The sequence below is a fragment of the Nycticebus coucang genome, chromosome 4 (genome assembly GCF_027406575.1).
Source record: "Nycticebus coucang isolate mNycCou1 chromosome 4, mNycCou1.pri, whole genome shotgun sequence".
Taxonomy (NCBI): domain Eukaryota; kingdom Metazoa; phylum Chordata; class Mammalia; order Primates; family Lorisidae; genus Nycticebus; species Nycticebus coucang.
Window position 1 is genome coordinate 131679215 of NC_069783.1, and position 61532 is coordinate 131740746.

Genomic DNA, 61532 nt, shown 5'->3' on the forward strand with positions numbered 1-61532 from the left:
TATCAGTTTCTTTTGTGGCATTTTAAAGTATCTCTCTCTATAAGATCACATCATCTGCAAACAAGGACAATTCAACTTCTTCCTTTCCAATTTGGAAGTCCTTTCTTTCTCTGGTCTGACCCTTCTAACTAAAACTTCCAGTACTATGTTTAATCACAGTAGTGAAAGTGGACATCCTTGTCTTGTTTCAGATCTTAAAAGAAAGGCTTTAAGTGTTTCCCCATTTAGGGCGGGTCTGCCATGTGTGGCGTTTATCATGTTGAGGTAAGTTTCTTCTCTGCTCCGTTTTTTGAGAGTTTTTTTCATGAAGGGGTGTTGAATTTTATTGAATGCTTTTTCAGCATCAGTTGTAACGACCATATGGTTTTGTCCTTATTCTGTTGATACATTGTACCATAATCCATTAATTTGTGTATGCTGGACCATCCCTGCCTCCCTGGGATGAATCCCACTTGACCATGATGAATAATCCTTTTCATGTGTGGTTGAATTCAGTTCTATTTTGTCAAGGATTTTTGCACCTATGTTTTGCACCCCATTGTTGGGGGCGGGTGTGTGTTTGTGCCTGTGTCTTGTCTTGGTTTTGATATCAAGGTGATACATGCCTTGTAGAATGAGTTAGGGTGTATTTCCTGTTCCTTGATTTTTTGGAATAGTTTAAGTAGAATTAGTGTTAGTCTAATCTACCAACCTTTGAATGATTGGTAGAATTCAGCAGGGCAGCCCTTGAGTCCTAGACTTTTCTTTGATGGGAGAGTATTTTTTACTGCTCCTATTTTGTTACTTGTTATTGGTTTATTCAGGTTTTAGATTTCTTCCTGGTTCAATCTTGGTAGATTGTATTTGTCTAGAAATATCCTCTTATTAAATTGAATACAGAAATGTATTCATCTAAGCTCATCAACTTACTGGCAATAGTTTCTCACAGTATTTTCTAATGATCTTTGGATTTCTGCAGTATCAGTTGTCACGTCTCTTTTTTCATCTTTGATTTCATTTATTTGGGTCTTCTCACTTTTTCCTTAGTCCAGCTAAACTGTGTCACCTTTGTTTATCTTTAAAAAAAAATACATTTTTTCTGTCTTTTACATTTTTATTTAAATTTCACTTATTTATTCTCTGATGATTATTATTTCTTCTAATAATTTTAATTTTGGTTTTCTTTTTGTTTTAGTCATTATTTGAGATGACTTCTTAGGTTGTTTATTTGAAACTTTTCTACTTTTTTGTTGTAGACACTTAGCGCTATAAACAATCCTCTTATTACTGTTTTTGCTGAATGTCACAGAGTTGTGTTTTCATCTGTGTTTGAGACATTTTTGAATTTGCTTCTTTCTTTTAAATTTCAGATTAATATGAGGGTACAAACAATTAAGTTACAATGTTTGTGTCTGTCAGGTAAGTTCCCTGTCCCCAGGAGGTGCGCCGTACACATTCACATTGTGCTTGTTTGTTGACAGCGTGTGATTCTTTGGCTTTAATTTAATTTTGGTTATTTCCTTTCTTCTGCTAGTTTTGGGATTAGATTTCTCTTCTTTTTCCTTTTCCTTGAGATGAGTCATTAGGTTGTTGATGCGTGCTCTTTCTGTTTTTCAGATGCAGGCATCTAACACAATAAATTTCCCTCTGAGGACTGCCTTTGCAGTATCCCACAAGTTTTGGTAGCTTGTGGCTTCATTGTCATTATGTTAAAGGAATCTAATAATTTTCTTGTTTATCTCATTCTTAACTCAACTGTCATCCTGCATAAGGTTATTTACTTTCCATGCCTATGTGTGGGGATGAAGGTTTTTGTTGGGAGCTTTTCAAATATATCTTGTGTCTTCAGACCATAAGAAGTTGAGTTCTACCCTATCTTGGGTAAAGAATGGTCTGAAAAGGGGTGGCACCTGTGGCTCAGTGAGTGGGGTGCAGGCCCCATATACCAAGGGTGGTGGGTTTGAACCCAGTTCCGGCCAAACTGCAACAAAAAAATAACCGGGTGTTTTGTGGTGGGCACCTGTAGTCCCAGCTGCTCGGGAGGCTGAGGCAAGAGAATCACCTAAGCCCAAGACCAGGAGGTTGCTGTGAGATATGATGCCACGGCACTCTACCAAGGGCGACAGGGTGAGACTGTGTCTCTGAAAAAAAAAAAAAAAAAAGAATGGTCTGAAAAGATGCAAGATATAATTTTAATTATTTTAATTTGTTGAGGCTTGATTTGTGTCCTAGGATATGATCAGTTTTGGAGTATGATTCATGGGCTGATGAGAAGAATGTATACTCATTAGCTTAAGTTGGGCATAGATATATTTAGAAGTGAAATATCCTCTTATTAAATTGTTCTCTGAACAAGTATGTAGTGACCATCTTCATCTTTCTTAACTTTCGTTGCTTAAATCTACTTGTATATGAAAATAAGATTGTGACCCCTCCTTTCTTATGATTTCCACTTGCCCGAAATACTGTTTTCCAATCCCTCACTCTGAGTCTTATTTTGTTCTTCGAGGTTAAGTGTGTTTCTTAGAGACAGCAGCATATAGATGGCTTGTGTTTTTTTATCCAGTCAGTGAGGAATTTAAGCCATTTACGTGTATTGAGAGAATCGGTAAGTGTGGTAGAGTTCTATTTATCTTAGTTTGTTAAAGTCCATCAATTAGTTTTATCCCTTGTGACGTGGTGAAAGCAAGATTTTGTCCCTTGGTTTCTGGGTGGTACTTTGCTGGTGGTCCATTGTGGTGGTCAGTGTGGAGAACAGGTTTGAGAATTTCCTGTAGAGCTTGTCTTGCTGTGGCAAATTTCCTCAATGTTTGCATGTCAGTAAAAGATTTGATTTCTCCATCAAATTTGAAGATTAGTCTAGCAGGATACAAAAACTCGGGCTGAAAATTTAAGGAGGTTAAAAGGAGATGACCACCATCTTCTGCTTTATAAAGTTTCATCTGAGAAGTCCACTGTCACCCTGATGGATCTGCCTCATAGGTCAGGTGGAGCTTACTCCTGGCTGCTGGCAGAATGTTCTCTTTCAATTTGACCTTGGCCAGGGTCATTACAAAGTGCCCAGGAGATGCTCTTTTTGTGTTGAGACGAACCAGTATTCAACATCCATCTGAAAAGAGTGTGTCAGAATCTTTGGTGATGTTTGGGAAATTTTCATTTATGATATCTTCCTGTAGGTTTCCATTCCTTTGGGTCATTCTTCTTCCCCTTCACGAATAACTATAATTCATATGTTTGAATGTTTTGTGAAGTCCTATAATTCTCTAATGATTGCTCTGATTTTACTTTTTTTTCCTTCCTCTTTAAATGTCTGTGTGACTTCAAAAGCCTTATTGTCTCACTCACATATTCTTTCTTCTCTACGGTATAATCTGTTATTGATAGTTTTTACTGTATCTTTAAGATCCCTGAATGACTCCTTAAGCTCCAAACTATCCTTTCTAATTTCATCATGCCTTTCATGGACTTCTTTCATCAATTTTTGGATTTTCTCTGGATGGTTTTCCACTTTCCCTTCAATTCCCTTCATTAATTTTGCCAACCATACACTAAATTCTCTTTCTGTCATTTCCATAATTTCTTTATAAGTGGACTCTTGTGTGGCATCTACCTCATGACTCCTTGGGGGGAGATTAACCTGTTCTGGTTTTTCATGTTGCCAAAATTGTTTTGTTGGCTCCTCCTCATGTGTGTTTTCTTCTTGTTCACTCCCTTCCCCTACTTTTTTCTCTCACTATCTCCTTCTCTTTAAATTTCCTTGTCTCTGTGCTTAGCTGTTGGAATGTCCTTTTGGTAGAGGTACAAAATGAAGAGAAGAGTAAAGAGCAAGAAGGGGGAAAAGAATGAAAAAGAAAAATAAAGGTGAAAGGAAAAAGATGAAGAAAAAGAGAGAAGAAGGATGGAAAGAGAAAGACAGGACTGATAGTGATGTTCAGCAGAGCACATTGACCCACACTCACAATTCCAAGGCTCTGGGAGGGCCAGGGCAGGTGGGTTCCTTGAGGTCAGGAGCTCTTTACTAGCCTTTGCAAAAGCAAAACCTCACCTCCATGAAATGTAGAAGAAAATTAGCAGGGTGTCTTGGTGGTAACCTACCAATATAGTCCTTCAAAAGGTCAAAGCTAGAAGAACACCCTAGACCAGGGGTTCCAGGCCTCCTTGGGTCAGGCCAATGCCGTGACATTCCAGTCCTGGTCTCAGAGCCAGGCTCTGTTCCATCAATAAAATACAGAATGAAATATAAACAAACAAACAAAAAAGAAAAAAATCATAATAAAAATAAATAAAGTAAAACAATAACATTATATAAAATGAAAAAAGCAGGGATATCATAGTTGTTTGAGAAATTTATGAGGGAAAGATGAGAAAAGTAGAAATATCTCTACCAAAAGAAGAAAAAAGGAGAGAAATGGAAAGAAAGAAAGATTGTAACAAAAGTGGACTTCAGGATAATAAAGTAAAAAGGAAAACATAAAAATATAACAAAAGTAAAAAAACAAAAAAAGAAAGAAATATGGATTATTCTATATATAAGAATAAATAATATTTATTAATATTTATTCTTATATATCGATTCTATATATAGATATATATTATTCTATATATAATATTTATTATATATAGATATTATATGTGTGTGTGTATAGATAGATAGATAGATATCAATATATTACCTGGACACCAGGTGGTGCTCTAAGAAGATAGAAAAAAATGAAAAATATAATGCAATATATTGTCTGGACACCAGATGACGCTCCAGGGTTAGGAGATGCAAAATAAGCTTACTGATTCTGCTGTATAAAATGCAGGTGGGAAGCCACTATATAGTTTCTGTGGAGACCTGGTCCTGTCTTCCTGATTTATTTGTCCTCAATCAGGGAGTGGTTGCTTCCTTACCATTCAATTCCCGCAGGGTTGAGAGCCTGAAACTCTCATCAGACTTCTTAGGAGCTACTCCTTGACCTTCCAAACAGTGCCTCTTGGCCAAAAAGGGGCTTTCCTGGGGGTGCCAAAGCCACCAGACTCACCCTAATGTTGGCTGCCCAAACTCAGTGGGCACCAGAGCTGGCCACATGCTGCACCTCTATGGGCTATTCCCACAGTCTTCCCATAGGGTGGCAGGTGGCTCCCTGCTGGCAGCTGAGCTGTCCGGGAGGTCCATCCTGCCCAGTGGTTAAATCCCTCCAGCCACTTGTCACCTATCAAGTTCACTCACTTACTTAAGCACTCTTAAGGCAGCTCTGGTGAGCACCCAAGTCCAAAAAAACTGCAGGACTTCCCTGCCTCTAGCCCTTCACCAGAGGGCCGGCTGGCCTCTACACTCACCCTAGCACTTGCCTTCTGTGCCAGTCATCCACTGCTCCTGACCTCCTCCTTGGCTCCTGGAGTCACCCTCTGTCTCACTGTGGCCCTCAGAGTGTTGTTTCTGGGCAGGACACTCCAGCCAGAGGTGGTTGGAGTCCCCTTTACCTAAGTTCGCTGAGAGTGATTGGTACAGAGATGTCTCTAGTCTTCCATCTTGCTCCCAGAAGCACATTTCCTTCTAAATCTCTTCACTGACCCTCTAGTACAGCGGTTCTCAACCTGTGGGTCACAACCCCTTTGGGGGTCAAACAACCCTTTCACAGGGGTTGCCTAAGACCATCCTACATATCAGATATTTACATTGTGATTCATAACAGTAGCAAAATTACAGTTATGAACTAGCAATGAAAATAATTTTATGGTTAGGGGTCACCACAACATGAGGAACTGGGTCGCGGCATTAGAAAGGTTGAGAACCACTGCTCTAGTAATTCAGGAACATATGGATTAGTTTTTATATGTTTGTATAGTTTCCAATGTCTCGCTAGTTATTAATTTCTAGTTTTCTTTCACTGTGGTCAGAGAAAATATATATGATATGATTTCAATTTTTCTTTCTTTTTTTTTTTTTTTTGAGACAGAGTCTCACTATGTTGCCCTCAGTAGAGTGCTGTGGCAACACAGCTCACAGCAACCTCAAACTCTTGGGCTTAAGCAATTCTCCTGCCTCAGCCTCCCAAGGAACTGAGACTACAGGCACCTGCCACAATGCCCAGCTATTTTTTGTTGCAGTTGTCCTTGTTGTTTAGCTGGCCCAGGCCAGTTTTGAACCCGCCATAACCACTGTGCTACAGGTGCTGAGCCAATTTTTCTTTAATTTTATAAAACTTGTTTTGTGGCCTAACATGTGGTCTATCCTTGAAAATGATCCATGAGCTGAGGAGATATTCTGTGGCTATCAGTTGAAACATTCTATAAATATCTATTAGGTTCCTTTGGCTTATAGAAAAGATTAAATCCAATGTTTCCTTGTTTATTTTCTATATGAACGATCTGTCTATTGATCAAAGTTTCCAACAATTATTGTATTAAAGTATCTATCCCTTTAGCACTAATAATGCTTTATATATCTGATTGCTCTGGTGTCAGGTGTATATACAGGGTGTCTGTAAAGTTCATGTGCAATTTAATATAGTTTTACATTGTAAATTGCACGTGAACTTCCTCGCACATGAAAATAGCTTTACATTTAAATTGCACATGAACAACCTTTATATTTAGAATTGTTATCCTCTCACTGAACTGTCTACTTTATTATTACGTAACAACCTTCCTGGTCTCCCTTTATAATTTTTTGTCCTGAAATCTATTTTATCTGTTGAACGTATAGCTTCTCTTGCTCTTTAATGGTCTCCATGTGCATAGAATGCCTTATTTCATCCCTTTATTTTTATTCTCTGTGTGTCTTTATGGGTAAAGTGGGTTTCTTGTAGACTCTTTTTGGTTTGCTGTACCTGTGCTATTATTTGAGGTGCTTTGTTAGGTTGTTTATTTAAAGGTTTTCTGCTTTTTTGACGTAGGCAGTTATCACGATAAACTTTCCTATGATTGTTTTTACTGTATCTCACAGATTCTGGTATGTTGGCTTTTCACATTTAGCCACTGTCTTTCGATTGGAGATTTTAGTCCCTTTCCCACAGAATGTCATCATCAGTAGGTAAGGACTTAATACTGCCATGGTGCTATTCAATTTCTGGTTGTTTTTTTTCCTTCCTGACTTCTTTGTTAAAGGTGATTTTCTCTGGTAGTGTGTTTTAATTTCTTTTTAATGTTTTGTTTATCTGTTGTGGTTTTAAAATTTAACATTAATATGAGGATACCTATGAGTAGGTTCCATCGCTCACATCTGGGAGGTTAAAGTCTGAGTTGTCTCATGTCCTTCACCCCGGAAGTGCACATATACCTATGCACCTGTTTGGTGGGAATTTACCAACCAATTTAACATTCAACTGCTCCCCAAGGCTCACTTAATTGAATTGAGTTGAGTTTTTCTCTCATGTGAGCCTGTGGCTGTTAATCTACTGCTTACAATTGAGTACCGAGTACGTGTGATGCCTGCTTTTCTATTCTTGCAATACTTCCCTTAGGAGAATGTTCTCCAAATCTGCCCAGATTGCTATAAAAGATCAAAATCTCCATCTCTTTATGTCTGAACACTATTCCATGGTATACATATAACACAGTTTATTAATCCCACATGTTTGTGATTGTGACTTGTTTTAATAAATCCTTTGTTTCTATAGAGGGAGAGAGATTGGTGGGATTACACCTGCGGTGCATCTTACAAGGGTATATGTGAAACTTAGTAAACTTAGTAAATGTGGAATGTAAATGTCTTAGCACAATAACTAAGAAAATGCCAGGGAGGCTATGTTAACCAGTGTGATGAAAATGTGTCAAACGGTCTATGAAACCAGGGTATGGTGCCCCATGGTCACATTAAGGTACACAGCTTTGATTTAATAAAAAAAAAAAAATTATTCCTCAACCTATGTAGAAAATTTGGAAAACACAAAACACAAAATTCCCTTACCTATTATTAATATTTGGCTATATATCCCTTTTCATTATTTTTTACAGCAGATTGAGATGATTCACACAGGTGGCATCATACTGTGGTATATGGTTTTTTAGTCTGCTTTTCACCTAACATTCAACTGTAAGCATTATCCATGGTGTACAAAGCCTTTGTTTCTAATTTTACTTACTTCTTCATCCTCACTTAGTTCCTCCCCAACCAACTTCATTCCAGCCATGCTGGCCTCCTGGGATTTCCCCTAACACAGCAAGATCATTTCTGCCTCAGGGCCTTTGCACTGCCTCCACCTACATCTAGAGCATTTTCACATTTTTTTTTTTTCATTTCCCAACGGAGGAGAACTGGAAAGAAATTCCTGAGCTGTGGCTAATGATTTCTCTAGATGGTTAGGGACCTGAAAGGGACCTAGTTGGAAATTGGTGACAAGGAGGTCTAAGGAAGAGGTTTATGGGTGAACCTCTCTTAATGGACAAAAACAAGGAGATGTTTGTATGTGATGTGGATGTTCACCAAAGTGTGACCTCAGAGAAAAGAATTACCCTTGGGGAGACAGGATGAGACTTTCAGTGGGTACCAGTCAGCATTTTTGCTCACACACTCTGGTCACTGCCTGAAGGTTCATGACAAAGTGGCCATGGTGATTGAGCTGGGGGGACACTGAGGCACAATGAGCCCCCCCTGCCTTGGAGACAAGGAGTCAGGATAAATCACTGCCCACGCCCCCAGGAAGGGTCAGCACACAGCGCTGAGATTCAGGGCCCCACTGTGAAGGGGGAAGCTGGACACACCCTTGGGCCAGAGCTGCACTCCACAGGGGGCTCCATGATCAAAGGCAGACAGAGTAAGACCCAGAGTCTCATAATACAGTAGCCAAAATGCCCAAGGCACGATATAAATAATCACACATCATGCGAATGTTCAGGAAAATCACCACTTGAATGAGAAGAGACAATCAGTAGACACCAACGCTGAGATGATGTGGATACTGGAATTATGTGACACACATTGTAAATAGGAAATCATAAAATCATTTTGATGAGCAATAATAAAGTTTTCAAACAAATGAAAAATGAGAAAAATCTCAGAATTGAAATACAAGTTATACATACAAACACCATGAAACTTATAGGGCTGAAAACCGTGAAAGATGAAGCAAAGGCTCATCGGATGGGTTCAGGAACAATGACCACGTAGATGTCATTTCAGATATAGAGGAGGATATTTAGCACAACTGGAGAATAAAAGATACTAATGAGAATTAGAACAGGAGAGAAAAACCGATGAAGCTGGTTTGACCTTGCAAATAAGGTAGAAAGGTTAACTAGATTAAACAACATTTATTTATGGGAAGGTAAAGGTGAGCCCTCAGTCTGCACAGCACTCCCTATGCTAGCCTTCTCCTGAGGGTGTCACCAGGGTGCCATAATCTGCTCAGGGTGAGCAAGGCCAGAAGCAAGTTCAATTTCAGAGGGCCCTAGGTCCCTGCTCACTGGCCTGAGGTGGAAGTCACAGCAGCTGCTTCCTGCAGGGAGGGGAAACACTCAGAGCTCAACCCACCAGAGCTTCCTGACACTGGAGCTGCTCCTGGGGCTGGGGACACAGAACAGGACAGCTGTGGGTGGGAAAGGGCTCAGAATGGACTAAAACACCACTGAGAAACAAACTCTGCACCCAGGGAGCTGAGGGGAGATTAAGGGCTGTCACAGAGACGAGCACCAGCTGTGGGCCAGAGTATCCTTGTCACTCCCACATCATGGCCTGGACTGCCCCCCCAGTCCTCCTCCTCCCTGTGCTGCAGTTCATGGGGATTTCAAACCAGTCTTTGGGGTGATCCCTCTGCCCCCCCTTCCTCACTCTTGACATGTGTCTGTTTCAGGGTCCAGTGACTCGGGAGCCCTCACCGACCATGTCCTCAGGAGGGACAGGACAGTCACTTTCACCTATGACTCATCTTCAACATGCGGCATAACTAAAGTCATTGATTACTTTTTGCCATTAAAATTTAGTAGTTTAGTGGTTTTTATCCAATTATGTTTTCCTGTGATTTTTTTTTTTTTTTTTTTTTTGCCTTAGTAGTTATACTTTACGGTCTTTAGGTCACTTTTTTAAATTAAAAATAAAGGATGGAGACTTTACCTCTTTCATGTTTACATGGATGGAGCTGGAACATACTCTTCTTAGTAAAGTATCCCAAGAATGGAAGAAAAAGTACCCAATGTACACAGCCCTACTATGAAACTAATTTGGGACTCTCACATGAAAGCTATAACCCAGCTACAACTTAACAATAGGGGGAAGTGGGAAGGGGGGGTGGGTGGAGGGAGGGGGATCGGTGGGATCACACCTGTGGTGCATCTTACAGGGGTATTTGCGAAACTTGGTAAATGTAGAATGTAAATGTTTTGGCACAGTAACGGAGATAACGCCAGAAAGGCTATGTTAACCACTGTGATAAAAATGTGTCAAATGGTTTTTGAAGCGAGTGTATGATGCCCCATGATCATATCAATGTATACAGTTATGATTTAATAAAAAAATAATAATAAAAATAAAAATAAAGCATTATTTTTGGCAAATATTAAAGAAAACAATATGTCATAAGTTACAGAATGGATATTAAAATCTTTTTGTTTCTTAAATACTGAAGACATCTCACGGAAGAATTAGTAAAGGTAAAACTAATTTAAAAAGAAAATTATTGGGGTGGCACCTGTGGTTCAGTGATTAGGGCGCTGGCCCCATATACCGAGGGTGGCGGGTTCAAACCTGGCCCTGGACAAACTGCAACAAAAAATAGCTGGTCGTTGTGGCGGGTGCCTGTAATACCAGCTACTTGGGAGGCTGAGGCAGGAGAATCGCCTAAGCCCAGGAGTTGGAGGTTGCTATGAGCTGTGACACCACAGCACTCTACCAAGGGTGACAAAGTGAGACTGTCTCTAAAAAAATAAATAAATAAATAAATAAGTTACTTAACATCTGCTATAGCACCACATACCATCAACCTATGAGTTCTCTCGGAGATGCGCCACATCTATGAAATTACTTTTATGTAGCCATAAAAAATAATAATAATAAAACAATAAGAAAGATGTCTGGAATTATCTCTGAATATAGGGTTCAAGGAAATTCACCAGTAAAGAATTATGTAGTTGGTATAAATCTGTAAATTATGAAAGGAACAAGACTATGTTAGTGTGCTGGATTATCATTTAAAAATATATTCACGAACCTCAAGGAAAATTAAACTACTTTTAAGAGTTTAGGATGGGATTTAAAAAAAAAAAAAAGCGAACAAAAAAAAAAAAAAAACAGAGATAGGAGTAGTGCCAGTTATATTTACTGCATCCTCACATTATTGGGGATTTTTGGATCTTTCAACGGCAAGTCTGAATTTATCATGAATTTGTTCATTTTTGAATTCCTGACACTGACTTAGTGTCTGTCCTGAGAATACAGAAATCAATGACAAAGAAGAGAGGGGCCTCCTGCATGAGATCATGTCATGAATTAATTTGTGTTGTTTGCCAACAACCAAGAGAACCCAACTCAGATAAAGTGAGTGGGAATTCATGGCAGGATACTGGTTTTTGCCCACAGACAATCAGTGGAAGAGTTGAAGGGTGCTGAGTGGGTATCAAGGAAGGAGACTTTCAGGGCAGGGAATAGCACAGGCAAAGTGTCTGAGGCAGGAAGAAAGCAGATGTGGTTTAGGTGAAGGGAGGCCAGAGGAGAGAGGGGAGGAGATGAGATGGAAGAGAAAGCTGAGGGCGGCCAGCAGAGAGAGGGAGGAGATGAAATGAAAGAGAGAGGTGAGGGAGTCTGGCGCAGAGAGGGAGGAGATGAGATGGCAGTGTGAGCTGAGGGAGGCCGGTGGAGAGAGGGAGGAGATGAGATGGAAGAGTGAGCTGAGGGAGGGCACTGGAGAGAGGGAGGAGATGAGATGGAAGAGCAAGCTGAGGGAGGCCAGTGGAGAGAGGGAGGAGATGAGATGGAAGAGAGAGCTGAGGGAGTCCAGTGGAGAGAGGGGAGAAGATGAGATGGAAGGGCGAGCTGAGGGAGGCTGGTGGAGAGAGGGAGAAGATGAGATGGAAGAGAGAGTTGAGGGAGTCCAGTGGAGAGAGGGGAGAAGATGAGATGGAAGAGAGAGCTGAGGGAGGCCAGTGGAGAGAGGGGAGAAGATGAGATGGAAGAGAGAGCTGAGGGAGGCCAGTGGAGAGAGGGGAGAAGATGAGATGGAAGAGAGAGCTGAGGGAGGCCAGTGGAGAGAGGGGAGAAGATGAGATGGAAGAGAGAGCTGAGGGAGGCCAGTGGAGAGAGGGGAGAAGATGAGATGGAAGAGAGAGCTGAGGGAGGCCAGTGGAGAGAGGGGAGAAGATGAGATGGAAGGGCGAGCTGAGGGAGGCCAGTGGAGAGAGGGGAGAAGATGAGATGGAAGAGAGAGCTGAGGGAGTCCAGTGGAGAGAGGGGAGAAGATGAGATGGAAGAGAGAGCTGAGGGAGTCCAGTGGAGAGAGGGGAGAAGATGAGATGGAAGAGAGAGCTGAGGGAGTCCAGTGGAGAGAGGGGAGAAGATGAGATGGAAGAGAGAGCTGAGGGAGGCCAGTGGAGAGAGGGGAGGAGATGAGATGGAAGAGAGAGCTGAGCAGTTACACAATTTACCAAATAGTGAAGCTTTGATAGCTTTTGATTTCCAATATGCCAAGTGCCAAGTCTGTTTCTCACCCCTGTTCTTGGAAAAGAAGGCACCGCCCTCATCCTGGTACTGGTCTCTGAGAAGGCAGAGATACGGCTTGTGTGAGCCAAGGTTTCCTGGTCAGGAGGGTCACAGAGTGTGGAGAGCAGGGACTGTACTCCCAGGGATGGTGGCAGTGCCATCATGCTCTGTGATGAGTGTTGTTATTATTGCCATTTTCTAGTTTTGATTTGTAGAAAGCGAGAATTCTCAATGCTTCTGTTTAATTCTCTTTCCCATCATTACTTATGTCAATTACAAATTAAACACTCCATTAATAAAAATTTCCAAACCATAGAGAAGTAAAAGAATAGAATAAGGCATCACCTTGTACCATTATCTAATTTTAAGAATGATCAACTTGTGAGAAGCTTTGAGTTTCCATCCCCACTTTCCTGCACAGTGAATTATAAGTTTTAAAAATTTTGTCACTTTGGAGGTTCGGGCCAGTTGTGCCTTTGGGAGGCTGTGGCTGCAATCGCTGCAGCAGGCCCAGAAGTGTATCCTGATGTATAAATTGGAGAAACTAGTGGCATTGCCAGTATGTTTTGGAGATAGTATCTGGGATCCAGTGCATGTTGAATCATTTTTCACACAGGTGTAATTGAAAAGTGACCCTCTCTTCAGAGACATTAAGACAAGCAAATCCAAGTTTAGATCTCACTCTTCTCGCTCAACATCCACATCAAGATCTCGTTTTCATTCATTTACCAAGTCTCAGTCCCGAAGCCGATCTGTCTCTCGTTCAAGGAAGCCAGGCTGAGTTCTAGCTCTCGACCTACATCGTACACTCCAACTCATCACAGAGAAAGAAATCACCCAAGACTATATATCAGACTCGGAGGCCGCAATAGAGGCTATGGAAGGCCCTGTTATTTCTGTGGACACAACAGAGGCTTTTATCTGTGGGGCCAGTATAACCAAGGAGGACATGGAAATTACCGCTCAAATTGGCAGAATTACCAGCAAGCTAAAAGTCCTCACTGGGGTCATTCAAATTCCTAGTCCCCAAAGAGAAGGTCCCTTTCACCAAGGTCCAGGAGGCATTCTAGAAATTCTGGTAAGTTGTTTCTGGCAGGTCAAGGTGCTCCTCATCTTCTCATTCTTCCTCCAACCACAGCCGAGTTGAATCTTCGAAGCTCAAGTCTAGAAAGGAGAAGAAGTCCTGTTTCAAGGTTAGCTGGCCACCTGAGGCTGCTGGGATGAGCCCAAGGAGATGAGGCCAAGGAGCAGACAGTCTCTGGAGGCATCTCTCAAGACACAAAAGCATCTGAGAACTCAAAGCCATGGCCATATGCCCCACCTGCAGTGCTGGTCAAAGCCATGGCCAGATGCCCCATCTGCAGTGCTAGTCAAAGCCATGGCCAGATGCCCCACCTACAGAGCTGGTCAAAGCCACGGCCAGATGCCACCACCTGCAATGCTGGTCAAAGCGATGGTCAGATGCCACCACCTGCAGAGCTGGTCAAAGCCACAGCCAGATGCCACCACCTGCAGTGCTGGTCAAAGCCATGGCCAGATGCCCCACCTGCAGTCGTGGTCAAAGCCATGGTCAGATGCCACCACCTGCAGTGCTAGTCAAAGCCATGGTCAGATGCCACCACCTGCAGAGCTGGTCAAAGCCACGGCCAGATGCCACCACCTGCAGAGCTGGTCAAAGCCACGGCCAGATGCCACCACCTGCAGTGCTGGTCAAAGCCATAGCCAGATGCCACCACCTGCAGTGCTGGTCAAAGCCATGGCCAGATGCCACCACCTGAAGTGCTGGTCAAAGCCACGGCCAGATGCCACCACCTGAAGTGCTGGTCAAAGCCATGGCCAGATGCCACCACCTGAAGTGCTGGTCAAAGCCACGGCCAGATGCCACCACCTGCAGAACTGGTCAAAGCCACGGCCAGATGCCACCACCTGCAGTGCTGGTCAAAGCCACGGCCAGATGCCAAGACCTGAAGTGCTGGTCAAAGCCATGGCCAGATGCCACCACCTGCAGAGCTGGTCAAAGCCATGGCCAGATGCCACCACCTGCAGTGCTGGTCAAAGCCATGGCCAGATGCCACCACCTGCAGAGCTGGTCAAAGCCACGGCCAGATGCCACCACCTGCAGTGCTGGTCAAAGCCATGGTCAGATGCCACCACCTGCAGTGCTAGTCAAAGCCATGGCCAGATGCCCCACCTGCAGTCGTGGTCAAAGCCATGGCCAGATGCCACCACCTGCAGTGCTGGTCAAAGCCATGGCCAGATGCCCCACCTGCAGTCGTGGTCAAAGCCATGGCCAGATGCCCCACCTGCAGTCGTGGTCAAAGCCATGGCCAGATGCCACCACCTGCAGAGCTGGTCAAAGCCATGGCCAGATGCCACCACCTGCAGAGCTGGTCAAAGCCATGGCCAGATGCCACCACCTGCAGTGCTGGTCAAAGCACGGCCAGATGCCACCACCTGAAGTGCTGGTCAAAGCCACGGCCAGATGCCACCACCTGCAGAGCTGGTCAAAGCCACGGCCAGATGCCACCACCTACAGAGCTGGTTCTGCAACACAGCCTTGGCAGTTCCTGAGCTGAGTCCTCAGAAGCCAAGCTCAGCTCTCAAAAGCCCCCTCCAGTCTGTGGTGCTGAGGCAGAGGTCACCCCGTCTTAGCCCTGTGCCAAATCCTAGTCCTCTGCTTTCCAACATATCCCAGATGGGCTCAATTGTGGCAAGTGGTGCTGGGTATCAGTGTGGGACACACCAAGGGCAGTTCCACCATGGTTCTGGGTTCTTGAGTCCATCCCAAAAGAGCCCTGTGGGTAAGAGTTCACCAGCCCCTGGCTCCACACATGGCTCGTCTCAGCAGGAGAGTGCTGCTGCAGGAGAAGCAGCCTATACAAAGAGGCAAGTATCTCCTTTCCCCTGCCTGGTTGTGTTTTCATCTCACTAGTTGGCAGTGTAATCGTAATGTGATCTAAGTTAGAGCCCTGATTCATAAGGTAATCCCTATTTCCTAAACTTTCATTAGTAAACATTAAAAGCATCACCCAAGGAAATCTTTAGCTTAACTCTAGCTTTCCTACCTTCCTAAATTTGTATTGCAGCATACAGTTTCTCTAGACTACATTGCAATGTTGTGTTCACATTTAAAACTTGCCTTGGATTGAGCTCGGCACCTGTAGTACAGTGGTTACAGCGCCAGCCACATGCACCAAGGCTAGTGGGTTCGAGCCCGGCCTGGGCCAGCTAAACAACAATGACAAGTGCAACAAAAAATAGCCAGGCATTGTGGCAGGCACCTGTACTCTCAGCTACTAGGGAGGCTGAGGCAAGAGAATTGCTTAAGCCCAAGAGTTTGAGGTTGCTGTGAGCTGTGATGCCATGGTACTCTACCGAGGGCAACATAGTGAGACTATCCAAAAAAAAAAAAAAAACTTGGCTCGGTGCCTGTGGCTCAAGCGGCTAAGGCACCAGCCACATACACTTGAGCTGGCAGGTTCAAATCCAGCCCAGGCCCGCCAAACAACAATGACGGCTGCAACCAAAAAGTAGCTGGGCATTGTGGTGGGTGCCTGTAGTCCCAGCACTTGGGAGGCGGAGGCACGAGAATCGCTTGAGCCCAGGCGTTGGAGGTTGCTGTGAGCTGTGATGCTACGGCACTCTACCCAGACACAGCTTGAGGCTCTGTCTCAAAAAAAAACAAAAACTTGCCTTGGATTCCACCATGTAAGCCAGAGAACAGTAGAGATTTGTGGGTCAGCTATCAAAAAGGCTTTATTAACCAGTTTGATGGAAGTATTTCAAATTGTATATAAAACCAGCACATTGTACCCCATAATTTCATTAATGTACACAGCCATGATTTAATAAAAAAAAAAAAAAGTATGGTCTTTGCCAAAATGAATGGCCTCCTAGACCATTCTGCATCCGCCCATCATGATCAAGAGCTACACCCTCATATTCCATAGCTGAGGAGACTGGGCAGAACGGGACAGTCCAAGGCTTAGTCCAGAAGGGCCTTATTTTAAAACGACAAGGCCGGTGTATGTCCCAGTAGAAGCCAAGCAGGCTGCGTGTTAGGAGAGGACTGATAGTGCTTCCGTCTTTCTATCCTGGGGGACACAGCATACGTAATAATATTAGATTTAATTTGGGCAACTTTGTTTCCCAAGAGAAAGCATGTGAATAAACCTTGAAGTGTTCACCTCAGTTTGGGACCAAACTGTTTGGATCTTTGTAAAAACCGGCTTTGTGTGGCCAGGCGCGGTGGCTCATGCCTGTGATCCCAGCACTCTGGGAGGCCGAGGTGGGTGGATTGCCCTGAGCTCAAGAGCTTGAGACCAGCCTGAGCCAGAGCAAGACCTTGTCTCCAAAAAAAAAACAAAAACAAGCTGGGTGTTGTGGCAGGCGCATGTAATCCCAGGTAGTTGGGAGGCTGAGCAAGAGAATCACTTGAGCCCAAGAGTTGGAGGTTGCTGTGAGCTGTGACACTACAGCACTCTACAGAGGGAAACATAGTGAGACTCTCTCTCTCTCAGAAAAAAAATAATAAATAAATAAAATTTTAAAAAAGAAAAATTTGAAAAAAAAAAACTGGTTTTGTGTGTCAAGGAGGTTAAGGCCTTCCCTAGTACCTTTCGATCCCTTTTTCTGTGCAGCCATGTGTCCCGTGGAGTTGCTCCTAACTACATCCCACAGGCCCCTCCCTCTGCTCATATTTTTTTATTTCTTCTGGGCTGGGCTTCCCCTTCTCCACCAGCAGCTCCAGTATCCTTTAACTTTGTAGTCCTGCCGATCTGCTCAGCAACAAGGGTGGAAACTGGAGGGCAGTTTCTGGTCTGTTTTCTAAGAAACTTATGAATTCTATTATCTTTATAAATATAAGATGAGAAAATAATTTTTCAATATTTTTTATTAATCTTTTTATGAAATGAAAAGAAACTCCTATGATTGATTAAGGAAAGTGGTGATGGCTGGGCGGTTCCTGGGGTTTGGGTCTTTTTGTTTAGTTTTCTTTTTTTCCTTTTTAACCGTAAGCTTTTTTTTTTTTTTTTGTGATTTTTGGCCAGGGCTGGGTTTGAACCTGCCACCTCCAGCATATGGGACCGGCACCCTACTCCTTGAGCCACAGGCACCACCCTAACCATAAGCTTTAATTTGAAACATTCTCAGATGTTTTGGAGGAAAACATCCTCTGCAAAGGGTCCTTGTGCTTATCTTCTGGGGAGGTGGTCCAGAGCAGGTGGGCCCCATGGCGTTTATGTATATGTTATATGCAGAGTGCACCCATCTCTTTCTCCCCAACCTTTGCTTCTTGGGCTGCTCTGCTACTTTCCCCTGACTTTGCTACATTTCTATAGTTAAGTTGGTTTTACTTGAATGATTCATGTTTGGGGGAAAAAAGAAAACCTCCCTTAAAATTTGTTTCAATTCCTCCTACAAATAAAAAAAAAATGAAGTGGCCGATGTAAAAAAATGAAATATGGTCACTTTATAAATAGACTGAAAAACAAACATAGTCAAAGTCATTCTGGGACAGATTATTTTGGCTATGACTGTAAGCATTAGCGATAAAGAAACCAGAAAAATATATTTAACTCTAGTTACTTGGTTTGGTTATATTAGTCGTATAAATTAGCAATTATGAATCTATGTAACGAGCTTTGTAGACTGAGCGGGTAAGAAAATATAACACGGTTATTGGGAGCTGGTTTTCTCCCTAAAAGACAAAGGAGCTGTTATTGAAATGAAAATGCTGCAATGAACAGTGGAGTGTTAGAATTGAATCACAGGTGTTAGTGTAAGCGCCATTAGTAGATGTCAAAATGAATTGTGGAGACATATAAACATTTTTTTTAATTTTTTTACTTTTTTTTTATTTTTTTGTAGAGACAGAGTCTCACTTTATGGCCCTGGGTAGAGTGCCATGGCATCACACAGCGCACAGCAACCTCCAATTCCTGGGCTTAGGCGATTCTCTTGCCTCAGCCTCCCGAGTAGCTGGGACTACAGGTGCCCACCACAACACCCGGCTATTTTTTTGTTGCAGTTCGGCCGGGGCCGGGTTTGAACCCGCCACCCTCAGTATATGGGGTCGGAGCCTTACCAACTGAGCCACAGGTGCCGCCCGACATTTTCCATTTATGCTCAATATGATTTTTACTTCACAAAGCTAAATACTACACATAAATATTTGCATATTAATATCAAGTCATTACCACCAGGAAGTGAGTGCAGACACCGTAAGTTCACGTAACAATGGCTCTGTTGGGCATTGGCACATCCAATGAAAGAAAGATCTAGGTGCTGCTAAGCCTGGAGACCAGGATATCAGGTGAGTGTGAGCTAGACTCCAGGGAGACTGTGACCCACTTGTCTTCCTGCACCTCCCACCTGAAGAAGCTATCACAGTGGGTACCTGCATTTTATCCACTTACCCGGCAATATATTGTTATATATTCCCACGGACAGAATAATGGATGGATAAATAGATTGGGTTACTGACTTCAAGTGTTACCCCTACTTGCCTCCGTGACTTTGTTATGTAACTTTGAATTTCGTCCAAAGGAACAAAAATATTGCTATCCCCCTGCTCCGGCAATGGAATATTGGTGATATTAGAGGTCTTATGAAAAGTAGAGTTTACCAAGTGTTGCCACGTAGGAGTAAGGGTTCCAGATGACTGGACTTCTGATTTTTCATTATAAAACAGAAATCTGGGCATTTCTCTGAAATCTCCCAATATGGAGGCAAGTGATTCTTTAAAAATGTAAACGCTTTGCCAGTAAGTACTGGAAAGTCAAACAAAACTTGTCTGCAGGCTAGATTTATTCTACAGATGGCTGTTTTGTAGTCCCTGACACCACACCATGTAACGCATTATGAAATAATGAAATAACGCATTAATAATTGGTTGACACTCTTAGCAGCTGGGTCACTCTGCTGGGTGGCACAGCTGAGGACGCACACATTTCAAAGCTCCACGTCTGTCATATGCAAACAATTGTCAAGCCAGGCATTCCACACATGGAACTTTGAACTGAACATAGACTTGCCATTATTTCTATTAAATTTCTATTAAACCAGAAAAAAAAAAAAAAGAAAAAAGAAAAGTAGAGTTTAAAAGATTCTTAGTTTGCCCTCTTTTGCTTCTACTGTTACCAAGAAGACCTTTCCCTGGATTGCTTCTGGCTTTCAATGGGAGCTCCTTTCAAGCGCATATGCGATTAATAAATGTGAACACTTGAAATTGTTTGCTGGGCAGCAACACGTATCTGATACACGTGGCATGAAGCAGCGATTGGATAGCAGGCCAGCGAGGGAGCACGTGCAGGCCTGTGTACTTAAATAGCCAGTCCCACTGCAGAGGTCAGCCGTCACTTATAGAAACTCTACTAAGAGGAAGAGCTACCTTTATTGCCTGAGGTTTCTGTGTTTTCAAAAGCGATAGCAGAGGACAGGGTAGGGGCACGTGCATGTGAACACAGCACATCTTTCTGTTCAGGATGGGCCTGCAGCATCCTCACAAACCAACAGATTGAGGAGTGCCTCGTTCAAGGTCACTCAGACAGGGGTCCTCAAACTACAGCCCGCGGGTCCCATGAGGCAGTGTGATTGTATTTGTTCCCGTTTTGGGTTTTTACTTCAAAATAACATACGTAAAGTATGCATAGAAATTTGTTCATATTTTTTTTTTAAACCATAGTCCGGCCCTCCAACGGTCTGAGGGACAGGGAACTGGCCCCCTGTTGAAAAAGTTTGAGGACCCCTGGTTTGGGCTCTGCATAGTCTGAGTGTCCGCATCATTACTTTCACTTCTGAGAAAAATTGCAAAGTTAGGAGTCCCCAAGACTACCTTCAGTTCTGAGTTTTCTAGAAGGACTCACAGAACATCACATTGAGATTTCAGAAGCATGACTATGACTTTTATAATGAAAGGATCCAGATGAAAATAAGCCAAGGGAAAAATCTCAGGGGGCAAAGTGTATAAGAAATCCAGAGGCTCACGCCTATAATCCCAGCAGTCTCAGAGGCTGAAGCAGGTGGATCGCCTGAGCTCATGAGTTCGAGACCAGCCTGAGCCAGAGCAAGACCTCTTCTCTAAAAATAGCCAGGCGTTGTGGCCCGTGCCTGTAGTCCCAGCTACTTGGGAGGCTGAGGCAAGAGAATTGTTTAAACCCAAGAGTTTGAGATTACTGTGAGCTGGGATGCTACAGCACTCTACCGAACACAACAAAGACTCTGTCTCATAAAAAAGAAAAAAAAAATCCAAGTGCTAGCTTCCACTTGTTCTCTGCCAGTGGCATCATAAGCAATGCTAACTTCTCCTGGCAGCACTATGTGACACTCTTCCTGAAATCTGACAGCCAGGGAAGTTCCCCCAAGCTGCTGGGGTCCAGAGTTGTGACTGGGGCTTGGTCATGCAGATTTGATTGCCACTCTCATGGCTGACTTTATTCTCCATGGAACTCATAGCAAGTACTCCCTTTAGCATTTCATCTTTGGTAATATTATTTCTAACTTCTTTCAAATAAGTTATTAATTCTTGTTTTAAGCCAATTGTTTATACAATGCAAGGTTCAAAAATAAAACACAGAAAGAAACACCTCAGCAGAGTCGGTGGGTCATGCATAAAATTCTATTAGTCCTTCAAAACATTGAGATGAGAAACTAAGAACATTCAATCCTGTAGGCTGAAATGTAAATACACTGGAGTGGAATGGAAAGACTAGCTACAAGAAAAGTACACACAAAAATGGACAAAGAAAAGAAAAGCAGTGAATGTGATTGCCCTGAGATACAAGGTGGAAAAGTTTTTAAATACATAAATAATAGTTACATAGTAACAGATGGGCAGGGACCTCAAGGAGCCCGCCAAAGGGCACTGTGGGTCCTCTCAAAGGGCTGAAGGAAGATCAAATCTGTCAGTGTCGTGGCCCCGAGCCCCCATGCTCAGTGGCCTGTAGGAAAGGCCAAGGTACCCAGTTCCTCTCCTGGGGCAAACCTCACAGCAGCCCCAGCCTTCCCCTGAGTGGGCACTGCTCTCAGGGCTGAAGACACACAATCTAATGTTTGTGACGGTGGTAAAGGCCCACAAGTACACACTGTGCACCAATCACGACCCTTCAGCTAAGGAAGAGACACAAAAGCCACCAGGTCCAACACCAGCCATGGGGAGAAGGGGCCCTGCTAATGTCTGCACCAAGGTTGCTCCCCCACTTCCTCCTCACACTGTGCCCAGGTTCATGGAGGTTTCAAACCAGCCTTTACAGGAGAGCCCTCTGTCCTGCTCCCTTATTCCTAACATGAGTCAGTCCAATTCCCAGGCTATGGTGACTCGGGAGGTCTCCCTGATCTTGTTATCCAAAGGGACACCCACTCGCACCTGTGGCTTCAGGACTGCAGCAGTTACAAATGATCATTGTTCACACTGTCTCCAGCACAAGCCTGGACAGCCCCTCAGGACATGGATTTGTGGCCCAATAATAAATGATTCTGGACACCTGCCCAGTTCTCAGGTGCCTCCTGGGGAAAAAGCCTGAGTGGGAGCTGAGTCCTGCTGGCAGGTGCACAGCGGTGCACAGCACAGCGAGGGCCCAGCCGTGGAGCCCACGCTCCACCTGCACTTCACCCAGACTGATCACAAATAGGATCCAGATATCAGGAGTTTTGTATATCAGAAACAAAGAAATATACAACAAAATGTGTAAAATGATGTCTTTTAAAATAGCACCAAAGGCAAATACCTACAAATTAAACTAACCACAGATGGTCAGAATCTTCACAGCAATGCAACCCAAACCACATGCACTGCTTTTCTCTTCTTTGTCCAATCTTGTTTGTGCTTTTCCTGTACCTAGTCTTTTAATTCCACTCCAGTGTCTGTATTTACATTTCAGCCTACGGGATTGATTAAGTGTTCTTAGTTTCTTATCTCAATGTTTTGAAGGACTAACAGAATTTTATGCATGACCCACCGACTCTGTTGAAGTGTTTCTTTTTTCATTTTAAACCTCGGATTGTATAAACAACTGGCTTGAAACGAGAGTTAATAATTTATTTGAAAGAATTTATAAATAATAATACCAAAGATGAAATGTTAAAGGGAAGTATTATGGTTAATGATGAGATAAAAATTTTAGTGCAGGCATATAGAAATGTTATCACAATGTAGACATTGCTACAAATGTTTTATTTAATTTTTAAGACATACTGATTTAGAAATTAAAAGATAAAACAAAGCAAAAATCTTGTCCTTCATAGTCAGCTTGAGAAGCACTGTTGCATATAACAACTATAAGCTTTTAGAAAAATTAAATGGTTAGGTTGCTGTGAGCCGGGTGACGCCACAGCACTCTACCAAGGGCGGTACAGTGAGACTGTGTCTCTACAAAAAAAAAAAAAAAAAAAAAGAATTAAATGGTTATATAGATAGGCCATGATTGTTAATTGTAAGACTCAATAATCTAAATGCGACCGTTCTTCCTAAATCAAGGAATAGATTTAATGCAATCCCAATCAGGATTTCCCAAGAATATTTGTATGCTTATAGAAATTGAGCAAGTTGAGTCTGAAATCTATATGGAAATGCAAAATGCTAAGAATACCCGAGGCAATTTGAAGAAACAAACCAAACCTCCATGACGTGCAACATGGCGTATAATGAATCCTTATAAAACTGTAGTAACTGAGACTTTACTATGATATTAGTGTAAGTGTACACAAATAGACAATGAAAGCTGATGGAGAACCAAAAAAGAAACCCACACATTTTTAATCACCTGACTTATAATAGAATTGATACTGCCATGTAGTAGGGAAAGGACAGTCTTGCCCCTAAACGGTGCTTGGTCTACTGGGTATCCATAGGGAGGGAGAAACATACTGTTATCTCATACCACATGCAAAGTCAAAGATGGAATTTTGCACTAAATATGGAGGGTCAAATAAGAAAGTTTTGCAAAAAAGAAAAAATAGGAGGACATGTTTATGGTCTTGAATTAGGTAAAGTCTTAAACTTGATACTTCAATTGCTAAGCATAATGGGAAAAGAATGGATATGTGTGATCAGGCTGTCAGAAGACATATTAACACAGGTGAAAGGCAAGAAAAAGAATGAAAAAAAATTATCCTCTAAACCCACTGAGAACAGCCCATATCACAAAGTCCCAAAGCTTCAGATATTGGCAAGAATGTGGTGAGAACTGTCACACTGCCATCAGGACTGCAAATTAAGAAAGCCTCTATGGAAAGAGGTATGGAGACTCCTCAAAGAGCTAAAACTACTCCGTTTCCCCAAAAATAAGACCTACTCACAGGAAAGATAAGACGTCCCCTGAAAATAAGACCTAGCGCATCTTTGGGAGCAAACCTTAATATAAGACACTGTCTTATTTTCAGGGAAACAGGGTAGATCTTCCACTTGACCCTGCAAACTCATGGCTAGATATCTACCCAGAAGAAAACAAAAAATCATTTTATCATACAAACATTTGCATTAGAATGTTTATAGCAGCTCAATTCACAATAACCAAAATGTGGAAACAATCCAAGTGCCCATCAACTGGTATATGTATACCATGGAATACTGTTCAGTCATAAAAAAAGATGAGACTTTACATCGTTTGTATTTACCTGGATGGAGCTGAAGCATAATCTTCTTAGCAAAGTATCATAAGAATGGAAATGCAGGGCGGAGCCTGTGGCTCAAGGAGTAGGGCGCAGGTCCCATATGCCGGAGGTGGCGGGTTCAAACCCTGCCCTGGCCCAAAAAAAAAAAAAAAAGAATGGAAATGCAAGTATCCAATATACCCAATACTAATGTGAAACAACTGCACGCCCACACAAGAGAAAAGGGGAGAAGGAAGGAAAGGGGAGGAGGGAGGGGGCCTGCACAGTGTAAGGGTAAACAGTACACCCCCTGTATACCCCTGGGTGAAGGGCTCACTTCAACTTGAACCTTACCTTAGAAACGCAAACAACGTTTGCGTCCTAATCATTTGTTCTTTCCTATCAATCTGCAAAACAAAAGAGAGTGGGAGAAAATGATTGAAAACATACAACACACATCAGACACAGGACAAATGGGCTTGTAGTTAAAGATATTAAAAATACATATAAATGATAGTATAAATGCAGACAACTCCAACCAAATGGGTCCAAAAGCTTGAGAAGACAATTCCTAAAAATAAACATTCAAATACGAGAATCTGTTGCAAGTCAGCGCCATCAGGTTGATGCAAATGAAAGCCACAGTTCAGTGCCAGCGGAATGGCCCAAACATGAGAGACAGGCAGTAGCAGGTCTTGACACAGATGTGGAGCAAGTGCTGGTGGGAGTGCAATTGGTCCAAACACTTTGGGGAACCATTTGCTCGAATTTTCTACAGCCCAACAAATTCATACCTTATGTGCAGCAATTTCATCCCTAGTTCATAACCTCACAGAAAATGTACACATATGTTCTTCGGAAGATATATAAAAACCATTTATGAAAGCACCATTTATTTTGTATGGTCCAACTACTAATTTCTCAGGTGCCCAGCAATGGACAGATGCATAAACCAGTATGTTTATACCATGAAATACTTTTTTTTTTTTTTTGAGACAGAGCCTCAAGCTGCCACCCTGGGTAGAGTGCCGTGGCATCACTGCTCACAGCAACCTCCTACTCTTGGGCTCAAGTGCGTCTCCTGCTTCTGCCTGCCAAGTAGCTGAGACTGCAGGCCCCCGCCACAAGGCCCGGCTATTTTTTGGTTGCAGCCGTCATTGTTGTTTGGCAGGCCCAGGCTGGATTCAAACCCACCAGCTCTGGTGTATGTGGCTGGCGCCTTAGCCTGTTGAGCCACTGGTGCTGAGCCCATGAAATACTTTTATTGGATGAAAATACAGACTGATGTGTGCAGCGTGACTCCATTTGTAAAAAGGACAAAGCAGGCAAGTCTAGCCCATGGGGTGAGAAGGCAGGGTAGTGCTTCCCCTTAAGGATGGGCCATTTGTAGGATGCAGCAACATTCTGTTTCTGGGTCTTGGTGCTGGTTACAGGAATGTGCTTATCTTGACAAAGTTTAGCAAGTAGTACATTGGTTATGCTCCCATTTTTGCAGGTGTGTTAAACTTTGATAAGACATTGACTTACACATATTGACCTTCATTTATCATAAAATCAATTTCTAAATTAAGAAAATAGCTACACATTCTTAAATAGAAAATAATATTTATTGAAACAAATAAAAAAAACCTAGAAACACCTAGGGAAAAAAATGTTTGTTTTAAAGACAGGCACCTTTGTTGTTGTTGTTGTTGTTGTTGTTGGGGATTCATTGATGGTACAAAGAACCAGGTTACACTGCTTTCATTTTTTAGGTAAAGTGGCTCTTATAATTGTGTCCCACCCTCAAGAGGTGTGTCACAAACCATGACCCACCTGCCCACCCAAAGACAGGCACCTTTGACATAGTCCCTTTACAATCAAAAATGAGACAAAGATGCCAGCTCCTGAAGGTCAGGGTTAGAGGACCTGGGGTGACAGCAGGTGCAACAGAGCCAGGGAGAGCACTTCTTTAGCCTTCAGGGGGCACCAGCCTCCGGGCCAACAGCAGCTATTTTAAAATGTGAAGGACTTGAGGTTTTTTGGTGCCTCTTTGTCCTCAGCCTTGGGCTCTGAGAGCCAAATGTAACATCAGAGACAAGGTTGTCATCCGTGCTCCGTGCACATCTGGTGCTCTCAACACCTCCTTTCATCGAGGATCTGCCTCCCTCCAGCCCTGTGTCAGGACCCCTGTGTGCCCCCTCTTCCTATGACCCTCCAGCTGCAGGGGAGATCTCCTCGTCCCTTCAGGGATAAGGCCCTTTCTCTTCCCAGCTCCTCTATTTAATCAGCTCCTTTTTCCTTAATCACCACTCTGATTCATTTGACATTGCAATCAGGGAATGCTACTTTAACGACTGGGAAGTTGTCAATACTTTCTACTGTTGTACTCATGACACCTGGAAGAAAGACTTGGACCCCACTTTAGGTATAAATCAGATGGTGATTTATTACACCTGCGCAGGCGGGTCACTGCCCAAAGGCAAACAGCCCTGAAAAGAAAAGCAGGTTGCCTTTTATACTTTTTTGTTGCCATGCGAGCAAAACAAAAGCAGAATGTGGCAGTTAGTTAGCCCAGGGGAGGGGTTACAGAATTGGCTCAGGGGGGCTACAGCGTGGTGGTTGGCATGAGGGCAGAGTTACAGCAAGTCAGGGGGTTACATTGTGGCAGCTGGCATGGGGACAAACTTGGCTTGGGAAATTCCGCCATTGTTTAGCCACTGCTAGGGGGTTAGGGTAAGTTCAGGGGGTTTACAAAACCTGGGAAACTTTGCTTGAGTGAGTTTTCACTATTGTTTGGCAAGGGAGCCAGGGAATTCAGAGAGAACGTCTTTGTAACCAGTTCTCAGAATTAAACTAATAAGGGGGGTTTGAGACGGATGGGGACTCAGGCTGAAACGGTTAGGGGCCTTTAGGGGTCTTCTTGCCAGGTCGGTTACTACACTACTTTGAAAAGGCAGTCTGTTCTGGCAACTGAAAATGTGAAAGGCTTCAGTAACACTTTTGAGACTAGAAATTTTTGTGAGGCAATTCATTGAAAACATTGTCCTATTAATTTAATAGTTACTGGACTATTGGATTTTTCATTTTCTTTTGAGTCAATTTTGTTCTCTTGTACATTCTAAATAGACTTTTTTAATGGCTCTTTGAAAATATCGTGTTGGACTCAGGGCACAAAATTCAACCAGACTGTCATTTTAGCCTCTCCTGCCTATATCCAGGTGTTACAGGGTTGGGTTTTATTTTTGTACTTTGGCAAGTTGTAAAGGGCCAGCTTTGCGTCCAGTCAATCTGCTTCAATGAACTAAAATATTTTGTCTTCATTCAATACAGGGGAAAAATAAAGGACATTTGTGAAAAGAACCATAGTTTCACACACTAAGTTCTCAGAAAAATTGTTTTTGTAGCAATTTGTTTTCTCCAAAAAATAAAAAAGCCACCACATTTGCGTATTTAAATTGGAATAAATTTAAATGATTATAAACCAGATGCATTGGCAAACCTTTCAAGAGCAATAGCTCCATGAAGAAAGTGCTTACGTAAAAAGAAACTATTGTGATTTTTAGATTAAGTAATAAAGTGTGTATAATTGCAGTGGCTAATATATGCATTTATTGAAGTATATTTATCTTCCTGCAGGAGCTCTGCCAATTAATTTGCGATAAAGAAAATGCAACGAATAAATAAACATTGTTCTATATGGTTGAAAATTCCCAAGCATCTCAGTATCCTACATCAATCACCGTACAGTTAGTGTTACCTGTCTGCCCAAACTTTTGTTATATGCTACCGTCCATTTACACCCCTAGAGAACTCATAGTTAAGTTGGGGAGAAAGGCTGATACCCACCCAGCTGGTATCACATGACCTGAGGCCCTGTGGTTGGGACCCAGAGCTTTGGAATCAGATGGTCTTGGGTTTCAATCTCAGCTTCTTTTAACTGCTGGCAGGTTTGGGGAATTTTCCTGAACCTTCTGCACTTTGAACGTCCTGTCCCATCTGTTGAATGAGAATAATAATTACACTAAGCATGTTTATAGTCCAGAGTCTTTGGTAGGCCTTTAAAGGTATTTAAAACGCTAATCACTTTGGTGTGTGTCACACTTAATGGGGGCAAGACATGATTGCAAGAGGGACATTGCCTAACAATTGCAATCAATGTAACCTAGCTTAATGTACCCTCAATGAATCCCCAACAATAAAAAGAATAATAATAATAATAAATAAAAAAAGAAAATATAAAGGACCTTAGGGGAGGTGTAGGCCCTGGAAAGGGATCTGGGCGCAGGACCGGGGACGCGGGGATGAGGGTTGAGGGACGCGGGGCTAGGGGAGCTGGGCGGGGGATCGGGGGTCGCCGGCTGGGGGTCTCCCGGCGCGAGGCGGGGCGTCGGGAGACGCGGGGGCGGAGGACACCAGGCTGGGGACGCCGGGTCCGGGGCTTGGGGAACCCGGGGCTGGGGTCTCCGGGCGGAGCGCGGGGGACCCAGGGCCGCGGGTCGCCAGGCGGGGTGCTGGGGACTGGGGGCGTCGCCGGACGCGGGGGTCGCTGGGCTGGGGACGCGGAGAGGCGGCCCACGAGGGCCGGAGGGGAGGGTGATAAGCCCTGTAGCGGCTGTTGCAAGCGGAGGGAAGTGAGCGCACCCGAAGCCACCGAAGGAGCGGGGACGCCCGGGGTCACACGCGCTGCTCCGCCTGCGCCCGACACCTCGTCTCCGGGCTCTGCGCTCTGCGCTCACCTGGACGTGGTGGCACCGCCGCCTCTGCCGCGGTCTGAGCCACTCGCCTTCAGGCCCAGCAACCTGGTGATGGGCAGGAACCGCCGCCACCACCAGGGTCGCCGTGCGGGGTTGGGGGAGAGGAGGGGACTCCCTGCAGAAGCTGCGCAGAGAGCCCGGTGGTCCCCGAGAGCAGAAGCCCAGCTTCTCCGACAGATGAGCCTAGCGTGGCTGAGGCCACCTCCTACATGAGCGTCTACCACCACCCAAGGTATTTTTGAAAGAAATATTAATAATTTCAGATAGGTGGATGGAACTTTAAAACAGCAGCAGGAACTCCTGGGTGTACTTTGTTCTAAATACTCACCAGAGTTTGCAGATGGTGGAAACAAATATGATCACGTTTTAAATTGCTGTTCCAGCAGTGAAGGTGCGGTCCCCAGAAGCCGGGAGAGCAGATTGGTGAGAGCGGTTCCCGACGTTAGCCTGGCAGTGAAAGAGACCCACAGCTCTGGATGTAGCTGAGATCAGGTGGTTTCCCTGCACCTGTCCCAGTACTGAAGTTTAGTCCTGTGCACAGAACATTAGATTGACTTTTCTAGCACATCGGATTGACACATTACCTCTTGGCCTTTCCACCTATAACATGGGTCATGCGGATTTTTTCTCTACCCTTAAAAATGGGGAAGTATTGGGGAAGGAAATACGTAGACCTGCAACTTTGAGCAATGAGTGGCAATGTTTTAGGAGGTGAAATGTCAGATTTAAAGTCTCAGACTACTTGCCTGTGTTTGTGGGAAGTAAAGTCCTTCCTGGTGATCAAACCTTAATTTTTAAGGATAATATATTGACTTATGAAGTGGAAGCATTCTGAATTTGAGGGCGTTCTAGACGAATGGAGTTCTGTGTTGCTTACAGTATGTTAAATGCTTGCTCACCTTCAGAGCAGAGGGGATGCCTGAGTTCAGATACCTGGCCATTTTCTTCTCTTACTGCAATATAGTCAAACAATGTGTCCTGAGAGCATTGCACTGGGGTCAGTGCTCCTGGCTGTGAAGGTCATTTGGAAAAGATCTCTTACTACTTTGAAATGGAGACTCAGGGTGGTGCCTGTGGCTCAAGGAGTAGGGCACCAGCCCCATATACCACAGGTGGTGGGTTCAAACCTGGCCCTGACCAAAAACTGAAAAAAGGAAAGAAATGGAGATTAAAAAAAATTTTAAATATTGGATTATACAGTCTAAACAACAAATGAGAAAAAGTGAAGACATTGTAATCTTAAATGTAAATAAAAGTGGAATATTTTCTAAAAACAGAAAACGTTTTGATGTCCTTTCTTGTTTGGTGGGCAGTATGCTACGTAATACCTAAAGTTCGTTTAGAATATATTTTCATTAAATATTTTTATTCAAAATAGCATTTGAGGGAGGTTACCAAGGCAGCCCTCAAAAGTAATGTTTTTCTTTGTAATACCACATTTAGGACCATGTTAATACCTGGGATTTTTACTTAATAATCCCGGTGGTTACTGTGTATAAAATATCTTTAAGTAGGATTGAGACCTGTGTAGGAATTAAAATATCACCTAAGTTTATAAAAACAATTTAAATTAATTTTACATGTTCTCTTTTATGACAGAACAGCACTAGTTCTGTTATTTTATAAAAGTGAGTAAATTATTTCTGTTTTAATTTTTTATTAAGTCTTTTGCACATAGATCATAAATACATTTATGCCAATTTCAGTGTGTTGATTATTTGTACACATTGGAGTGCTTACATCATACTAATCAACATAGCTTTCACCTCATTTACCCAATTATAGCATTAGGACATTTGTGCTCTACCCATGATAGATCCAACTTGTACTTGCAATGTGCTCCGTAGTAGTGGTCCCCCTACTATCCCTCCCACCGCCTCCCCATCCCTCTCCCTCCCCTTCCCTCCTTTATCTTAGGCTAAAGTTGTGTTTCAACAAGGCAAGAAATGCTGAGATTTGCTGGCAACCACCAGAAGCAAAGAGAGAGGTAGGGAATAGATTCTCCCTCAGAGCTCTCAGAAGGGACTAACCCTGCTGACAGTTTGATTTAGGACTCTGGCATCTGGAACTATGAGGGAATAAGTTTCTGTTGTTTTGAGCCACCCAGCTGGTAGCAATTTGTTATAGCAGCCTTAGGAAACTGATACATGGAAAGTGACAAATGAAGAGTACATCAAGGAAACAAAAGATTGAAAGCAGTGTCCAGAACTTAGTTGAGGTTGGGGATCCTGAATTTATGTTGGCCATAACCATATAGCATCCCAGGCTGCGGGAGGTGAATAGATTTTGTCATGCACATGCCGGGGGTATGGACAAGGCGGCAATGGTTGTTTCAGCAAGTGGATGAAAAGATGATTAACAATGGAACAAAAAACGGTTAGTGGGTGGTGACAGACATAAGGTGGCTGACAGGACAAGGGACCATACTGAGGTTCAAGGAACAGATTGAAAAATAGCTGTACAGAGAAAAATCAAAGAACTCAAAATAATAAGAGGTTAAAGTGAGAGAGTATGACTGAATTTGTGAGTTCATAGCCAGAGCAGTTCTAGCCCATGGCAAGTTCTAGAATGTGACTACTGTATGGTAGAGATGACAATTATAGGAAATGAGAATTTCAGGGCCAGAAATTTAGATAAGCCATCCACACTGTAGTAAACACTTCACTTCCTGGTGGTTCCTATCTTTAAAAAATCCCCAATGCTTTCAACAAAAATACAGTAAACTGAATTTAAACACACAATATAAAAAATAATGTAATAGTCTCTTTCTTGTTTAGTCACATGAAAAAAGTGGACTTCATGTTTTATTCAATGAAGTAACTTAAATAAGGTTGAATTCTATTTTTTTTTTTTTTTTTTTTGAGACAGTCTCACTCTGTTGCCTTGGGTAGAGTGCCCTGGCATGGTAGCTCACAGCAACTCCTGGGCTCATGTGCTCCTTCTTGCTCTGGCCTACCAAGTAGCTGGGACTATAGGTACTTGCCACAATGCCAGGCTAGTTTTTCTGCTTTTAGTAGAGATAGGATCTTGCTCTTGCTCAGGCTCATCTTGAACTCATGAGCTCAACCAATTCACCCTCCTCAGCCTTTTTTGACTGCTAGTATTACAGGTGTAAGCCACAATTCCCAGCCCTGGTTGAATTCTATTTGGTGGGACGACACCTACAGTGCATCTTATAAGGGTACATGTGAAACTTACTAAATGTAGAATATAAATGTCTTAACACAATAACTAAGAAAATGCCAGGAAGGCTATGTTAACCAGTGTTATGAAAATATGTCAAATGGTATATAAAACCAGTGTATGATGCCCCACATAATGTACACAGCTAAGATTTAATAATAAAAAAATAAAATAAAACTTAAAAGTAGGCTTAAAAAAAATAAAGTTGTGTTTCATTTTTCATATGCAAGTGAAAGTTATTATAAATTGGTTTCACAGTAGTACTGAGTACATTGGATACTTTTTTTTCCATTCCTGAAATACTTTATTAAGAAGAATATTTTCCAGCTCCATCCATGTAAACATAAAAGAGGTAAAGTCTCCATTTTCTTTTATGCTGCATAGTATTCCATGGTATACATATACCACAATTTATTGATCCATTCATGGGTCGATGGGCACTTGGGTTTCTTCCGTGACTTGGCAATTATGAATTGAGCTGCAGTGAACAACCTGGTGCAAATCTCTTTATTGCCAAATGATTTTTGGTCCTTTGGATATACACCTAGAAGAGGAATTGCAGGATCAAATGGCAGGTCTACACTTAGATCCCTGAGTGTTCTCCAAATAAATTATTTCTTAATATGTGTTTAATATCTCTTCCCTCACTGCTAAAGCTTTGGTAGAAACCATTCTTTATGTTTGATAGACAGTTTTCAGAAAAATCTCTTATCAGCAAGTATACAATAGATATCTAAAATTGTACTTTAGAATGGAGTAGTTCAAACACTAGATCTTAGAAATCTGAAAAAGCAAGAAATATTGGATTTGGAAAGCATGGTGTAGAATTGCTTGTAAAATTCTGAAGCTATGAAGAATAAATGTTCCATTTTGGGATTACAAAACAGTATTTTTTTATTTTAAAAATACACTTGAAATAGTGTTAAATTAAAAAATAAGAGAAGCAAAGTCACATGGTACAGTGGGTATATTTTACAAAATAATACATTTATAACAAAATTATATATGACACACATTACAGGTATGAAGAAATACCAAAAGGGTGGTGCCTGTGGCTCAAAGGAGTAGTGCTCTGGCCCCATATGCCAGAGGTGTCAGGTTCAAACCCAGCCCCAGCCAAAAACTGCAAAAAAAGAAAGAAAGAAATACCAAAACAACCATACATTCACATATCCAGCATGCGATTTATGAAAGAACATTAGCAATTCTTTGAAGTCCTGTGTGGGCCTTTCCCAGATAACATCATCTTCCCTTCCTGAGATCAGTACTGAGTTAAATTTTGGGGCCCCTAAGCCTTATATCTCTTTAGTTTTTATTACATGTGTACCAATCTCGAAACAATATTTAGTTTTGCAAACTTTTGGATTGTACATAGTGGTAATACACCATATACCTTTTTCTATGGTTTGCTGTTTTGCTTAATACTGGCTTTGTGAGATTTGATTTTTGAGGGGCTAAGCATAAAGAATCACAATTCACTTTTTCCTGCTTTATGACATTCTATTAAATGGAGACGGGATTGTTTATTCATTCCTGTGTCAATGGACCATGCTCAGGTTCTTGCTATTATCAGATTCTGTTAATACCCTGTTTTCCCAAAAATAAGACAATGTCTTTGGGAGCACACCTTAAAATAAGACAGTGTTATTTTAAGGTTTGCTCCCAAAGATGCGCTAGGTCTTATTTTCAGGGGACGTCTTATCTTTCCTGTGAGCAGGTCTTATTTTCGGAGGATGTCTTATTTTCAGGGAAGCGGGGTAGAAACATCTTGAAGTTGTCTCCTAATGCATAAAAGCAAACATTTCGTATATATACATATATATATAATTATATAAATACATACCTTTTCAAGGTATAGGGCATGAATTTTTTTCAAGGTAATGCTATAAGGCCAATTTGTTTTCAAAATGACTGAACCGTTTTAAACTCCTAGCAACAACGTGATTGCTTCCCCTATCTGTCAGAAGTTGCTACTTTTTAAATATTTCCTCAATTTTTGTGTGTAAAATGATATCTCACCGTGATTGTGGTTACTCAAGTGCATGATTATCAGTGAAGCGGAGCATCTTTTCATGTTTATTGGCTAGTTAAGGTTCCTCTTTTATAAAAGTTCTGTTTGAGATTTGTGCTTATTTTTCTATTAGTTGTGGTTCTTTTTTGATATAAATTTGACAGGTTCTTTATCTATTCTAGATACTTTTTATTCTGTAAAAACCGATGCCAATATAGTCGTGTGCTTGATGGTGTATTTTATCAGCATATACATATATATATTTTTTTTTTGTTGTTGTTGTTGTTGTTGTTGTTGTTGTTGTTGCAGTTTGGCCGGGGCTGGGTTTGAACCCGCCACCCTCGGCATATGGGGCCGGTACCCTACTCACTGAGCCACAGGTGCCACCCAATCATCAGCATATATTTTTATTTTAACATAAACTTATCCTTCAGTGTGTTTTTGCATCTTTCCCTTATTTAAAAATAATTTCCAACTAAAAATTCATAAGATATTCTTCTAATTTCCTTCTTCAGGTTTTACGGTTTGGCCTTTCATATTAGTCTGCAACCATCAGGGACTGGCTTATGGCAAGGGTAAGGGTGTCGGAGTTTGTGGAAAATAATCCTGCTTTATTCATTTCATACTATTCATTATATGAGTCAGTATTTATTTATACATTATTCTGCCATGAGGCATTTGAGTTTATTTATAGTTGGAGACTATGTTGAATAAGCACTGCTATGAACATTCTTGTATATTTTTTGGGTAAGGTTCAAGTGCATATGCATACCTATTGCTAATTTGCCTGGAAGAGAAATTCATAGGGAGCTATTGGTTCAACTCTAGTAGGTGATACCACTGTTTCCCTAAAGTGCTTGTAACAATTTAAATGCCTAGCCAGAAGCGTGCCTGCATTCCTGTTTTGTTTTGTTTTTATGTAGAGACAGAGTCTCACTTTACCCTTTACCGCCCTTGGGTAGAGTGCCGTGACGTCACACAGCTCACAGCAACCTCTAACTCTTGGGCTTATGCTATTCTCTTGCCTCAGCCTCCCAAGCAGCTGGGACTACAGGCGCTCACCACAACGCCCAGCTATTATTTTGTTGCAGTTTGGCAGGGGCTGGGTTTGAACCCGCCACCCTCCCCTCAGCATATGGGGCCGCGCCCTACCCACTGAGCCGCAGGCCGCCCGTGTTTTGTTTTGTTTTGTTTTTTTCCCACTCATTGTAATGAAACCACAGGAACCCTTTCCCCTCCTCCTAGCCCTTCTCTCTCTTCTCCTTCCCTTCCCCCTCCCCCTCCTCTCCTCCTTAGACAGACACACAGGACCTAGTTAGTAACTTACCAAAGCCAAGCTGTGAAATTTGCCCATCCTCTACAGCCCCATATAAAAAGCGTCTCCAGCTGCCCCCAGAGGCAGGTGTCACCTTTGCATTGCTGAAGCTGGTCACCCTCCCCTTTCTTTTCTTTTTTTTTTCTTTTTTTTTGGCCGGGGCTGGGTTTGAACCCGCCACCTCCGGCATATGGGACCGGTGCCCTACTCCTTGAGCCACAGGCGCCGCCACCCTCCCCTTTCAATAAACCTGGCCTGAACTTCTCAGCCCAAGCCGCCAAGCCAACTTTATGGTACTTTGTGTGGCAGCCCCCAGCAAATGTATACAGCTGGGAGGGGCCTCCAGAGAGGTCTCCCACTTTCCCTGTTGAAGCTAAAAAAGTGGCCTATAAGATGGATTCTGAGAAGCTAAGCTGAAGCAGTACAGCTGACCTAGTCTGCTCAGCTCGCGTTCCTCCCACACACAACTTTCCCTGTGATTATCTAGTTAAGGTTTCTCCGTGACCGTGAGAGTGCTGATCTCAAGAGACTTGAGGAGGTGGTGGCTCATAGACAATAGGTGTTGTGATATTGATAGAGTCAAGGTTACCTCGATATCATGTTTCCTTTAGTGATTCCCTTAGATATTTTGTTAAAGAGAAAATTACTTTCTTTTTTATTTTTTCCATTTAACTGTGTTTATTTCCACTTTTACATTGAATATTTCCTGAAAATTACTTTCTGTTGCTTAAACATTTTGCATTGTTAGAATGAAGACTACGTTCTTCCTATCAGATAAAGTTACGATTTTCCAGGTTTGTTTCCTGGTACTTCCTTATAAAAATTATTAGAATTGTAACTGAGGCAAAACAGTCTTTGAGAGACTACTCTGGCTGTTCTCCAGACTTGCTTGCTCATTGGACCTCATCCCTGTCTCTGCATCTGGCTGACGTGACAGGCAGCCAGATCCTCTTCCTCTGGGCAATGCCGTTAGAGTTTCGAGTACAGAGATGCTTGTTCCCACTTTCTCCAGCTCTGGAATTCAGCTGCTCTTTCTAGGGTGACCTGACAATGAGCAAAGGCCCCATCCGTCGCCTGCCTGTCTTGGGCTGGGCTGAGCTTGCTGTCCAGAGCAACAGTCAGAAGTCTGATGTGAAAGTGGGAGATTGCATTCTTGCCGCCTTAGTCTCAGCCCCAATGCATGGATGCGTAAACAGCATCTGTTCCAGGTCCTGGGGGAGGCAGAAAGCCCCAGGATGCTGGGAGTAGGGGCTCCTGGGTGCTGGGGCTGCTGCACCTTCCTCCAACCCCCCACCCCCACCCCAACCTCATGTGGCTTAGCCAGGGCTGTCCCCCAGGCCATGCCAAGATGCTTGTACTCCTTCTCCAGCCCTCAAGCTCCTGAGCCAGCCCCTCCATACTCACCTTTGCCTCCAGGCCAAGCCAAGCTTGAGGCTGGCCATTTGGGGTTGGAGCACAGCCTGGCTGCAGGGCTCCTGATATGTGCTGCTGCAGCAGGAGGGCAAGCAGACAGCAAGAGACTACAAGAGATTCTGGGGAGCCCAGCGGTGGCTTCCTCCTTAGCAACTGACAATAGCACACACCTTAGCACATAACTCTTTCTGGTGCTTCTGGGTGTTTCTGGAGCTCTGACAAACCTTAACCGACTGCATATTTAATGTGAAGTTATTTAAATCTGGAGCATTTGCCTGCAATATGGTAACAGTTGTTCAGACACCTGGCTATGTGCAACCAGGGCCCTGGCCTAAGGTTTTAGCACATATAGCCCTCACACAGACCTCGTGAGGGACATACTGCCATTTGCACGATTTTACAGATGAGCAAACAGACACTCAGAGATTAAGGGCTGTGCCTGAGGTCACACAGCCTCACAAGAGGCAGAGCCAGAATTTGAGCCAGATGTCCAGGTTCAGATTTGTACTATTAACCACTTCTTTCCCTAGGTTGATGCTGGGTTGAGGGCACTTCTGGAGCCAGACTAGGCTGAACAGGGGATTATCTCTGCAATTGGGTAGGTTTCAGAAGAAGAGAGAGGTGGAAAGGGAAGAATTTGGTCCCATAGAGAGCCCAGGAGCTGTTTTTGCTCCAAGAAACAGGCCCTGCCCCAAGGGTTACCAGGGAGGGAGGGAGAGGATCTAGCCTCCACCTTTTATCATAGAAGGCCAGTGATTCTGGAGAATAGCAAAAGTAGTCCCTCAATTGTGCTCTGCCTCAGTTGCACGTCTAATAGGGTTTTTTTTTTTTTTTTTTCTTTTTGCGGTTTTTGGCCAGGGTTGGGTTTGAACCCATCACCTCAGAGACATGGGCCCGGCGCCCTACTCCTTTGAGCCACAGGCGCTGCCCAAGTCTAATAGCTTTTATAATGGCAATACAAGGAAACAAACCTAGAAAACTTTAACTTTATCTGTAACATCAAAGTAGTCTTCATTCTAACAATGCAAAATGTTTAAACAGCAGAAAGGTGATTTTCACTTTAACAAAGTAAGAGAATCATTAAAGAAAACATATCATCAAAGTAACCTTGACTCTACAGATAACACAACACCTGTTGTGTGTGTGACTATGTCCTCAGGTCTCCTGAGCTGAACATCCTCACAAGTGCAGAGAGGTCAGCTGTACTGCTTTAGCTCAGCTGCTCAGACGCCGTCCCGTAGGCCACTGTTCCATCTGCACACCTGCACACACTCGGCACACACGTGTGCTGTCTGCACGTGCAAGCAGCCAGCACAAGCCACGTCTCCCTCCACCGCGCCACGTTATATGGAGCAGAAAAGTCAGGCCTTGCGCACTACGGCAGCGTCTGGCTGGTGTGTTTGGCATTTTCAGAAGCTCGCCCGGGGTCAGCTGTGTGTCTCTCCCCCTGCAGAGAGCATGACTTCCCGGGAAATAGCCCATGAGGTGCACAGGGCCGGGCTGGAGAAGAGAGCCAATCCCAGCAGGCTCTTCACTCTGGCACCTGGGCGTTCCTGGTGGTGAAGCCTCCCTGGTCCCAGGAGGAGAGCCCTGTGGCATCAGCTCCCTGGAAGGAGCACGGGCCTTGGTGACCGGATGGAGCAGGTCCAGGTCCTGCCGCCCCATCCTCACCCAAGCGGTCCAGACAGATGTCCTGAGGATCCTGGTGCAGTTGCCCCGCGTGTGACATGGAGACCCAACCCCCTCCCTGTGGTGATGCGGCTGGGGAGAAAGCCCCAGGAGGTAGCAGTGCGGTGGATCAGCTGCTGTTGCCACCAGCCGCAGTGACAGCACTGGGGACGGGGGTGCCAGTGATAGCAGCCGGGAGAATAGTGACTGCTGGTGCTGGGTGGCAATGGGGAGGGAAGTGGTGGTGACGGCAGTGATAGTAACAAGGATAGTAGTAGTGGGAGTAATGGGAGAGTGGTAGCAGTGGTTAGTAATAGCGGCCCTGGTAGTGTGACAGTGGCCGTGGAAGCAGCAGCCGTGATAGTGTTGTGCCCAGATCTTGAAGTCCCCCTCAAAGACCACCAGGGAGCCGAGTCCGATGCAAAAGCAAAAAGCCGTTTCATTGCAAGTTCGAACTTGGACTCCTGGGGTCTCCGTTACAACGGTTCCAAGCCAGGAGCCCAGAGTTCCGGAGCAAGGGGGTTTTATGGTCCCGCGCAGTAGATGGGCGTGCACAGCTTGAAACAAAGGGGGCACTTCTGGATTGGTCAGTTGTCTCATGATGCCCGGGCTTGCCTGGAAGGTGAAACTAGAGGGCGGGGGTTGGGGGGTGAAACGTAACTCCTTAAGATGGCGCTGGTCTGGTTCTTTCATTAGTAATAGTGGTGGCAGTAATAATATTCATAGTAGTCATAGTGGTAGACATAGGGTTAGTAGTGGTAGTAATGATAGGGACATGGTAGGGACGGTACTAAGAGCAGTGGCAGTGGTGGTGACAGTCGCCCAGCAGATGCTCTCATCTCAGAAGAGCAGAAATGCCAGTAAGTGATCTGTCCCCTGCGGCTCTCCTGATACATGTGGCAGGAGCCCAGGAAACATTTTTGGTCCCCTGCCTCCTGGATGGTCTCCCCACTCGAACACACTCCTTCCTATTGAACAAGGCAAAGAATGCAAGAAACTTGCTTTCAATATAATGACACGGATTGAAAGCAAAGAGGTGGAGATAGACATATCATGCCAACACTAATCAAAGGAAAGCTGGGGTAGCTATGTTGATTTCAACCAAAGTAGACCTCAGAGCAAGCAAAATTACCACACATACAGAGGGACGTTATGTCACGGTAAAGGGGTCAAATCTCCAAGAAGACGTCACATCTTTTAGATGTAAGCACCTAAAGACAGAGCATTAAAATGTGTGAGGGAAAAACTTACAGAGCCTTCAGGAGGAACAGATGAATTCACTATCACAGTTGGAGGCTTCAACACCCTCTATCAGGAGTGGGCGGATCTGTAGGCAGAAAATCAGTAAGGACGTGGCTGATCTGAATAGCACCATCCGTCAGGCCATCAGTCTGCTGGATCTAATTGACATTCATAGATGATTTTATTTCTCCAGCAACAGCAGAATATATATTCTTCCAGAACTCACTTGGAAGGGTCACCACCAAGACAGACCATCACACCCATCCTCACAAATTTAAAAGAATAGAACTCATACACAGTACTCTTTCAGACTATACTGTGATTAAACCAAAATCAATAACAGAAAAAGATAGCTGGAAATATTTGTGAGGGAAGGAAATCCTCAGGGCCTGACAAGAGTACAGCTAAATTTTGAGAGACAGCTTGTGAGAAAATGCAGGCCAGAAACCAAACTGCATGATCACAGCAAACCCCCACCACCACCACCCCCTGGGATGCTTCAAGGACTGTTCCTGGGAAACAACAGTAACTTTTACTCTGGCCCGGCTGGTAGTCAGTTTAGGAAGTAAGTGCTAGATTTATCCTGAGTACAAAAATTAGTCCCTCTGCAGAAAGGATGACTTCTCCTGAGAACCCCCTCCCACATTCAACCCTACTGATAAGGGATAATAAAAGTGTCTTGAAACTGTGCGAAAGCTGAGTTGGCTCCTGGTCACACTCCACTCTGCTCTTTTCCTCTCCTTTCTCTGTAACTAAATCTTTCCCAGTGCCTGGACTGGCCTCTCCTTTTTACAGACCCTTCCCCCTGACTCTACTCCTGAATCCCTCAATTTGGAAATTAAAAAATATACTTCTGAGTAGCACATGAGGCAAAGAGGAAGTCACAAATTTAAAAAAGATATTTTTTAGGTAAACGAAAATACAATATATCAAAATGTGTGAAATGCTGTGAAAACAGGGTTTAGAGGTAAATCTATACCTTTGGATGTCTACATCAAAAAGAATATAGAGGCCTAAAATCAGTCATCAAAGCTTTCATCTTAGAAAAGTATAAAAGGAGGAAATTGGAAATTAAATATAAAGTAAGCAGGAGGAAAGAAACAATGAAACTTAGAGCAGAAATACAGTAAGTCCTCACTTACCATCCTCCATAAGTTCTTCGATAGTAAGAGGTGTGTGGTGAAAATGGAAAAGCCTGACAATACCAGGTGCATGGTAAAGACTTTGGAAGTAGAACCCCCCCTCCCCCCCAAACACACACACACACACACACACACACACACACACACTGCTGGGGTGTAAACTCAGACCACCAGTAGAGGGCAGTAAAACTTCAGACATGCATTCCTCCTGACCCAAGAGTCCACCTCTAGGTGTCGTTTAGGACATTATAAGCTAATTGGTGCATTATTTTCAGTAGCAAAAAGCTGGGAACAACCCAAATACCTAGCATATATGATGCCTGATGATTAAGTTCACGAACTTATCCTTGAAAAGTTGCTACATACGTCATTGCCGAATATCACTATGACCACCTTCAAAGTACTCCCCTTGGCCATCTGGCGACTGTAGTGCTATTTCGTAGTGAGGGTGTAAAGCACATTTTCTAGGAGCAAGTTGCGAACTTAATTGTCAGGCTTCATATATACAGTGGTACATTTATATGTTAATTGCTATTCAGCAATTAGAATAAATGAACTGGATCTATATATAGTAGCATGGCTAGATCTTAAAAACATAATATCAGGGCGGTACCTGTGGCTCAGAGGGTAGGGCGCCAGCCCCATATGCCGGAGGTTGCAGGTTCAAACCCAGCCCTGGCCAAAAAAAAAAGAAAAAACATAATATCGCGTGAAAAAAAATGTAGCCAAAGGTAGGTATATCACAAACCATTTATATAAATTTCAAAACTTGAACACAAATTCGAATCTCCCATCACTGCTTCCCATTACCTGTTATTTTTCATGTGCATCGTCTCGCTCCATGAGGGCACGGACGTTGCTGTGTTCACTTCTGTGTCTACTTCAATTTCCACACTATTCATGGGACAGTAAAATTGAATATCCACTTTGAAAAATGTTGGTGGTTGTATGAAAAATTAGGCAACTGAATACCTCTGGCATATGACCCAGTCCTTCCATCCTGAGATAGTTACCCCAAAGACAACATATGTCTATACGAAGATTCACCCACAAATATTTATTAGAATACCACTGGCATGTTTAAGTGATCGATAAATACTTGAATGAATGGTTTAGAAGGGGAAAGATGTAGTCTGAGAGAGGAGGCTGGGTATCACCAGCTGAGCTTAGCAGCATGGGCCAGAGTCCGGCTGGTAGATCATCTGGCCTCTGGCCAGAGGGCCAGTGCCAGGCAGGCTGGCACATGTAAGTGTCCTGCCATAACCCAGGTGAGGGAGGCCATAGCAGAGCTGGCTGCCAGGCAGGAGGAGTGAGACTTGAGTGCCAAGCTTGAGGTGGTCAGTCAGGGATGCTGAAGTGAAACTGGGCCATTCAAAACCCAACTATGAAGTCCTGTGCTGAATAAAAAGGACAGACATTGGGAAGACAGATGTGACAATATATCACAACCTTGGCGTTTCTGCCCCTGCGGCCTTGCAGCGTTCCACTAGCGCCCTGACATTGCAGCAACTGGCAAACGAGATTTTTACAGGCCAACTTGTGGAACTGTGCTGGGTAGGGTGGATTTGGAGTTTAGGCATACTATTCATAACCGGCACAGTCCACCCATTTCCTTCTCAGCTTCCGTCTTTATCCTTCTACATATATTTTAAATTTTTAGCAACTGAAAGAAAACAACTCTATGTTTCTATTTAATAAGAGCAGTCAGCTATCTGTTATAGTATAAATGAAGTTCTCATCTCTCCTCCAAATGAGACTCACACTTCCGAGCCATTGTATCCACAGCTAACTATGTTAATGTCTCCTCAAATTGAGCCACGATTCCACTGAATGTTCAATTAATTTATAAATAAAGAAATAATGATAAGAAAAGAGAACCTGGTTAACAAATACAAATACATATGCGTGACAAGCAAAGAAAAAAAACATGCAGAGTTACCATAGTCCTCCTTTTTTAAATGGCCATTTGTCAGATAAAATACAGGATGCCGTAGGAATGAACTATTTTTAAAGTATAATTTTGTTCAAAATACCATATAGGACTGTGGTCTGCAATCCCCAGGCTTTGAAGTGGTATGCGTCAGGTGTTAGGAGGTGGGTGCACAGCTGGAGGTGAGCAGCAGGTGAGTGAAGCTTCATCTGTGTCTACAGCCACTCCCCATCACTGCCTCACCACCTGAGCTCTGCCTCCTGCCACAGCAACAGCAGCATTAGATTCTCATCTGAGTGCTAACCCTACTGTAAACTGCTCATACAAGGGATATAGGTTGTACACTCCTTATGAGAATCTAATATCTTTCTCCCCCATCTGTGGAAAAATCATCTTCTATGAAACTGGTTCCTGCTGCAAAAAAGGATGGGGACTGCTGATATAGGACTTACCAAAAACACAATTTGCTATTTATCTGAAATCCAGATTTCACTGGGCATTTGCATCTCTCAGTCTGGAAACCCTAATTATGAGTCAGAGTTGTTATTTATGACTTCTTTCTTCCATTACCCATTTGCTATTTCCCTGTTCCTCAGCTGGCTCCTCCGCTGGTCACAGTTCTGTACCTGGTGCAGAGATCTAAACCTTCATTCTTAGAGGATCTGAGTAGGAAGAAGTACTAAGATGCCTAATACTCTGGGTTCTAGATGAAGTACGCCCTGCTCCATCATGTGGGTTCCTGATGAAGTACGCCCTGCTCCATCGTGTGGGTTCCAGATGAAGTACGCCCTGCTCCATCGTGTGGGTTCCAGACGAAGTACGCCCTGCTCCATCGTGTGGGTTCCAGACGAAGTACGCCCTGCTCCATCGTGTGGGTTCCAGATGAAGTACGCCCTGCTCCATCGTGTGGGTTCCAGATGAAGTACGCCCTGCTCCATCGTGTGGGTTCCAGATGAAGTACGCCCTGCTCCATCGTGTGGGTTCTAGATGAAGTACACCCTGCTCCATCGTGTGGGTTCTAGATGAAGTACTCCCTGCTCCATCGTGTGGGTTCTAGATGAAGTACTCCCTGCTCCATCGTGTGGGTTCTAGATGAAGTACTCCCTGCTCCATCGTGTGGGTTCTAGATGAAGTACTCCCTGCTCCATCGTGTGGGTTCTAGATGAAGTACTCCCTGCTCCATCGTGTGGCAGCAACTGAATTTCCCCTCATTAATCAGGATCAATCATTCCTGCAGTAAAGGAGCCTCTTTGTCAGACTGTTAGTTCCAACTCAATGAAGCCATTGTAGTGTCTTCTGGTAGAAGAATTATATTCTTGGTAATTAAGATCTACAAAGCAGCAGAGTTCAAAATTGCTGGGGCAGAAAGCAAATATTGGGGTTTAATCATGAAAGAAACCACTCTTCTCTCCTTTGGTCCTCAGACCTATGTATTCTGGCTCCTGGGGACACTGACTATCAACCATGCCTTTTTATTTTCTGCTTTTTGAATCTTGGATCTCTGGGCCCTGACCTTGGAGGGACTGCCCCCTATCCCCCACCAAGGCGAGCTAATTCCAGGAGACAGTAAATAGCACGCCTTTCACATACAAACCAACCAATCCAGAGCCCATGTGCTGAAGCGATTCCTTTATCACATTCTGGGTCACTGTCCATCTGCCCTAATCACTATAGTGCCAGGTATAGTGGAGCCTCCGGAGCCCACTGAAACTGTTCCAACTAGCCAATCACAAACATGCTTGCCTTGCCTCTTCTGTTCCTTCCCATGGAAACCACTTGCAGTCTCTTCCCCACGTTTCCCCCACCCCCTCTTTGTCTCCAGACCAACCCTGGCGCTTTCCTGCATGGCCCTGTGTGGCACAGCGTGTCTTCTTTTTTTGATATCTGTGAGCATGACAAGCTTCTTCCCTTATACCAGTCATTTCCAGAGTCTGTGAGTCTTCCCATGCCTGATTGAAACACATCCCAGGCACCTTTAAAAACACTGTGTCATGTAAAGGTCTTGGAATCAAAGCATCAGTAGCACTATGTGTAGGACATAGCCACATATTTCAGGGTGCTATCGCTCAGCTCTTACAGGAGGCTTCAGTAAGCCCCTCCTCTTTTAGTTAGACCAGCCCTTCTGGGTGACGGGTGTGTGGTGAGACCAGCTAATTCCATGCTATACTTCCTTTGCAGGGGGATGAGTCCCCTTATTAGACACAACACCGTGGAGAAGGCCGTGATGGTGGCTGAGGCATCCCCCGTGTCCAGGCATGGTGGTAGTGGAAGACGCATTACAGGCAGAAACAGCTTATCTATAATATCCAGTATTTGTGCCCTTTCGGTGTGATCCCATCCAATGGAATCAGCCTACCACCAGGTGGCTGTCTGGGCCCAGAGAATAGTGGTGTTATACTTAGGGACCAAGTGTTGTCTCTGCTTTTGATGGATGAGCCCCTTGGTGTCAGTTTAGCCAAGCCAGCCTCGGGCTGATTAGTGTTGTTGGGTAGTATAACAAAATACCTGAGGCTGGGTAATTTTATAAAGAAAAGAGATTTACTTGGCTTATGATCCCGGTGCCTGCAAAGTTCCATATTAGGAAACTGCGTCAGGTAAGGCTTAAGGCTGCTTCAACTCATGGTTGAACATGAAGGGGATCAGGCCTGTGCATCGGTGCCTCTGTGGCACTCCATCACCGTGCAAAGGAAACAGCCGAGACACAGATTAGAAGTACAAATGCTTGCAAGAGGTGGACTTCCCATAGGTGCAGGGAAGCCCCGAGTAACCTCTGCCATGACCTTTTAGTGGAACAGTATGCAACTGGTGTGGGGGGTGCCCAGTGATGACGTACAAGGGCTACGTGCTTTGCTCTTTCTATGTGCAACTCCCACCCTGTTGCACCACAGATGTTCAAAGTATAACACCTGCTTGCTAAGGAGCAACGAATCTTATTAACACACTAAGTTCCTTGAGGCTTGTCTCCGGGCTACAAAACATCTCCATGCCAGCTAGGAGATTGTCCCACTCCAAGCACCTCCCTCAAGAACCAGTGACTGTTTCTACAAGCCTGGTGCTCAGCCTCCTACACACGTGCAAAAAGATCACACAGAAAAGGGGCAAAAGAGAGAAGCTGAGGAAGACACACACACACACACACACCCCTCTCTCTCTCTTTTTCTGCATTCTGCTTTTGAGAGAATGAATCCATTCTTGCTGAGAGCCGGAACTTACCTCCAAGGGAGAGCATTAATCTATTCTTGACGGACCCACCCCACGACCCAAATACCTCTAGAGGCCTTGCCTCTAAAGCACCACACTGGGAACTAAATTTTAACACGTGTTTTTTAGGGGATAAACCACATCTAAACCATAGTAGCCAAACTTAGAAGGTCAAGGACAGCCTCTAGGCATGCCACCAGCCTGCTGGGCAAACCCTGCATGGCTGGCGGACGAAGTTAACTGACGTCTGTGAAGTCTGTCCTTTGGTCCACATGATTACTGAGGCCTCTTCTGCCAAGGGTGTTCATGTGTCATTTGGTCATCATTCACAGGAACATAGGTGTCTTCTCCTAGTGTCCATTCTAAGGGGCCCGCCCCTACACCTCTTCCCACTCGTCCTCGTCATCGATTTTCACATCCGGATCGTTGATCCTCCTGAGTCCCTGACTATCCAGCCAAAATTCCAGAACTCCTCACGAATCCCTGCAGCGCCGTATTTCTTGCCATCTCTGAATCCAGGCTGACTTGCCATTGCAATATGCCCATCAGTCTTCTGCCCCCTAGGAAAGCTTCTTCACTATTGCCACTCAGGGTCACCCCCAAGACAGGCCCTGGGGCAGTGGTACTGGCATATTGTGCAGATCAGCTATAAACCAGGCTCAGGCGTTTTCTTTCTCCTTCTGGTTCTAAGGGCAACTCAAGAGGCCTTAGGCTGGATTAAGGGAGAGGAGCAGGTTATAAAGGAATCCAAGCCACTTCCTCATGAAACTTACTTATCCCTCCTGACCCTGACTGAGCTCTTACAGGAGTTTCTCTGCTGCTATGGCCATGTGGGTCTGAACACCAAGTTCATGGTGGCAAGCTCCGGCTGGGTAGGTCTGAACATCTGTTCCTGGTGGGAAGCTCCAGCTGAGTGGGTCTGAACACCAAGTTCATGGTGGGAAGCTCCGGCTAAGTGAGTCTGAACACCGGTTCCTGGTGGCAAGCTCCAGCTGGGTGCACATCTGGTGTCCCATGGTCAGAATTCAGCCTCTACCACAGCCCCGTAGTGAGAAGAAGCTGTTTTCCAAAGAAAGCACAGTCATCTGCAGAAGAGGACACCAATTTGCTCCCAAATCCTAGAGCTCTGTGCTGTAATTTTTTCTGGTACTTCCAGAGGCTCCACACAGCATCCTCATTTGCCACGATGCTTTAGATACCGGTGAATCTGCTGGAGCATGAAGTCCAAGAGGAGGAGACACCTGCACTGGAGCCTGGGACTGCTGCACAGACTCCTGTGGTCTGTCCCTGTCCCTGCTCAGCACTGGCCACATGGAGTGTGACGCCGGAGGTGGGGCGATGTGACCCTCTCCATTGTGGCACATCTTGCCACCAGACACAAAGCCAGCCAAGGTTGTGCTCATGGCTGGTGAAGAAGATGCAGCAACCTGTCTTTCCCAGTCTATACAGCTGTGGCCACAGTGATGTCCTGGCCAGTCACACAGGTTCTGCTAGTCAAGAAACTCAGTCATGTGACAGGTGGGGGGACTCTACTTGGGTTGTGCAGTGCGTATTCTGTCTTCCTCTTGCTCTGAGGCCACTCTCCCTTTCTTTCCCCTGTGGGTCTGTCCTTCTGAGCACAGCTTGCTGTGGGTGCTGGCCTGGGCTGTCTTCTGGGCCAGGGCATGTGAGGTCAACCCCCAGTGCTCAGGAGTAGGGGACAGGCTGTGCCTCTGATCCAAGGGGTGCCTCTGATCCAAGGGGTGCTGACCCCCATCCTGTGCCCAGTAATGTGGCCATTTACCTACGTGCTTCATCAAATCCTCAATCCTCCTATCAAAAACAAAACAAGGCCCATACAAACCTCATGTAGACATTACTCTGAAAGTTATTACATATCCTTTCAAATATCCCTGGTTGAAAGTGGTTGGACTTAAATCAGGACCCAGGTATGACTCCAAATCCAACTGTCTCCTCCCCCTTTAATACCTGTAGAAGGGCCAGGGGATGGTGTTGAAGAGGATGCCCAGGCTTGGCAAGGGGATGGGAAAAGTCTGGCTGAGAGCGGGTGCAGGGAAATCCCTCAGGACCCCAGGCTAGAGAGACAGCTGGGACTTACCCTGCTGAGGGACATGATGGACCTGCCCCACCCCAACCACTCATTGCTGAACTGTCCCCACTGGCCTCAGGGGACTCCTCACCCAATGTACAGGTGGAACACCCCTGGGCTTCCACGATCGCTTACACTGGAAACCCTGGGCATGGTTCATGGCAGACCTTTCCAATCTGCCCCCCGCCTTGTGGGTGGGGGTGATCGCCAACTGCCTGTTCTAGACCCGAGGCCTCACCAACCCTCTTCTAGTTGTGCCTCAAGGAATGGCGCTTAGGCCTGAGCTCTGGTCACTGCCATCAGGGATGGGTGTGGGATCTGACATGGCCCACGGAGCAGGCCACAGCAGATACTGTCCCCTGGGATTCCAGTTTCATGGCCTCATCCTCCTTTGTGTGGCCTTGTGTGCAGGGGTAATGCCCTGCTCTGCCAGAGCCATTCGTCTCCCTGAGGGAAGCCAGGAACAGAGGGATGAGGGCAGGGCAAGGAGAATCCTAGACAAATGGGGCCAGGGGCCCTGGGTGCAGTTAAGCAAATAAGTCACTCCCTTTCTGTTTAAGGCCATTTGAGTTAGGTTTTCTGTGACCAGAGGACTGCTCACTGAGGTGGTCTGTAATAGACGTCTGCACACATGCTCTGGAAGGGTTGAAGGGGGGTGCCTGGCAATCTCACCTCAGCCCTAGATACTGCACAGAAAAGGCTGAGACATTCCATCATAGAGATGCAACTAAAATTTTAGAAATGGAATGCACACAGATGTGACTCTTGGAGTACTATAAGGGCACATTTCACAAATGAATAATGCGTGAAGAAAGCCATTTGGAAAAGAACTCCTACTTCCAGGAATGGTGGCGTAAGATAGAGAATAGTTAAAAGTATACATGGGAACATCAACCAAAGCACCTACACAATGGGAAAGGGTATTTGCATATTTTGAATCAGACAAAAGCTTGATAACTAGGATCTATAGAGAACTCAAATTAATCCACATGAAAAAGGCCAACAATCCCACATATCAATGGGCAAGAGACATGAACAGAACCTTCTCTAAAGAAGACAGACAAATGGCTAGCACACATGTGAAAAAATGTTCATCATCCCTAATCATTAGAGAAATGCAAATCAAAACCACCCTGAGATTTCATCTAACCCCAGCAAGAATGGCCCACATCACAAATCTCGCAGATGGTGGTGTGGATGTTGAGAGAAGGGAACACTTTTACACTGATGGTGGGACTGCAAACTAACACAACCTTTTTGGAAGGAAGTATGGCGAACCCTCAAAGAACTCAAGCTAGACCTCCCATTTGATCCTGAAATCTCATTATTGGGCATCTACCCAGAAGGAAAAAAATCCTTTTATCATAAGGACATTTGTACTAGACTATTTATCGCAGCTCAATTTACAATTGCCAAAATGTGGAAACAGTCTAAATGTCCACCAACCCAGAAATGGATATGGATATACCTGTGGTATATGTACACCATAGAACACTATTCAGCCATTTTAAAAGATGGAGACTTGACATCTTGTCAAGCTTAATACATCCTGTATTAACCTGGATGGAAGTGGAACACATTCTTCTTAGTAAAGCATCACAAGAATGGAGAAGCATGAATCCTATGTATTCAATTTTGATATAAGGACAATTAATGACCTAGTACACAGTGGAGGATGGGGAAGGGGAGAGCAGAGAGAGAAGGAAGGAGGGAGGAGGGTGGGGTCTCGGTGTGAGCTGTCCTCACTGGCCCCAGGGGACTCCTCACCCCATGCACAAGTGGGAACACCCCGGGCTTCCATGACACACCATTTGAGGGCAAGACACAGTTGTAAAAGGGACTTTACCTAACAAATGCAATCAGTGTAACCTGGTTTCTTGTACCCTCAATAAATCTCCAACAATTAAAAAAAAAAATAAAGATGAAAGAAAGGAAAGAAAAAAGTAAACAATTTTTTTAAAGTATACATAGGCTGGGTGCAGTGGTGCACACCCGTATTCTCAGCTACTTGGGAGGCTGAGGTGCGAGTATCACTTGAGCCCAGGAGTTTGAGGCTGCAGTGGGCTGTGATTGCACCTGTGAATAGCCCCCAAACTCCAGCTTGGGCAACATACTGAGAACCCACCTATAGAAAGGCAAAAAGTAAACAGATTAAAAAAGATACCATGAACTTCCTACCCCAAGGAAAAGTGGCATAGTTATACTGATACCAAATCTGAGAAGATTTTATGGTGAAGACACATTACCTGAAATAACGTGAAGATTGCAGAAGGATGGGCGGCACCTGTGGCTCAAGGAGTAGGGCGTTGGTCCCATGTGCCGGAGGTAGCGGGTTCAAACCTAGCCCCGGCCAAAAAAAAGATTGCAGAAGGTTAAGTGTTTATATGTAGAATATTCCATCCAGAGTTACAGTACGTATACGCTCTTCAAGCAGAAAAAGGCTATTGTCAAAAATTGACTGCTATTATCTGAATGTTTGTGTACCTCCAAAATTTATGAGTTCAAACCCAATATGATGGACTTTGGGAGATGGTTAGTGGCCTTATGAAAGAGGCCCTGGAGAGCTGCCTTGTCCCTTCCACCATATGAGGATGCATCAAGGAGGTGATGTCTGTGAACCAGGAAACAGAAGGTGTGAACCAGGAAACAGATCCTCACCAGACAGGGAATCTGCTAGCACCTTGATCTTGGACTTCTCAGCCTCCAGAACTGTAAAGCATAAATTTTGGCTATTTATAAGATAACCTGTTTATGGGATTTTGTTACAGTAACACAAACAGATTAAGAAATAGACCAAATACTGGGTCATAGAACAAGCCCAAATTTCAAAAGACTTGAAACTATTCAAAATATTTTATATGTTGTATAAGCAAAATACTGGAAGTCAGTAACAAATATATAACTAGGTCATCCTCATATGCTTGGAAATAAATAGCCTCTCAATGATTTAGAAAGATACATTAGAAATTAAGTAATATTTTGAACTAAACAATGACGATAACCTTGTGGGATATGGCTAACACAGTACACAAAGAGAAATGGAGAACCTTAAAATGGACATCAAAATTTTATAGAAAATAAATAGGCTGAAAATTAATAAATTCACTATACATACATCCCAGAAAGTTGGAAGACATAGAATCTCAAAGAAAAATAGAATGAAGGAAATAAGAAAGGAAAGGACAAATATTAAAAAATAGATAATAATTATTCAGTGAGGATGATACAACAATAAAGCAGGAAGTCAGTTTTTTGATGATATTACTGAAACTGAAAATGCTTTGGCAACTTAATCAAGAATAAAAAAAATCAGGAACAAATCATTCCTATGAAGAATGAAAGGGGATGGGGTGGCGCCTGTAGCTCAGTTGGTTAGGCGCCGGCCCCATATACCGAGGGTGGCAGGTTCAAACCTGGCCCCGGCTGAACTGCAACCAAAGGAAAAAAAAAAAAAAAAGAATGAAAGGGGACTAAAATGAGTAATGACAGTCTATTTTAACCTGTTATGCCAATAGTTTGAGATGAAATGATAATATTCTTAGAAAAAAATCTAATTGAACATGTATACTTGACTCAAGAAGAAATAGAAGTTCTCAATTCTTCTAAAGGTATTGAATCAGTAGTAAGAATATTCCAGTGAAGAACAATGGTGCAGAGAACTTCACTGGTAAAAAAATCCAACCTTACACAAATTCCTCCAGAAAATAAAACAAATCTGGAAAATAAATAATGCCTCATTTTATGAAGCTAACATAACTTTGTTTTACAAAACCTGCCAAGAGCAATTAAAGAAAGATAGGAAGGAGGGAATAAGAAAGGAAAAAAGGAAGGAGGAAAGGAAGAGAGGGCAGGAAGAAGACAGACTTCAGCTCTAGCTCATTCAAGAATTTCGATGCAGAACAGCTTCCTTGCATCTGGGCACCGTGAGTCTGGGGACATAGGACTCCAGGCATCTCTGGCTGGTGGGATCTGCCTATCATCACCCCTGCGAGGATACAGTGAGTCAGCGAGAGACTTCTGGACCTCAAGAGGAGGACTTAAACAGTGGAAAACTGGCAAGTGGTCGCGTGTGTTCAATCCATCTACACCCGCCCACAACTTCCACAGGCACGAGAACTTAAAGAACAAGAGGAAGTGAAAGGAAAATTAGGGCAAGGAAACAGGTAAAAGAAATCACTCATGAGGAAGAATCAGCAGAAAACTCCAGGCAACATGAAGAACCAGTCCAGAACAACCCCACCAAGGGACCATGAGGTAGCTACTGCAGATGATTCCACCTATAAAGAAATGTTAGGAATGACAGAAAGGGAATTTAGAATACACATGCTGAAAACAATGAAAGAAATGATGGAAACAATGAAGGAAACTGCTAATAAAGTGGAAAATACCAAAAGGAAATCCAAAAACAGAATCAAATAAGAGATGAACGATATTAAGAATATAAAAAGGATATAGCAGAGCTGAAGGAACTGAAACAGTCAATTAGGGAACTTAAAGATGCAATGGAAAGTATCAGCAACAGGTTAGATCATGCAGAAGAAAGAATTTCAGAGGTAGAAGACAAAGTTCTTGAGATAACTCAGATAGTAAAAGAGGCAGAAAAGAAGAGAGAGAAAGCAGAATGTTCACTGTCAGAATTATGGGACTTTATGAAGCCTTCCAACATAGGAGTTATAGGAATTCCAGAAGGGGAAGAAGAATGCCCCAGAGGAATGGAAGCCATACTAGAGAATATTATAAAAGAAAATTTCCCAAATATCACCAAAGATTCTGACACACTGCTTTCAGAGGGATATCGGACCCCAGGTCACCTCAACTCTAACTGAACTTCTCCAAGACACATTGTGATGAACCTGTCCAAAGTCAAGACAAAAGAAAAGATTCTGCAAGCTGCCAGGAGTAAGCGCCAGTTGACTGACATGGGCAAATCCATCAGAGTGACCGCAGACTTCTCTAATGAAATTTTCCAAGCAAGAAGACAATGGTCATCTACCTTTAATCTACTTAAACAGAACAATTTCCAGCCCAGAATTCTGTACCCTGCTAAGCTAAGCTTAAAAATTGACGGAGAAATCAAATCATTTACGGATATAGAAACATTGAGGAAATTTGCCACAAGACCAGCTCTACAGGAAATACTTCAACCTGTTCTGCACACTGACCACCACAATGGATCAGCAGCAAAGTAAGAACTCAGAAATTAAAGGACAGAACCTAACCTCCACACTGATGCAAAAGATAAAACTAAGCAATGGACTCTCACCAAATAAGACGAATAGAATACTACCACACTTATCAATTATCTCAATAAATGTTAATGGCTTGAATTCCCCACTGAAGAGACATAGATTGGTTGACTGGATTAAAAAACACAAGCCATCCATTTGCTGTCTGCAAGAAACACACCTGGCTTCAAAAGACAAATTAAAGCTCCGAGTCAAGGGTTGGAAGACAATTTTTCAGGCATGTGGAATTCAGGAGAAAAGAGGAGTTGCAATCTTATTTTCAGATACATGTGGATTTAAAGCAACTAAAGTCAAAAAAGACAAAGATGGTCACTTTATATTGGTCAAGGGAAAAATACAACAAGAAGACATTTCAATTCTAAATATTTATGCACCCAATTTAAATGCTCCCAGATTCTTGAAACAGACCTTACTCAGTCTGAGCAATATCATATCTGATAATAACAGGGGATTTTAACACTCCTCTTACAGAGCTGGACAGATCCTCTAAACAGAAATTAAACAAAGATATAAGAGATTTAAATGAGACCCTAGAACAACTGTGCTTGATAGACGCATAGAGAACACTCCATCCCAAAGATAAAGAATATACATTCTTCTTATCACCCCATGGAACATTCTCCAAAATTGATCATATCCTGGGACACAAAACAAATGTCAACAGAATCAAAAGAATTGAAATTTTACCTTGTATCTTTTCAGACCATAAGGCACTAAAGGTGGAACTCAACTCTAACAAAAATGCTCGACCCCACCCAAAGGCATGGAAATTAAACAATCTTCTGTTGAATAACAGATGGGTGCAGGAAGAAATAAAACAGGAAATCATTAACTTCCTTGAGCATAACAACAATGAAGACACAAGCTACCAAAACCTGTGGGATACTGCAAAGGCAGTTTTGAGAGGAAAATTCATCACTTTAGATGCCTACATTCGAAAAACAGAAAGAGAGCACATCAACAATCTCACAAGAGATCTTATGGAATTGGAAAAGGAAGAACAATCTAAGCCTAAACTCAGTAGAAGAAAAGAAATATCCAAAATCAAATCAGAGATCAATGAAATTGAAAACAAAAGAATCATTCAGAAAATTAATGAAACAAGGAGTTGGTTTTTTGAAAAAATAAAATAGATAAACCATTGCCCAGACTAAGGAGGAATAGAAAAGTAAAATCTCTAGTAACCTCAATCAGAAATGATAAAGGGGAAATAACAACTGATCCCACACAGATACAAGAGATCATCTCTGAATACTACCAGAAAATCTATGCCCAGAAATTTGACAATGTGAAGGAAATGGATCAATATTTGGAATCACACCCTCTCCCTAGACTCAGCCAGGAAGAAATAGAGCTCCTGAAAAGACCAATTTCAAGCACTGAGATCAAAGAAACAATAAAAAATCTTCCAACCAAAAAATGCCTTTGTCCAGATGACTTCACTCCAGAATTCTATCAAACCTTCAAGGAAGAGCTTATTCCTGTACTGCAGAAATTATTCCAAAAAATTGAGGAAGAAGGAATCTTCCCCAACACATTCTATGAAGCAAACATCACCCTGATACCAAAACCAGGAAAAGACCCAAACAAAAAGGAGAATTTCAGACCAATCTCACTCATGAATATAGATGGAAAAATTCTCAACAAAATCCTAGCCAATAGATTACAGCTTATCATCAAAAAACTCATTCATCATGATCAAGTAGGCTTCATCCCAGGGATGCAAGGCTGGTTTAACATACGCAAGTCCATAAACGTTATCCACCATATTAACAGAGGCAAAAATAAAGATCACATGATCCTCTCAATAGATGCAGAAAAAGCATTTGATACAATCCAGCATCCTTTTCTAATTAGAACACTGAAGAGTATAGGCATAGGTGGCACATTTCTAAAACTGATTGAAGCTATCTATGACAAACCCACAGCCAATATTTTACTGAATGGAGTAAAACTGAAAGCTTTTCCTCTTAGAACTGGAACCAGACAAGGTTGTCCTCTGTCACCTTTACTATTCAACATAGTTCTGGAAGTTCTAGCCAATACAATTAGGCAAGACAAGGAAATAAAGGGAATCCAAATGGGAGCAGAGGAGGTCAAACTCTCTCTCTTTGCTGACAGCATGATCTTATACTTAGAGAACCCCAAAGACTCAACCACAAGACTCCTAGAAGTCATCAAAAAATACAGTAATGTTTCAGGATATAAAATCAATGTCCACAAGTCAGTAGCCTTTGTATACGCCAATAACAGTCAAGATGAGAAGCTAATTATGACACAACTCCCTTTACCATAGTTTCAAAGAAAATGAAATACCTAGGAATATACCTAACGAAGGAGGTGAAGGACCTCTATAAAGAAAACTATGAAATCCTCAGAAAGGAAATAGCAGAGGATATTAACAAATGGAAGAACATACCATGCTCATGGATGGGAAGAATCAACATTGTTAAAATGTCTATCCTTCCCAAAGCAATCTACCTATTCAATGCCATTCCTATCAAAATACCAACATCGTACTTTCAAGATTTGGAAAAAATGATTCTGCATTTTGTATGGAACCGGAAAAAAACCCATATAGCTAAGGCAGTTCTTTGTAACAAAAATAAAGCTGGGGGCATCAGCATACCAGATTTTAGTCTGTACTACAAAGCCATAGTGCTCAAGACAGCATGGTACTGGCACAAAAACAGAGATATAGACACTTGGAATCGAATTGAAAACCAAGAAATGAAACTAACATCTTACAACCACCTAATCTTTAATAAACCAAACAAGAACATAGCTTTGGGGAAAGACTCCCTATTCAATAAATGGTGTTGGGAGAACTGGATGTCTACATGTAAAAGACTGAAACTGGACCCACACCTTTCCCCACTCACAAAAATTGATTCAAGATGGATAAAGGACTTAAACTTAAGGCATGAAACAATAAAAATCCTCAAAGAAAGCATAGGAAAAACACTGGAAGATATTGGCCTGGGGAAAGACTTCATGAAGAAGACTGCCATGGCAATTGCAACAACAACAAAAATAAACAAATGGGACTTCATTAAACTGAAAAGCTTCTGTACAGCTAAGGAGACAATAACCAAAGCAAAGAGACAACCTACACAATGGGAAAGGATATTTGCATATTTTCAATCAGACAAAAGCTTGATAACTAGGATCTATAGAGAACTCAAATTAATCCACATGAAAAAAGCCAACAATCCCATATATCAATGGGCAAGAGACATGAATAGAACTTTCTCTAAAGATGACAGACAAATGGCTAACAAAAACATGAAAAAATGTTCATCATCTCTATATATTAGAGAAATGCAAATCAAAACAACCCTGAGATATCATCTAACCCCAGTGAGAATGGCCCACATCACAAAAGCTAAAAATGCAGATGCTGGCGTGGATGTGGAGAGAAGGGAACACTTTTACACTGCTGGTGGGACTGCAAACTAGTACAACCTTTCTGGAAGGAAGTATGGAGAAACCTCAAAGCACTCAAGCTAGACCTCCCATTTGATCCTGCAATCCCATTACTGGGCATCTACCCAGAAGGAAAGAAATCCTTTTATCATAAGGACACTTGTACTAGACTGTTTCTTGCAGCTCAATTTACAATCGCCAAAATGTGGAAACAGCCTAAATGCCCACCAACCCAGGAATGGATTAACAAGCTGTGGTATATGTATACCATGGAATACTATTCAGCCATTAAAAAAAATGGAGACTTTACATCCTTCGTATTAACCTGGATGGACGTGGAAGACATTATTCTTAGTAAAGCATCACAAGAATGGAGAAGCATGAATCCTATGTACTCAATTTTGATATGAGGACAATTAATGACAATTATGGTTATGGGGGGGGAAACAGAAAGAGGGATGGAGGGAGGTGGGTGGGGCCTTGGTGCCTGTCACACTTTATGGGGGCAAGACATGATTGCAAGAGGGACTTTACCTAACAATTGCAATCAGTGTAACCTGGCTTATTGTACCCTCAATGAATCTCCAACAATAAAAAAAAAAAATATGTATACATAACATATATAATAAATGTGGATGTAACATATAATATATAACATAAATATATATGACATATATGTTATATACTATATAACATACTATACTAAAAAAATACTATATGTATTTTTTTGAGGCAGGGTCTCATTCTATTGCCCAAGCTGGAGTGTAGTGGCATCATCATAGCTCATTGTATCCTGAAACTCTGGTCCTCAAGCTATCCTCCTCAAGTGGGATTACAGGTGTGAGTCACCACACCTGGCTGATGCCAAGTTTTGAGGAAGGAGAAGAGGCATGAAGCATAAGGAAACTGGGCCCTCCAACCCAAAGCCCCTGTCTCCCTCCGTGTGTCTTTGGCCCAAGTAACTCTGTCCCCTGATCTGGGCCAGAGGTCCTGGGTCCAGTGGGCTCCGAGCTCTCCGTTGAGGAGGCTGGACAAAGTGGGAGGGCCTGGCTGGGTGGGCACCTGGGTTCAGAGCTGAGATCTGACGTGGATAGGCCCAGGTTTGAGTCCTTGCTATAGCCCGGAGCAGGTCACCCAAGGTCTCCAGGCTGAGGATCATAACAGGATCTTGCTCCAAGGGCAGACTGAGAGGTGTGGAGAGAGTGCTTCCCCACAGGAGGCCAGAGCCAAGGAAATGCCTTGGAGCTGTGGATAAAATCACAGTCCCTTTTCTAGGACCCAGGAGGAGAAAGGCCCTCAAGAGAACAGGGACTGGGAGGGATGGGCCTGGGCGCTGGGAAGAGCCCCAGAAGTGGGCTGGACATGACTGGACAGGGGCACAGAGAAATAGGAAAAAGAGTTTTCCTGAATCCCCAGAGAGCTGGAAACATCTGTGGTCATCTGAATAATGGTCCCCCAAGGACGGCTGTGTCCCCATCTCAGAACCTGTCAACGTACCATGTTGTGTGGCCATGGGACTTTGTTAGGAAGACTCAAGTGGGAGATTAGCCTGGATTCTTTGGATGGGTGGGTCTGAGGTGGGGGTCTTTAAAAGGGAACAAGAGAGGCAGGGGGTCAAAGTCAGAGAAGGAGATTTGGGGGTGGGAGAGAGAGAGAGAGGGAGAGGGGTTTGAAGATGCTACATTGGTGGCTTTAGGGACAGAGGAAGTGGCTGTAAGCCAAGGGATGTGGATGTCCCCTAGCAGCTAGAAAGACATGGAACTGTATTCTCCTCAGAGTCTCCAGAAGCGGGTGACCCTGCCAACACCATCTTAGCCCCTGGGAGTCATTTTGGACTTCTGACCTCCAGACCCGGGAGAGAATAAATTCACGCTGTTTCAAGTCCTTAAATTGGAAGTCAGTCATAGGGAGCTCAAATAGGAGCTGAGGGATAGAATCATCTAGGATACCCCACAGCACCTCCCCACAGTGACACATGCCTGACGGCTGCCTGTGATCCCACACCCTCTGTCCCTCACAGAGCAGCAGAGGGTCCAAAGCCCCACGCCTGGACTGGGGTAGGCCTTGCTGTCCTCCCTTACCCTATTCCTTCGTCTTGGAGAGCGCCTGGAGCCTCAGACTTGGGAGCATCACAGCCATCCCCACTCGGGGTTTTCCAGGTGAGGCCCATGATGAAATAAAGAAGTAACTGCTAATAAATAGCCCCCACCCCAGGAAGACAGCAGGCGACTGTCTGTGCTGCACACTTGTGCGAGGCTGGGGCAAGAGTGGGGCACAGTCCAGTGGTCTGGGGACACCCAAGGGAACATCAGGCAGGAGAGGACATTCTGTGGCGGGTACAAGGTGCTGTGAATTTAAATCAAGGACCTACTCTGGATTCAGGGGCAGAAGTTACCCTCAGGGTAAGTCAGGGGACTGTTCCTCTGTAAACACTGCTCCCCCACCTCCCACCGACCAGTGATGGTGACCTGCTCTGAGGACTTCTGTGCAGGAGCAGCTGTGGGCACTTCCCATGAGCTGGCTCATGGCCATTGCCATGTCCTGAGCCTCCTGAGAGTACACCTTTTTCACAGCCCAATTTCCATTAATGCCGAACCATCTGGTAAAACACGTCCTCACTTATTTTTATTTATTTATTATTTTGAGACTGAGTCTTACCATGTTGCCCTTAGTAGAGTACTGTGCTGTCACAGCTCATAGCAGCCTCAAACTCCTGGGCTTAAGTGATTCTCCTGCCTCAGCCTCCCAAGTAGCTGGAATTACAGGCACCTGCCACAACGCCCAGCCATTTCTTGGTAGCAGTTGTCATTGTTGTTTAGCTGGCCCAGGCTAGGTTTGAACCCTTCACCCTCGGTGTATGTGACTGGAGCCGTAACCACTATGCTACGGGAGCTGAGCCACTCACTTTTTTTTTTTTTTTAAGCTTAACATTTTCCCTTTTTCAAATATTTAAAAATAAATAAATAAATCTCCATCCCATGCTGTCTGCGGTCCTTTTCATTCCCTTACATTGATTTGAGGAGAGAAGGGGTATCCGTGGAAGGCCCTCCTCACTCACTTCCACCGCTTCCGTCTGGCTTTTCCCTTGGGTACTGTGCTGTTAGGCTCAGAGGCTGCAGTGGCCCCAGGGCCAGGCTAAGGTGCTGCAAAGAAATTCCTGTTGAACATCTGTCCTGGGGGTGCTTGTAAGATGCAACTCAAGAAATCCTGAAGGTCAGCAGGAAGAGAATCCAGGGTGGGTCTCTGTCATCCACTGAGTGCCTGAGATCTGAGAACCAAATGAGATGAGATAAGGGACCTGGGGAGATTCCTGCACGTTGGCATCCAGCCCACTCCACAAACACAAGGCACAATTGGCCAAAAACATCAGTTTAGAGCATGTATGAGATTGGAAGTACAAGCCCCTATTTCTAGTGGACAGGAGAGTACCTGTGATGTCACACACCTTTCCCTCCAGTCAAGATCAACATACTTGACTCTGCCCCAGACTCTCCTTCCGCAGGAGGCAGCCTATTGTATTCAGCCCCGTATCCGGCACGCTTAGGTTCCCGGTCCATTACAAATCTTCTTTGCTTTCCTTGGCATGGGCTACACATCATCGTAGTCATTGCCTCCCCGAGGTCATCTTGTAGCTTGGACAGAATCTCATTCACTGATTGGCTCAGCTCATTCTCTGTCATTCGCTTCATCCTCATATTCCTCCACCTTTTAGCACTGCTGACAATGTCCCAAGCTTCCCATAACACTTTGAAGGCCTCGTCAGTCCGAGGATGGTGATTTTTGTCAGGATGAACTATCACTACCAGCTGTCTATAAGCCTTCTTCATTTCACTATCTGATGCACACGGATCCCCCAGCACACGGAAAGGATTCAGTTCATCCTCAGGAACCCCAGCCATGATCAAGAGTCGAGCCACTTCTCTTCAGGCTGGCAGTAGCTCCCAGGGGCTACAGGTGTATTCCCCTGCCTATGAGTCCTTTGTTCTACCCAAGGAAACTCCACCCAGCCCCATTGAGCTATTCTAACCCACTGCTGCCATGGCCTCTCTCTCAACAGGGTCAAGCCACGCTGCAAGGTGGGAAAATCTAGCCAAGAAAAGCCAGATGGCCTTATCCTGTCAGCCTAATCAGTCACCCAGCCCCACCAGAAACCACCAGCCCAACTATAGACATCCCCAAAAGAGGGCCAGACCCAGGAGCAGCGAAGCACCCTGTAGCCTAAGAAAGTGGGCTGCCCTATAGCAAAAGTAGCCTAAGAAATAGCCCTGCCCCATAGCAAAATCCCTAGTTTAGAAATTGGAACATCATCTGGGCCCAGCCCCCCAGCCACCCTGCCCAGACTCCCACCCAAACTTGAAAAAGGTCCAGATCACTGCTTTTCAGCTGCCTGCAGACATAGAAGAGATGGCCACAAGTTTCCACAGACTCTCCCACCAATAGCAGCAGTTCAATCAGCCACCAGAAGCTGGCCTGTCCAAGCTGTCCAAGCTGGCGTGTCCTCTGCTCCCCACAATCCCTCTGTGCTCAACTGCTGGGCTTCATTTCTAGCCCAACCAATCTCAACCAGGGCATCTAGGGTCTCTATGTCCACCCTCGCCAGCATCCTTCTTGGTTGGAAAGTGGTGCTGCTTGCTATCTCCAGGATGGGAGTTTCTTTCTACTGGACACACATGAAAAATCACTAGGGAACTTAAGGGATTCCTCATCATCATATTCCTCTTCCAACTCCTCATCTTCCCCCAG

At 43.8% G+C, this 61532-nt stretch overlaps 1 long non-coding RNA gene and 1 pseudogene across 1 annotated transcript; both read right to left on the reverse strand.

The window, feature by feature from the left end:
* Positions 1-39066: 39066 nt before the first annotated feature.
* On the reverse strand, positions 39067-50415 carry LOC128583522 (uncharacterized). Its single transcript, XR_008379486.1, has 3 exons — positions 50364-50415; positions 39765-39840; positions 39067-39481 (listed from the first exon to the last, which is right to left on the reverse strand). It is a non-coding gene; the product is annotated as an uncharacterized LOC128583522 (long non-coding RNA).
* A 9424-nt stretch (positions 50416-59839) lies between these two features.
* Positions 59840-60478, reverse strand: LOC128583489 (dnaJ homolog subfamily C member 14-like; annotated as a pseudogene).
* Positions 60479-61532: the final 1054 nt, after the last annotated feature.